Source organism: Impatiens glandulifera, chromosome 1 (assembly GCF_907164915.1).
Source record: "Impatiens glandulifera chromosome 1, dImpGla2.1, whole genome shotgun sequence".
NCBI lineage: Eukaryota > Viridiplantae > Streptophyta > Magnoliopsida > Ericales > Balsaminaceae > Impatiens > Impatiens glandulifera.
The window spans coordinates 112,572,561-112,627,699 of NC_061862.1; the positions used below are offsets into that span (position 1 = coordinate 112,572,561).

General features: G+C 35.2%; 4 protein-coding genes across 8 annotated transcripts in view; 3 read left to right on the plus strand and 1 right to left on the minus strand.

Moving 5' to 3' along the window:
* Positions 1-1,122, plus strand: part of LOC124940645 (homeobox-leucine zipper protein ROC2-like) — a 1,281-nt gene extending 159 nt beyond the window's left edge. The window contains exons 1-4 of the mRNA XM_047481177.1: positions 1-326; positions 413-530; positions 818-1,015; positions 1,090-1,122. The exon at positions 1-326 is cut by the window's left edge and continues 159 nt beyond it. Of these exons, the coding sequence (XP_047337133.1) occupies positions 1-326; positions 413-530; positions 818-1,015; positions 1,090-1,122 (675 nt within the window). The remainder of the gene's footprint in view (positions 327-412; positions 531-817; positions 1,016-1,089) is intronic.
* Positions 1,123-1,280: 158 nt separating this feature from the next.
* LOC124940652 (ice-structuring protein 4-like) lies at positions 1,281-1,797 on the minus strand. The gene is made up of 2 exons (XM_047481187.1): positions 1,719-1,797; positions 1,281-1,639 (listed from the first exon to the last, which is right to left on the minus strand). Exons 1-2 carry the CDS (start codon positions 1,795-1,797, stop codon positions 1,281-1,283), a joined length of 438 nt encoding a protein of 145 aa, XP_047337143.1.
* A 15,634-nt stretch (positions 1,798-17,431) lies between these two features.
* LOC124920031 (dnaJ homolog subfamily C member 17-like) lies at positions 17,432-22,277 on the plus strand. The gene is made up of 4 exons (XM_047460458.1): positions 17,432-17,679; positions 17,996-18,708; positions 19,110-19,298; positions 21,937-22,277. Exons 2-4 carry the CDS (start codon positions 18,025-18,027, stop codon positions 21,958-21,960), a joined length of 897 nt encoding a protein of 298 aa, XP_047316414.1. The 5' UTR covers positions 17,432-17,679; positions 17,996-18,024; the 3' UTR covers positions 21,961-22,277.
* A 1,648-nt stretch (positions 22,278-23,925) lies between these two features.
* Positions 23,926-33,437, plus strand: LOC124919591 (uncharacterized protein At4g10930). 5 transcript variants are annotated; one of them, XM_047459859.1, is made up of 15 exons: positions 23,926-24,256; positions 24,455-24,540; positions 25,241-25,331; positions 25,506-25,555; positions 26,374-26,452; positions 26,719-26,828; positions 28,238-28,303; positions 28,787-28,935; positions 28,969-29,310; positions 29,383-29,469; positions 29,571-29,646; positions 29,853-30,888; positions 30,964-31,038; positions 31,541-32,500; positions 33,025-33,437. In XM_047459859.1, exons 1-15 carry the CDS (start codon positions 24,188-24,190, stop codon positions 33,250-33,252), a joined length of 3,504 nt encoding a protein of 1,167 aa, XP_047315815.1. In that variant the 5' UTR covers positions 23,926-24,187; the 3' UTR covers positions 33,253-33,437. The 5 variants fall into 5 exon arrangements, with proteins under 5 accessions (XP_047315815.1, XP_047315813.1, XP_047315814.1 ...); XM_047459857.1 differs by having other exon boundaries at positions 23,926-24,098; positions 24,175-24,256; positions 28,787-29,310; XM_047459858.1 differs by having other exon boundaries at positions 23,926-24,091; positions 24,175-24,256; positions 28,787-29,310.
* The last annotated feature ends 21,702 nt before the right edge of the window (positions 33,438-55,139 follow it).

Below are 55,139 nucleotides of genomic sequence, written 5' to 3' on the forward strand. Positions count from 1 at the left end.
ATCCAAAGAAATTTGAACACGATGGAACAACCAAGCAGGTTTGATGAACCGAATGCATTTGTGTTTGAGGAACCGAATCCACACATTATAGGGGAGAATCTTAACATAGAGGCAGCAATTGGAGAAAACAATAACATGTCCGGAAGTGAAAACCGTGTTCTAGAGGCAGTGGAAGCCTTCGGTGAAGATGAAGAGGGCGAGGGCGTGGGTGAAGGCGAAGACGACAAGGCCGAGGCCGAGGCCGAGGAGGGCGAGAGCTCTAACAACAGGAGGAGGAGGACAACTTACCATCGCCACTCCCAAGCACAGATTCATGAAATGGAGAAGTATATTACTTTTACAGTACACATTCTTAGAACATTAAATTAATTATTCATCATATTATTATGTTTTTTATTGTATGAACTTGCAGATTTTTTAAGAACTGTCCATGCCCTGACGGCAAACAAAGACGGATGTTGAGCCTTCAATTGGGTATGGATCTGGTGCAGGTTAAGTGCTGGTTTCAAAACAAACGGGCTCAATTGAAGGTATAGTTTTTTTTATAAATATTTTCTTACTTTTTGAAAGATCTATTATTATTGTGATTCTGGTAATATAAATCAATTCGTAAAAAAGTTAATATGAATAAATAATTTTAAGACAATTAATTAATTTTACCTTGTAATAGATTTTTTTGAAAAAAAAAAAAAGATAATTACTCATTTCATTACTGAACTGACTCTTTCATTTTTTTTTTTTTATGTTTATCTCTTTTTATACCTATGTGTTTTGTTTATCGTATTATTACAAAATCATTGTAATTTCTTAAATACAGGCGCGTCAGGAACGTGAAGAGATTTGTCAACTGCGTGATGAAAATCAGAAACTTAAGGCTGATAACTTGAGGTACAAAAATTCCATAGAGAATTTCTTATGTCATAAATGCGGCGGGTCAATCAGTAAACACGGAGAGATCTCAACAGAGGAAGAGGAGCAGCGTTTGATCGCAGAGAATGAGCGCACAAGGGAGGAAGTAAGAAGAGTTTATTTGAACTGAATTCATATATTGTTCTTTAATTTGATCAATTCAATTTTAATTGGTTGCAGGTTTCTAGAGTTTCTAATATAGCTTCTGGGTAAGTGTTAATTAATTGAATTAATAATTCGACATTCAGTTTGTTTATATATCTTATTATAAATAAAAATTGCAATATGTGACAGAAGTAGGAACATGGGGACTAGGCCTAACAACATAAGAGCAGCAATAGTGATGCCGGGACAAGGTGGTAACAGCATGTCTAGGGCCTCGATAAATCATCAGCATCAGCCGCAGCCGCAGCAGCCGCAGCCACAGCAGCAGCATCTTCAGCAGCAGCCGCAGCCACAGCAGCAGCATCCGCAGCCACAGCATCCGTATCTTCAGCAGCCGCAGCCACAGCAGCAGCATCTTCAGCAGCAGCAGCCGCAGCATCAGCATCAGCATCTTCAGCAGCCACAGCCACAGCAGCAGCATCAGCATCAGTATCTTCAGCAGCCGCAGCCACAGCAGCAGCATCTTCAGCAGCAGCAGCCGCAGCATCAGCATCTTCAGCAGCCACAGCATCAGCATCTTCAGCAGCCACAGCCGCAGCCACAGCAGCAGCCGCTTCCAGGGGATCTAATAGATAGGGATATGATTTGGCAGATCGCAATGATATCCATGGAAGAGGTTGTTAAAATGGCCGAAATGGGGGCACCTCTGTGGATCCCAAATCGTTCTGATTGCGGTATTGGGTTCAAGTTGAATGAGGAGGAGTATTTTCGGATTTTCCCCATAGGATTCGGGCCTCGCCCTGAAAATCTTTACTGCGAGTCCTCTCGCCACTCCACCACCCTTACCATTAGTTCTCATTCTCTTATAAAGGTTTTCATGAGTCAGGTAAGTACTTACTAGAATATATTAATTAATTAAATAAATAAAATCTGTACTGATCATGATAATGATGATGATCAGACTCATTGGAAGAGCTTCTTCAGTGCCATTGTGTCAAAAGCGTCGTGTTTGGAAATCTTGTCAAGTGGGTCTCCAGAAAATTATAATGGTGCATTGCAAGTGGTAATTAAGTGTTTTGTTTAATATTATAATGGAAGAGGTTTATAATAAATGAATGAATGAAACTGGGTGATTGCAGATCTCTATAGAGACGCATGCGCAGACTCCTTTTGTTCCGGTCCGTAACAACATGTTGGCAAGGTACTGCAAGCAAGTGGGTGAAAAGAAGTGGGCAGTGGTGGACGTTTCTCTGGACATATTCCGGGCAATCCATCTAGTGAAGTCGAGGAAAAGACCTTCCGGGTGCATAATTGAAGATGTGGCCGATGGATTCACAAAGGTGACTTGGATAGAGCATGTTGAAGCAGAAGAAGTGCCTGGTGTTCATCCAATCTACAAGGCTCTGGTCAGTTCGGGCCTGGCTTTTGGGGCCAAACGTTGGGTTGGTATTCTCCAGAGCCAAACCGATCGTCTGGTCAGTGTCATGTCCAACACTACCCTGCCCTTTTCTGACATAACGGTGGAAAGTAAGAGGAGCCATACTCGGTTGTCTGAGAGGATGGTAGGGATCTTTAATAAGGGAGTGAGTGTGGCCACAGGGCATCCTTGGAGTATAATTCCACACAGTGCCCCAAATCAAATTAGAGTTCTCATGATCAGGAACACAGATAATATTCGCGGTCATCCCGTAGGGGTAATCCTTGCCGCTACATATTCCTTTTGGCTCAATGCCATGCCCATCACTGTCTTTCAATATCTCCAAAAGCATCAAACAAGGAGTCAGGTATATTATATTTCAATTCTTTCTTTCTTTGTATATGTATATAATATATAATTAATCTTGTCTTAAATAATTAAACAGTGGGATTATCTTACATCTTCTTTTCAACCAATTCAAGAAATCTCCCGTGTTGTGATTGGCCGAGATTCTTCTAGCAGCATATCTGTGCTACGACTTAATGTAACAAAATCTTCTTCTTCTGTTGCTGGCTGCTTATATTATAAATTATGAATTAATATATAAAAATGCATGCATGATGTGTGCAGCCTGATATGCTGGTCCTGCAAGAGGAAAATTGGGATCCAATGGCAGCGTACATTGTATATGCCCCGGTTGACAGCACGACGGTGAACCTGACTTTGGTCGGAGGGGATTCCGACTACGCGACAATTCTTCCTACCGGTTTTGTGATAGGTCCCGACGGTCTGGGCAATGGAAGTGATGGGGCCGGCGGATCATTGGTAACTTTATCCTTGCAGATTTTGGTTGATTCTAATCCCAATGTTGTGGTTCAACCGCCATCTGTCGACCATCTTACTACTTTGCTCAATAACACCGTCAATAGTCTCAAGATTGCCTTAAATGAACCAGTAAGATGATCTTTTCTTTACCTAGCCAGCTTGCTTGCTTTTTCAAAAACTATTTCTCTGTTGCTTTCAGGAATATTATTGTCTTTTAGATCATAACTCTTTTTTTTTTTTTTTGATCTAGCTCTTTATTTTTTATAATTGAATTCAGTTACTTTGTTTGGCAGCCTTCATTTCTATCTTATTTGGGAGTTTTCAATCTTTTTTTTCTAGTTTCTTTAGCATTTAAATATCATTTTTTATTATAACGTCTCTATCATTTGCTAAGGGTTTTCCAACAAGTTTATAATTTGATTATGAAATAATGCTCTATAAATTAAGTTTTTAACCGCTATACTTTATCTTTCTCGGTTTCAATTTTAGAAAAACAAGTTTCAACTGTAAATAAAGTCAAAGTAGTATAAGTAGACATGACCGAGTCCATCGTCGTTTGGTTCCTTGTCTCACACGACAAGAATCAAGAGAAAGGTCTAACATAGGTTATGAAACATTTGTAACGAATTGCTTAGACACAATCCTTCTTTAATACATATCCAACATATTTAGGTTCAATAATATTTATAATTTTATATAAATTAAACATGTCGTATTTCAAATATAAAAATGTTTCGTGATTATAAACAAACTACGCTTTGATTTGATTTTTTAAAATGATACATGCGCAAACCTATTTAAACCTATTTTATGTCCCATTATAATTATTATAATTTTTCTATTTATCAATCTATTTTCTTACCATAAAAAGAAAATATTTTCGTGGTTTTATTAGACTACTGTTAGATTTGATTCTTCAAAAAGAAGTGTAGCCAATCTATTTTAGATTTGGTTCTAATTATTATTCTTTTATTCAGAAATTGTGAGAAAATATTGAACGTTGATCTCTTTTAAAAAAGAAAAAGAAAAATGAGGATATTATAAGACAAGTAGAGGCAACAACGAGATCCAATGTTGTTAAAAGAGAATTTGAAGTATTTAAAAAAGAAAAAAAAAAAAAAAGTGAAAGATATTTGATTGGTTCTATCCTCATGTACTATGATTGTTCAAAGAGGTAGAAATCTCTACAAATATATATACAAATATATATATATATATATATATATATATATATATATATAATATATTTATATAAAATATCAAGGCTAGGTTGATAACCACATGTCTAAAAAGAATTATTCATTTATAGTTTTAATAGCATCAAATCACGACGAAAGATTAAAAACTTTGGGTTTTGGATAAAAATGTTTCCATAGTGGTTGAGACATTGAAACCACCAGTTGTTCACTTAGACCTAGTCTTGGTTATGAAAAATAAGAATGTAAGTGGACCGATTATGTCAAATACACCCTGGTCGTTAAAAAAAGATAAAAAGAGAATAAAAAATATGATGAACGAAAATACTCATAGTGGGTGAGATATTGAAATCACTATTTTGTTCATCTAGCTTATTGATGAGTGTCTTTGGGGAAACAATTGAAGTGTACTGATTTCGTCAAATACATCGTAACTGGTTGAGATGTTTAAATCATCACTCAAAGTTGTCAATTTATAGCCATGATTGCCACCTAAGAAAGTATTAAAATATATTGATTCTATCAGATATTCACTAACTATATTTCTCTTTTTAAATTAGAAGTTTAAAGTTTATTTTCGATAAATGGAAGTGTAATAAACTTTTTGTAACATGTGGTAGAAAATCAAAACTTAAAGATAAAATCTTAAGTCATGAAAGCATGATAGTTTTTTTTTAGAAAGATTTGAACAACTTGAAGCAATCGTTTGTACATGAGGTTGATATCATGATTGATGACCAAAGTTTTGAAAAAAGAAAAGAGGAAAAGGGAGAGAATTAAAACTCGGATTATATAAACGGTTAAAAGTGAGTCGATCAAGAGCAAACCTTAAAAATGTTTTGATTCATTGACCTTTAAACAATAAAAAAATCATTAAAGGATCATGTTAAGTCTCAACCCAAGATTTTAATAAGAAGAACTGTATGTCAACACTAAAAGGGAATTTTTAGAAAAATAATAATTAATAAGGATAATTATACCCTAAATCATATAGTGTGACATTTGTGAGGAAAATGAATCGTCGTTAATTAAAAAATAAATAAATAAATAAATACAAAATCCTATGTCAACAAAATGAGCATTTTCAGAAATAAAATTTCTTAAATGACGTGTAAACCCTAAATTAAATGTAATTTTAGTTAAGACATACTATTTTATCATAACCTAAGTACTGGATTAAATTAATCACGTTAATATGATTAATATGATAGAAAATTTTGAGATGGCTAAAAAAAGAATGATTTTTTGTTAGTTCTAAGATAACCTAGTAATTTGATTGAACTAATTAAATTATCATCATGTGAAAATTTTAAGATTGTTGAAAGAGTATAATTTTGTTGGTTATAATATTTCTGATTGATAGTTGAAAATTATTTCAAAAGATTAAGGTATTTGGAACAATAATTATGTTATTACCTCATTAGTTCTTCAGTTTTATTTGCTACTAAGTTAAAAACAAACGACAATTTCTCTTTTAGGTTATATACTATAATTTTCAATACTCAAAAGATTGTTCAACTGAATCAATTTCCATTTAAAATTGATGTTTGGTATTTTTTTATAAATTTTTAATGTTTACTTTATTGCATTTTATTTAGGTAAATTGTTCATACTTGGTTGCATTGTATGTTAAATATTGTTTAGAGATTTTCTTTCAATTTCTAGCCTAAGTTCAGTTATATGTGAGAAGAAACTAATTTCTTGTTTAAGATATTCTAATTTATCTTCACTATCAAATATTGACTATAATATATAATGATTCCTTAAGCAACTCATAAGTAAGTGAATATTATTCGTCTTAATGATTCTTTATTTTAAATTATATTATTTATCTCTTTATATAAAGATTGTTAAAGGAGTATAATTTCTGTTGTAATTTGTTAACGCAATCTAGTAGTAAGATTCAACGATCAAATTAATATCTTAAAAGATTATGATTTATGTTGGTTATAACTTTATAGTTGATAGTTGAAAATTGTTTCAAAATATTAAGGTGTTTGCGATAATGAACTATTTCATTACCTCTTTACTTCTTTTAGTTTCATTTTTGGTTAATTAGTTCGAAGCAAACTGTAATTTCTCTTTCATTTTTGTGTCGCTTTCAAGAATATTATTGTCTTCTAGATCATGACATTTTTTTTTAATGATCTAGCTCTTTGTTTTAATAACTGAATTCAGTTACATTGTATGGCAGCCTTTATTTCTATCTTTTTATTATAATGTCTCTATCATTTGTTAAGGGTTTTCCAATATGAAATTATGCTCTATAAATTAAGTTTTCAACTACTCTACTTATCTTTATCGGTTTCAATTTTAGAAAAACAAGTTTTAACTCTAAACAAAGTCAAAGTAGTCAAGAACGAGTCCATCGTTGTTTAGTTCCTTATCTCACATGAAAAGAATCAAGAGAAATGTCTAATGTCCATCAAACAAATGAAAACGTTTGTAACGAATTACGCTTAGACACAATTCTTCTTTAAAAGAGATACATATGCAACATATTTAGGTCCAATAATATTTATAATTTTATATAAATTAAATATCTCGTTTTTTAAATATAAAAGTGTTTCGTGATTCTAAACTAATTACGTTTTGATTTGATTTTTTTAGAAAGATACATATGCAAACCTATTTTATGTCAGGTTATAATTATTATAATTTTCTATTTATCAATCTATTTCTTATTATAAAAAGAAAATGTTTTTTATGGTTTTATTAGACTACGATCATATTTGATTCTTCAAAAAGAATGGTAGACAACCTATTTTAAATTCGGTTCTAGTTATCACATGTTTTATAATTATTATTCCATTCTTCAAAAATTGTGAGAAAAGATTAAAAATAGATCTCATTTAAAAAGAAAAAAGAAAAATAAGAATATTATAAAACAAGTAGAGACAAGAACGAGATTGAGACACAAACGCCAAACACCAGTTAAAAGAAAATCCGGCCTATTTAAAAATGAAAAAGATAAAGATAAAGATAAAGTGAAAGATATTTGATTGGTTCTATCCTCATGTACTATGATCTTTAAAAGAGGTTGAAATATGATAAAACAAAATAGTATGTCTAAAAAGAATTATTCATTTCTAGTTTTAGTAGCATCAAATCAACAAGGATTAAAAAATTTGGTTTTTGAAAAATAAAGATTCCATATTGGTTAAGACATTAAAACCACCACTTGATGTTCACCTAGACCTAGTCTAGATTGTAAAAAATAAGAACGTAAATGTATCGATTCTGTCAGATACACCTTGGTCGTTAAAAAATGAGAAGACAAAAAGAGAAGAAAAAATATGATAAAAGAAAATACTTATAGTTTGTGAGATATTGAAATCACTATTTTGTTTAGAAGTGTACTGATTCTTCCTTATACACCGTTATTGGTTGAGATACCGTTACTAGTTGAGATGTTGAAATCATCACTCAAATTTGTCAATTTATAGCTATGATTTCCACAAATGCAAGAACTAGAATATACTGATTTTATCATATATTCACCGTATATTTCTCTTTCAAAATTCAAAAGTTTAAAGTTTATTATTGATAAATGGAAGTGTAATAAACTTTTTAAAATATGAGGTAGAAAATCAAAACCTAAAGATGAAATCTTAAGTCATGAAAATATGACAATTATTTTTAGAAAGATTTTAACAACTTGAAGCAATCTTTTGTACATTAGGTTGATATCATAATTGATGATCAAAGTTTCGTAAAAGAAAAGAGAAAAATTTATAGAACTAAGCCTTGGATTCTTTTAATTGTTAAAAATGAGTCGATCAAGCATTAGAGGGATCATGTTAAGTCTTAACTCATGATTTTAATAAGGAGAACCCATGTGTTAAACACTAAGGGAATTTTTGGAAAAGAAATAATGAACCAGAATGAGTATACCCTAAATCATACTGAGTGACATTTGTGAGGAAAATGAATCGTCGTTAATAAATAAATAAATAAATAAAAAACACAAAACTCTATGTCAGCAAAATGAACATTTTTAGAAATAAAAATTCTTAAACGACGTGTAAACTCTAAATTAAATGTAATTTTAGTTAAGACATACTATTTTATAGTAACCTAGTATTTCGATTAAATTAATCAAGTTAATATGATTAATATGATGTGAAATTTTGAGATTGCTAAAGAAGAATGATTTTTGTTAGTCTTAAGATAACCTAGTAATTTGATTGAACTAATTAAATTATATCAACATGTGAAAATTTTGAGATTATTGAAAGAGTATGATTTTTGTTGGTTATAATATGTTTAATTGATACTTGAAAAGTATTTCAAGAGATTAAGGTATTTGGAACAATAATTATGTTATTACCTCATTAGTTATTCAGTTTTTTGCTACTAAATTAAAAACAAACGACAAATTCTCTTCTAGGTTATATATCATAATTTTCAATGCTAAAGATCAACTGAATCGATTTTCATTTAAAATTGATGTTTGGTATTTTTATTTTATAAGTTTTTGATGTTTAATTTTTTGCATTTTATTTAGGTATTTTTGAGAAATTACAACTGTTTTTTCAAAAATTGTTCATACTTGGTTGCATTGTATGTTAAATATTTTTTAAAGATTTTGTTTTAATTTCTAGCATAAGTTCAGTTATAGCATTCAATGCTAAAACTATTTTTTTTGTTTAAGATATTCTAATTTATCTTCACTATGAAATATTGAATAATATATAATGATTCCTTAAGCGATTCATAAGTCATTGAATATTATACGTCTTAATGATTCTTTATTTTAAATAATTTTATTTACCTCTTTATATAGAGATATAATTTCTATTGTAACACATTACCTAATAGTAAGATTAACGCAGTAAGATTGAACTCATCAAATTAATATCTTAAGAGTATAATTTATGTTGGTTATAACATTTGTAGTTGATAGTTCAAAATTATTTCAAAAGATTAAAGTGTTTGCAACAATGAACTATTTTATTGCCTCTTTATTTCTTCTAGTTTCATTCTTTTTGTTAATCAATTGGAAAAAAATTGTAATTTCTCTCATAGGTTACAGTGTTTTTTTCAATGATCAAAAGATGATTATGATTGTTAGATTATGGTGATCCAGATGAGTTTTGATTGGGGCATGTGCCTATGTTCGCGATAAATAAAATAATATATAATAAAATAAAATCCTATATGTTTGATATTGAGCTCACTAGGCCCAATTATATGACTATAAATATATGGTCTTAGTTAAAATTTTCTTCACTCAGCACAATTTGACACACATAATATTTGTCATTATTCTTCTACTCTCTAAGTTATAATCTTCTACTTTAACCATAGTGAATTTTCATTCTCTGTCCGTAATTTTCACGTTTTGGGTTTCCACATAAATCTTGTTTTATTTATCGTACTTTCTTGGTTGATACTTCATCTCTTATTTATCACGATTAGTCTCAGATTTATATCCTGTTTTTCAACAATTGGTATCAGATCCTTGAGCTTTTTTATTTTGAGACTATATCTATTTTTGGAGATGTCAAGTATGAAGTACGGCATTCTATTATTGGATCACAACACCAGATTTTCTTTATGGCATATAAAGATGCGAGGTTTGCTCACTCAGATGGATTTGAACGACACTCTACTAGGGTTTGATAAGATGCCTAGTTCGTGGATAATAGAAGAGAAAAAGAGATAGGATTGTAAGGCATTGTCTCATATACATCTACATTTATTGAACAATAGTCTACAAGATGTTCTGAATGAGACGAGTGTTGTTGGATTATTGTTGAAGCTAGAACAATTATGTATTACAAAAAGTCTTACTAGTAAACTATATTTGAAGTAGAGAATATATTTTCATCGTATGTTAGAAGGTACGCCTCTACAAGAGCATATATCGACATTTAAAGAAATTATTGATGATTTGGAAGTCGTAGAAGTCAAGTATGACGATGAAGATTTAGCCTTGATTCTTCTGTGTTCATTGCCTCCATCATATACCAATTTTCGGGATAAAATTATATTTAGTCGTGATGTAGTCACTAATACTGATGTTTATGATGCATTATTCTCTAGGAAAAGATGAAACATCTTGTTAGTCATTCCGATGGTCCGGCAGAGGATCTTACTGCTCGAGGAAGAACCCAAGAAAAAGGTTCAAAAAGTAATTAGAGAGATAGATCGAAGTCAAGAAAACCTTGGAAGACTTGCAATTACTCCAAGAAAGAAGGGAACATACAATTTGAGTGTTGGAAATACAAAATTAAAGTAAGAAAGAGGGTAGTAATTCGACTGAAAAGTAGGCTGAAAATTTTGGTGAATCTAGTATTACCGAAACTGAAGATAGTGAACTCCTCATGACTTCTGTTTGCGACGTGAGATCGTAAGAAAAATGTATACTCTATTCTGGTTGTACGCATATGTGTATCAATCGAGACTGGTTTTCAGCATATGATACAATTTCCAAATGTGTTGTATTAATGATAAATAGTTCATCCTATAAGGTTGTGGGTACATGAACAATCAAAATCAAGACGTTTGATAGAGCTACACGGACACTTGGTGATGTAAGACATGTTCCTGATTTGAAAATAAATCTAATTTCTCTTAGTACTCTCGATTTAAAATGGTATAAGTACACTACTGAAGGTGGAGTGATGAAGATTAGTAAATGTATTCTTGTCGTGGTGAAAGGAGAAAGAAAATCTAACATGTTATATGTTTTGAAAGGCTCTATCATTTTAGGTGATGTTGTTGTCTCCACATCTTCCTAATCTGATTATGTTGTCACAAAGTTTTGGCATATGCGACTTGTTCATAAGAGTGAAAATCACATTAACAAATTAAGCAAACGAGGACCTCTTGATGAGCAGAGTATTAATTAATTGAATTTTTGTGATTATTGTGTCATCAACAAACAAAGAAGAGTCAAATTCTCTAAAGACATCCACAATACTGAAGAAACACTTGATTATATTCAATCTGATCTTTGGGGACCGTCTAAGGTGCCTTCTCTGGAAGTTGCAAAGAAGTCCCTGAGACTTTTTAATTTTTCAATAGGTATTTATATTTTAATTTCGAAATTAAAATAGGCCTTAAACTTTTCCATTCATTTAATTGAGCCCCTGAGAAACGGGAAATTTGATAATATGACCCTAAAAACCTAACTATTTTGTTTTTTAACCTCAATAAATTTGGTTTTGTTTTTTAACCTTTTTTTATAATTTTTTCCAATTATACCCCTGATAACCTTTTCATTTTTTAATTTTTTTTTTTTTTTTTCTTTCTTTTTCTTTCTTTCTTTTCTTTTCTTTTCCCTCTCTCCTCTCATTCACTCCCCTCCCGTTGGTCCCCCACCACCCCCCATCCTCCCCCCCACATGTCCCCCATTTCCCAAACATTCCCTTCTCCCCCAATCACCTTTCTTCTTCCTTTCCACCGCGACCCCACCACCCTCCCTTCCCCCAACTGCCAGCCACCGTAGTCAACTGCCGCCACGCCAACGACACAGCTCCGCGACGCCTGAGACCCAACTAAGACCCCGCGACGACGAGACCATCTAAATGGGTACGTTCATTTCTATCAATCTCATTTCATTCAAGTTATGGTTGAATGTCTGTCAATGTTATGGTTGAAATGCTGGGAAATGCTGGGAAATGCTGGGAAATGCTGGGAAATGATACGTAAACGAAATGCTGTCAAAGTCGGTCCACGCCCCGCCCTACCCTCACGCCCCACGCCCTACTCCCACGCCCCACGCCCTACCCTCACGCCCCACGCCCAACTCCCAACCCCCACGCCCACGCCCCAACCCCCACGCCCAAGCCCCAAGCCCCACGCCCAACCCCCACGCCCCACGCCCACTCCCCACGCCCCACGCCAAAGACCCACGCCCCACGCCCAACCCCCACGCCCCACGCCCACACCCCACGCCAAAGACCCACGCCCCACGCCCAACCCCCACGCCCCACGCCCAACCCCCACGCCCCACGCCCACTCCTCACGCCCCACGCCAAAGACCCACGCCCCACGCCCAACCCCCACGCCCCACGCCCACACCCCACGCCAAAGACCCACGCCCAACCCCCACGCCCCACGCCCACTCCCCACGCCCCACGCCCACTCCCCACGCCCCACGCCAAATACCCACGCCCCACGCCCATCCCCCACGCCCCACACCCACTCCCCACGCCCCACCCCCACGCCCAAGTCTCACGCCCCACCCCCACGCCCACACCCCACGCCCAAGTCTCACACCCCTCGCCTAAGACCCACGCCCCACGCCCCAGGCCCCACGCTCAACCCCCACGCCCCACGCCCAAGCCCAACGATCCATTTATGGTAGGTTTTCTTTTGTACACTAACATTTAAATTTCTATCAATTGCAGATTCCAATTTATATGTTAGCTGTTTTGTCCTATATGATGGTGAGTGGCTGAAAGATGATGAAGGTGTTAGTTCTTTTGAAGCAAATTCTTTAGTAGGGTATTTGATCTATCTGGTCTTCCTTGTAAACATGCCCTTGCTGCTGCCCGTTCTCGGAAAAGTATTCCTTATGAGTACTGCTCAAGGTTAGAGAATTATTGCATTGTTTAATTCTAAGATTGAATTTATATAACTTAAATGTTTTTTTTCAGGTTTTTCACAACTGAAGCGTGGTGTATGGCATATGTAGATACATGTTATCCAGTTTGCGATGAAGGTTCTTGGGATATTCCAGAAAATATCAAGGAACGAGTTTGTCTAAAACCCCCCATCAAGGTTAAGAAGGGTAGGCCAACAACAAAGCGTAGGCCATCACAAGGTGAGCCTCGTAAGCCACAGAGACGGTGCAACTCATGTGGCGGTCGAGGCCATAACAGGGCAACATGCAAAGCAGTGATGCCTGCACCATCTACTTCAAGACAACAAGTGGCACAACCTTCACAACCTTCACAACCGTCACAATTGGCACAACCTTCACAATCTTCATCTTTGCCACATTCTCTAGACAATATTTCTTTTGGTTAAATTGTATCTTTTTGTTAAATTGTAAGTTTTTGCACCAACTGAATTAGTGACTATTCCATATGATGTTTTATATATATATGTAGGTGGTAGTTTTGTCCAGGTGGTATATGTGCAGGTGACTTTTTTTCTGTTGTAACATATCTGATGTGCAGGTGCCCAAAGGCAATAAGTGGGGCTTGGGCGTGGGGTGTGAGCCTTTGGGCGTAGGGCGTGGGCCTTTGGGCGTAGGGCGTGGGCCTTTGGGCGTGGGGCGTGGGACTTTGGGCGTGGGGCGTGGGCCATTGGGCGTGGGGCGTGGGCCATTGGGCGTGGGGCGTGGGCCTTTGGGCGTGGGGCGTGGGCCTTTGGGCGTGGGGGTGTGGGCGTGGGGCGTAGGGCGTGGGTCTATGGCGTGGGGCGTAGGGGCTTGGGCGTGGGGGGGGGTGTGGGCGTGGGGGTAGGGCGTGGGGCGTGGGGCTTAGGCGTGGGGGTAAGGCGTTGGGCGTGGGGGTTGGGCGTGGGGTTGGGCGTGGGGCGTGGGGGTTGGGTCTTTGGCGTGGGGTGTGAGACTTGGGCGTGGGGTGTGGGGGTTGGGCGTGGGGTTGGGCGTGGGGCGTGGGGGTTGGGTCTTTGGCGTGGGGTGTGAGACTTGGGCGTGGGGCGTGGGTAGTGGGCGTGGGGAGTGGGTAGTGGGCGTGGGGCATGAGACTTAGGCGTGTGGGTTTAGGGTGTGTACCTTTTTCGATTTCCTCTTCTCAGCCTTCCTCTTCTTGGCCAACTTCTCAGCATTCCTCTTCTTGGCCAACTCATCATCAATCTTCTTCTTTGACAAAATCGCCAGCCTCTCTCGCCTCTCCTTCCTCTCATTCCTCTTTCTTGTAATCTCATCATCATCCTCAGTCTTCTTCATCTTATCGTCATTCTTCTTCCTCTTAGAGTTCATCAACTCATCATTCTTCCTCTTCGTCCTATTCTCATTATCAACATCATCATTCTTCCTCTTCGTTCTATTCTCAACAAGTGTAAGATTATTATTCTTTCTCTTTGTCGTCCTCTTCTGAGTATCAATTGCAGCTGTACCTGCCTCTTCTTTTTCTTCTCCTCCACCATTCTTTTGTTCATTTCTTTGCCCCAATAATGTGATTATAAGTTGTTGATTGTCCTTCATGAGCTTGATTTCACTTTTAATGTCATTGACATCCTTTTTAATCTCATTCACAACATTTGTCAGCACATCAAGTTTGGCAGTTAAGTCTTGAGACACTCGATTTGGTGCACAAGATGTAGACACATTTGGAATAGGAGTCGTCGCAGAAGGGATTGAATGAGAGGAGCTTTCTTGGCTAGTTTCACCACTAACTTCAGGGACCTTGGGACTAATATGTCTACTCTTCTTGGTCGGCGGTTTGGGAGTCCTTTCAAGTTTTTCTTCTTCTTCAAAAACCTCAATCTTTCTCTTCCTCGTATCACATTCAAAGAATTCATCATAAATGTTGTTTGTCATATCTTCAAAGTCGTCCCCAGAGTACATCCGCTTCTCCTCCGCAGACTCATGAATTCTTCTTCGAACAGTGCACTCCTGGATGGCTGTAGATACCTCAGGTCCGGTATAACTCCTAAAAGATTTATAGAGCACTATCCTTGGGCTTGTAAGATCATCTTCCGGTGTCTTTTCAGCAAAATTGGGGACGAATGTATCGATAAGCTCATAGGTCCACACTTGGAATGCTAGTGCGAACCCATGTATAGTATAAGCGACATCACATACGCCTTTCTTGTTCCAGTTTTTCTTCTTCGAGAGATATAATCCACGGAGGTATTTGATATCTTTGTCAATACCCTGCAGGGTAGCTCTGAAGGACACCTTTCCCCATGGAAATTGGAGGAACATCTCCATGTCTTCCACCATGTGAAAGATTCTTAAACTTATCTTCCTCCTGTTATCAGATGCGAACAGATACTGGTAAATGAGAAATATGAGCCCCATCTTCCATGAATCCTCCTTATCAGAGCATCCGACGAAAAGGTCTTCAAGCTCTTTCAGTTTAACATCCTTTTTACCGTTAAAATATTTGAGGACAAGGGGTGGACATTCTTCAACCTCCTCCACCAACGGAAATCTGCCAAAGTTGAGGCCTGTCACCAATGCATAATCCTTCATGCCCCAGCAGACCTCCTTACCTTTGACCATGAACCTTATCTCCTTTGAATTTGAACTGACTTTTCTGATAAGCATCTGATGGAGTATGGTTCCTGAAAATAATAATGTCGGGGCTTGGAATATAGACTTGAATTGGGTCTGCAAAGCCCTATCCAAAAGATCATGGTGAGTAAACCTCTCCTTTATCTTTGCCAAGCTAGGACCGGTGGATTTCCATGAAACACGGCCATTAAAATCATTGAGAATGGTTTCCTTTGGTGCCATCTGCAAAAACAGTCATTAAAATCATAAACACAATGTTTGGTTGATCAAAAACAATAAAATCATATTAATAATTGAAGCCCTACGCCCCACGCCTAACCCCCACGCCTCACGCCCACTACCCACGCCCAACGCCTAATCCCTACGCCCAACGCCCAACCCCCACGCCCAACGCCCAACACCCACGCCCAACGCCCAACGCCCACGCCCAAGCCCCACGCCCCACGCCCAAGCCTCACGCCCAACCCCCACGCCAAACGCCCAACGCCCAACCCCCAACGCCCAACTCCCACGCCCAACGCCCAACGTCCACGCCCACGCCCAACCCCCACGCCCAAGCCCCAACCCCCACGCCCAAGCCCCAACCCCCACGCCCAACCCCCACGCCCAAGCCCAACGCCCCACGCCCAAGCCCCACGCCCAACGCCCAAGCCCCCACGCCCAAGCCCCACGCCCAACGCCCCACGCCCAACCCCCACGCCCAACGCCTAACCCCCACGCCCAACGCCCAATCCCCCACGCCCAATCCCCCACGCCCAACCCCCACGCCCACTCCCCACGCCCAACGCCAAGCCCCCACGCCCACTTCCCACGCCCCACGCCTAAGCCCTACACCCCACGCCCAAGACCCACGCCCAAACCCATTCCCCACGCCCAACTTCCACGCCTAACGCCCAACCCCCACGCCTAATCCCTACGCCCCACGCCCAACCCCCACGCCAAGCCCTAAACCTAAACTAAAACCCTAAAACCCTAATGTTCACCACCCTAAAACCCTATACCAGCTAAGCAAAACATTCACAAACATTCATATTCATAATAAGCAAAACATTTCAAAGCAAATATTCACAAACATTCTCAGCATTCTCAGCAAAGCAAATATTCACAAACATTCTCAGCATTTTCACCAATCTCAAGTATATCTAACTATTCAACAATCTAAGCACAATCTATATCAATGCACTGACATATCAACAAAGATACTTAGAGTAAAGATAGTAAAACGGCCAAGAACAAACCGAATATCCGAATACCTAAACTATAAACCTAACTATTACAAACCGAACGAAGCTCCTTAGGGCACGAAAATATGACAAACAACAAACAATAAACCTAAACTATAAACCTAAACTAACCTCAAATCGTCCGTTGGCTAGAAGTTCGGCTTGGCGATCGACGAATGGTTGGGCTTCTTGGCGGCGGAGCTTGGCGTCGGCGGAGAAACGGAAACGGAAGAAGGCTGGGGAGCTTGACGGAGAAGAAGAAGATGAAGAGGAAAGCGGGGGAGAAGGGAGTGCAACGGTCGGGTTGGGAGAAGGGAGAAAGAGGAAAGCGGGGGAAAAGAAGAAAAAGAAAAGAAAAGAAAAGAAAGAAAAAGAAAAGAAAAAAGAAAAAAAAAATTATTGAAAAGGTTATTCAGGGGTATAATTGGAAAAAATTATTAAAAAAGGTTAAAAAACAAAAACAAAATTATTGAGGTTAAAAAACAAAATAGTTAAGTTATTAGGGTCATATTATCAAATTTCCCTGAGAAACAGGAAAATGGAAAACAAAAGAGACGTTGAAATGAAACAAGCCCTCTTTTCTTGTCTCTGCTGGAGCCTGCCGGCAGAAGCCGAGAAGAAGAAGAGGAGGAAGGCGCAATTGATCTTCTATTTGGGATCACACAAAAGTTTTTGACTGTTTGTGTATTCGTGATTTAGTCTAACGAAATCAAAAAGCTTATTAACCTTCTCTTCTTTTAGTCTAACGAAATTTCTACTCCTGATTTAGCTCCCCGTTCGTTGTGTCGACTGGAGCAGCAGAGGCTGGATAACACTGGCTTAGTTTCATTCCGAATTCCAGTAAGTCTCTTCCTAATTTCTATCTAGGTTAATTCTTGTGTTAGATTATTATTAGGATGACCTAGAAATCATGTTTAGGATTGGGAATGAGCTTATGAGTTCTTGATATTGCATTTGAATTTGAGAATTACGTTGAAGGAAAATATGAGTTTTATTTGATTAGATTTGGTAATTGAATGCTATGATGAATTAAGAATTGATTTGAATTTGGGGTCGTGCTAGCTTACTACAGAGAATAAACTCTGGTTTCAAAAAAAAATATTGATTTGAATTTGGAATCAATGTGAGAATACTTACTGGATCGCTATCACTGCAGGGGGGGTTAATTAATTAGAAGCTGAAACAATGGATGAAGAATTAGATCATTACAGTATTCTTGGGTTGCCATCTGGAGAAGAAGGGGCAAAACATTCAGATATAGAAATAAAAAAAGCCTATAGAAAGAAAGCTTTGGAGTTGCATCCTGACAAAAGACAAGATGATAAACAGGCTCATGCTGATATTCAACAACTTAATGCATCATATGCGATTTTGAAAGATGAAAAAGCTAGAAAATTGTTTGATGATCTCCTCAGAGTTAAACAAAAGAAGATTCTCCGCCAGTCACAGTCACATCGTGATATTGTACGTGATCCCAAGCGTCAGAAAATGATGTCGGATCTTGAAGAAAGAGAACAAGCCGCTTTTGCAAGTGATCCTGTGGCTAAGGCACGTGAAGAAGAAGAGATAATCGCTAGGAAGCTTAAAGAAGAGATTGCAAGAATTCGAGCAATGCATACCAAAGCTGTTCCATCAACAACATCCAACATGAAAGAACAGGCAAAGGTGGGAGGGATGGAGAACAAAGGAAGTTTTGATGTAGACAAAGAGAAGGTGCTAAAGGTATCTTGGGAGAAGTTTGGGGAGGATTATACTGCTCAAAGACTAAGGGAGTTGTTTGAGAAATTTGGTAAAGTTGAAGATGTTGTGATTAAGAGTTCCAAAAAGAGAGGTTCTGCACTTGTTGTGATGGCCTCTAAGGAGGCAGCTGTAAGTTTTCATGTACTCCTGTCTATTTCATCTTTCTTTCTTTCTTTATAAAAGGTCAACTCTTCGTTAAAAGAAAAACAAAGAACGCAAGGAGAGTTCAAATTACAATGGGGGTGCCATTTCATCTTATGTGAATACCTTGGCCTTGTTTGATGAATGGTGATTTTAATTTAATCCAATAACCCCTTATCTCATCACAAATCACTTTATAATTCAAATCATCAACTAAAATACCCTTAGTTAATTTTTATAACATTTTAAAATATTAAATACAAATGATATTGAAGTCATTTAACCCAAATTATCCACTTTTCTATCAAACAAGTTCTGTTTCTTTTACTGTGCATGCTATTAGTTTAATAGGCACTATGATGCTTAAGAAAGGATGATTTGTTTTGCAGTTTGCTGCCACTGGAAGCGTCAGTGGTTCTCTCTCAAATCCTCTTCTAGTTCAACCTCTTCATCCAGTTGCAGCTTCTACTTTCCAAGTTCCCCAAGACAAAAATGAGAGAGAGGAGGCAAACTCCAGTAATTTTGCTGGTGCTGGATATCAAGCATTTGAAGATTCAATTTTGAAGAAACTTGAAAAGGTACTATCTGTTTAGCATTACCAAGGTTCCATGTGTCCTAGTTTTTCATGAGATATTTAGAATGATTTTCTGCATATTGTATATAAATCAACTTAACTGCAATTCTTTGATTGATTAAACATACCCCACTAGCCATCTGACTTGATCTTAGAGTTATTCAACGGTTTTGCTAATCTTGATATTTGGGAAAATTGGGTTTATTTGGCTGCTTGGAATCTCAAATGTCTTACTGAATGGTGCTAGTTTTAAGATTATTTCAAATCAGTTCTTTACTATCAGTTGTATAATTGTATTATTAGTACTTATCTTGAACCCCTAAGTCCTTGTTTGATGTGGGTTATTTGTGATTAATTTCAAATAACTCACTACCTAATCAACTACCTTCTTATCAATCACATCATTCAACTCATCAACCAAAATACCTTTTTCTTTCTTCTTCTAATAATTATTTATTCATTATATATTTATACCATAATGTCCCTTTACCTTATTAACCACAAATAACATGGTTTTTCAATAACCTACATAAAAAAATGTTATTTGAAAATAACCGCTTGGTTACTTAAATAACCCTAGATCAAATAAGGCCTAATTTTTTTTCTTGAGGTTCATCATATGAATATTGTTTGGAGGTCAAAGATTGAAGATCTTCTCTGCCATTATTAACTTTAAATTAGTCTTTAATTTGTTTATATCTTGAGCCAGAAATTAAATAGACTTTTTATATATAGAGTGGTTTGTTTTCCCATTTCACAAATATAGTTCATTATATTGTATTGTGTTCAAAGCGGTTGAGATAAATTCGAGTTGCAGAATTGTTTGTGGAAGAGGCATTTCTTTATGAGGCTTTTTTAAATCTAATAATTGCCCCAATATTAAAATACCTATATGTGTAGCCATTGTTGATTAGTTTGATATTTTTTTATATATAGAATTAGAAATTGAATTATATCAAATGTACTTCAAATTGAATTATTGGTTCCTCTAAACAATTTGAAATCCTGTAGTCTTTGGGAGTAAATATACAAGCATAATGGCAGTCATTCATTTTACTTGGGTGTAGTATTTTCTGATGAAAAATGGATGCACATATTGGCATTTACAAACATCATAATGACAGCCATTCATTAGTTTGATATTTTCTTTATATTGAATTTGAATTGTATCAAATGCACTTGACATTGAATTATGGGTTCTTCTAAACAATGGAAATCTTGTAGTCTTTCGGAGTAAATATACAAGCATAATGGCAGTCATTCATTTCACTTGGGGTGTAGTATTTTCTGATGAAATGCAATGACACCATCTAACGTATTTTAACTTACAAATAATAACCTTTCAACATTGAAGTCTTTCTCATGCTGTAATTGTTGTTTTCAACCTTGACAGTTCTCCTGAATATTTTCTTTGCTCATTATTGACTCTGTTTTCACGAGAACAACTGTCAATAATGAGCAAAGAAATTAGGTTAAACGACCTTTAAACTTCTTATACCTTGTCAATTCCAGTGGATAAGGTTACCTCTGAATTCAAAATTTGGTTAAACGACTTTTTTACTCTTACCTTTAATTATGGCCAAATATATAATGTATAATAAATAGAGTTAAACATAAATGGAGGGTATTAAGGTATTTTGATTAATTATTTGAATGGACATTTCATATATTGAATATCTCATATGGGAGCATAAAAACAGAAAAATCAAATCTAACCTTGGTTAACATGTTTCATATATTTGAAAACCTCATTTTGTCCCTTCTTCCTTCTCAATGGACTGCAAATACTTTTGATAGTTTGTTTGTGGCTCTCGGTTTACATCATCTGTAAGATAGATTCCACAATTTCAGATTTCTTTAGTAAATTTATAGAGTTTAGTTGGTCTGCATTGCAAGTTGATGCAAAAATGACAGTCAGCCTAATTCATATTTTATTGGTTTGTATAATATCTTATCATCTCTGTTTTTGGCATGATCATGCGATACAGATCTCTAAACCCTTAAAACGAGATTGAAACACCATTTATGCCAAATTTCTCGCCCATTTGTGGATCCACATGGGATCACATTTGAAAACGGATGTATACGAACTTTGTGTGAGTCTATTTGGAAACTAGTATTTTGTCACAATCTCATTAGAAAAATCATAATCGTCAAAGTTTAAATTGAAAGTGGTTTCTTTTCGTAAGGTTTTATCTGGATCATAATTAGATTAGTTGTTGGATCAGATTATAGTGTATGTTTTGTTGCTTCATTTGGTATACAAATTATTTTTTAATTTATGATCTAAATTTATTGTTAATTTTTACATCATATCATAGAGATTTTTTTTCAGTCATGATCAGATTCTTTTTTGTTGTTTGTAACCTAAACATGATTTTTTTATTTGTAACAAATCAGCCCACTTGTGACCAAGTTTCAGAAACAAAATAGGTTGCAATCTTTCAGTTGGGATTTTTTTTTTTTAAATTTTAGAAAACTAGCACTACCCCGTAGTCATGGCTCTTCCACTTCAGTTTATGGTCTTCTTATTGGAAATCGAGTCCTTTGGTTTTGTTCTTAAGTCATCATATTGAAGATTTCTTATACATTTTCTGCCTTCCACTCTAACCATGGTCCTATCTTTTTGTTTCGTTTTACAGGCTGCACAAAAGCAACATCTGTAGAAGCTGGATCGCTACCGTTTGGATTAATAGCTTACAACTGCTAGATGATGAATTTGTGTAATATTTGGAAGTCATATTTGTTCTTTACTTCATTCATTAGCTGAAATACCCTTATGTTAACAAAGTGTTCCAATTGATACCAAACAATTATACTGTTAAGGGGGTTTGTTTTTAAGTTTAATAGGTAGCAAAAAAGGTACAATCATTGAAAATTGAAAATTAGGTTTTGCTTGATTTAGAGCTGAACAAAATAATACAGCATAAAATGAATTTATTTCAATGGTTTCTAGTTAAATGACTATTCCGTGTTGTATCTAGAAGAAATTATATATGAGACATTTTATTGCTTAAACAATATTCTTTTTAGTTTTAAATAATATAGATTTTTATATTAACATGGAAATGGGTATTATCCTTTTTATACAGTTATGCCCTTCAAACAAATAGTAGTTTAAGATGCAATATTGAAAATAATACAGTTTATAGTTTATTTGAAAATGGTATTCTCATTCCTCCTATAACGATTTTGATTGGTATAAAGTATCTTTTGGATTATGATTCAAGTAAGCTATGAGTGTAATTTTGTACTTTATTTGATATAAAAGTTAGTAAACTTTTTTTTTTTTTTTTTTTAATGTTTCATGTGTTATTCACATTTAATAGAGTTATTATTAAATTATATATAAAGTTTTCTTTTTTTATTCTAGTACCTATGGTTGCCAATGGGTACTTTACCATCGGAGATTGAAGTACTCATTCTTAAAACCGATTTTAATTTACTATTCGACCTCGAACTCTCCAACGGGTACTATCCGTCGGATATGTATTTTAATATGAACATTTCCGGTATCGGGTTTAAATTTCGCACACTCTCCATCTCTGACCCCGAACTCCATCAAATAATCTTTTTCACTCCCTATCCCGACCTGAAGTCGATTTAAAATACATTTATATATCACTAACAACAGAGTCGGCCCCGAGTTTTGGGCTGCCCTAGTCCCCGATAGAAATAAAAGTTTGTTTTTTATTTGCCCTATGTCTGTATTAAAAATTGATAAAAAAAAAATTGTTTTGGGTGAGGTTTGAACTCTTAACCAAATAAAAATTCTAAGTTTTTAACATGAACCACTAAACTACATCATGTTACATTTAAAGAACTTATAAAGTTATTTAAATATCTTATATATTTTATTAAATGGGTTGCCCTAACCCGAGGGTTTGCCGGACTTATCCCAAGTTAGTTACACTAAATAGAAAACATAAAAATAAATTATTAATAAACTCTTGACCTCATTAACTTGATAAATAGTTCTAAATGAAAATCGAATTCATGACTTTAACATCTTAGACATCAACTCTTACTATTTAAAATTCTTACTATTTAAGATACACATTCTCTTTTTTAACTAACGACAACAAATGTGAACATTTTCAGTCTTTCAGAGGTGCTGGGTTCGAATCCGTCAGATAGCAAGTTCTGCGACTTTTTCTAACGTTTTTTTAGAAAATTAAAGAAGAACTAGCATGACACCCCATAACCATGCTTCACCGCTTAAACTCAAAACGTTTTCAGATGAAATCAAACCCGTAATTTTTTAGTCTCTTAAGACGACTCTTACCACTGGGTTATCTTGGTGGGTTAACTTTTTCTAACCTAACGATAACTAAAAGTGAATATTTTCGGCCTCTCTTAAGTTCTGGATTCGAACCCGTCAGATAACAAGTTTTGTGACTGATTAAATGCTTGAATGTGTTTACATATATACTTAACATGCAATTAGTTGAATTCCATAGAAAAAAAACATAACCCAACATTTAAAAATAAAAATAAAAAAATTACACGATCTTGTAATTAAATGTAGTAATTAAATGTAGTAATTGTTATTTTTACTTATATATTGGAATGAACCATTGTGTTATATATATATATTATTGTTTTTGATGATTTCTTCCCTGCGGGGTTATTTTGGGCAATCATTTGTCTTGGTAGTCTGGAGATCGTTCTCCTGGCTAAACCATTGCCGCCCCCTTCATTTCTCTCTCTCTCTCTTGGAGATAGCTTGCAGTTTTTGTAAATCTTGAGGACATCATTTTCCATAATCGAGAAGATCGAAGGCGATTAACTTGAACTGTAACTTGTGAGATCTGATCATTCGTTGTTGCTTATCATCGCCACTAAATTGAGTTGCATGCTGATGCTTGTTCTTTTCCCAGCTTTGCTTATAAAATGGAAGTGTCTTTATTCTCCGATGACATTTCAGAGGATCCTCCCTTCGAATTTGACAAGTACAATGAAGTAAGCCTGATTTGAAATGTCAATCGTCATTTTGCCTATTTCATGGATAATCGTCCATGGATTTTATTTTTGATAACTGTTGTTGTTGAAAAATCAATTGCGTGAAAGAAAGTTAGGATAGTTTAGTTGTCCAATGGACTATCTATTTGTTAATGTTATTCCATTTGAATACATTACATGTTTTTATGTGAAGTGCAGGATTATACTACTGTGGATGGTGAAAGATGTGGGATTTGTATGGAAATTGTCATTGATAGGGGAGTTTTGGACTGCTGCGAGCACTGGTATTTACCATTTAACTGTGAAATTATACTTCAATTTTTGCCACTGATAACCCAAATAGCAATTCTATTGATATATAATGAGTTGTGAACACATTGATAAGATGATTAAGCCTATCCAAGCTCAAACATGATATTTAGAAAGATGAATAGAATCTCTACTTGATTGCCAAGTTGATTTTTTCTTACAATTTAACAATAAAAGATGGCTTTAAAAGTTTATCTGAAACATATACATTTGGTGTAGATTGTAATAGCATCTGTGTACAGTCTATTTTTCCAAGTACCATCTTTTACCTCTTCTTTATTTTGTTATTTTGGTAGTTTGTCTTGTGATGGGATTATCTAGCTGCTAAGAAATTTTCTTGATGTGAACCTCAACAAATCTTCTTACAAAATTTAGTTCAATCACAACTCTCCTGAATAAGTGGTTGTTCAATTTGAATCTACTTTATAATTGGATCCAGCCAAATTAAATGGCAAGATATCTGACAATGCTTGTATTTGTTTGAGTATACTTAGCTGTTCATTCATCTGATGAAGATTGTTATGACTTCTATGTTATTTCTTTGAAATTATCAGTTTGCAACTCCTTATCACTGAGCTTCTTGAAGTGAGATGACGCTTTACATTTTATCAGTTGTTCTCTTCTATGTGACTAATGATATGAGCTAACACTTCTCTCATACTAATAATATCTCAGGTTCTGTTTCACATGCATTGACAATTGGTCTACCATTACAAACCTTTGCCCACTTTGCCAAACTGAATTTCAGTTGATCACATGTTTACCTGTAAGAAACATATAACTAAACCTATTTTTTTTTTTGGTAATATTCTTCTTTAGTGTGATCATATTACTTCTCCTTCATTATGGCCAGCCATCTCATCACTGCTTGATGGTTTATAGAAATTTAGAAGCCATTAATAGTATAATCTATTGAATTTATCTCGTTTTTCACATGAAGGTATATGATACTGTTGGAAGCAACAAAGTTGACGAGGACTCTCCGTACAGGTAATGCCTAATCTTTTATCATTTGAATGCAGTTATTTTCTTATCCTTTTTCTCAGTGTCTAAATGGCGGTAGGCGGTGGCGGAACAATAAGTGATTGCCTACTGCCTCGGGTGCCTAGGCGGTGCTTAGGCGGTGCCTAGGCGGTTGAATATAAATATAATAAAGATGTTCTATAATTATCATTTTACCAAAAAGTCAAATTAATATTCTCTAACATAGTAACATTTAACAAAAATAAGTATGTAGACGAGTTGAAGAAGAGGTAGATGATCGAAGAAGATGTAGATGATCAAGGAGGTGAGGTGAATGAGATAAGAAACGGAAAAGAAGAAGAGAAATAAATGAATTGGAATGTAAAGAGTCGTTTCAAAATTTAAATAAATAGTGGGAGATAGAGTTTTTTTTTTATTAAATTTATCATTTTGCCCTTGTTGATTGAGAATCGTATCTGTGGCGACTGCGGTTTTACCGGTCTGTCTGTCCCCAATAATTAATTCTCGTTGACTATATATATTAATATTAGTAATTAATTAATTAAAAATAATAAATAATTAAATAATCTGACCGCCTCATGTATAGGCGGAGCGGTGTTGGACCGCCTACCGCCTAGGCGGCCGCCTCGGCCGCCATTTAGAACACTGCTTTCTCTTCAAATTCTCCAAGATCCTATTCTTCGGGTACATGACAGTTTTATTTTCTCTAACGTTTCCTATTATTAGTTTATGAAAGTAAGGTTACAAAGGAGTCAGGACTCTCATTATTTTCAAGATTTAGAAATACATTGTGCATTAGTTCTTTTTGTACCTCATGTTTGCAGAGATGAGGAGGAGGAGGATTGGTTTATTGAGGGGAAGAGCAATACACTTTCATTCCCTTCGTACTATATTGATGAAAATGTAAGATTGTATTTAGTTACAGAAAATTGGTCCTTTTGTTTCCTTTAATGTCTTTTAGGTTTGTTCTCCTGATAAAATTTCACATTTTTATTGGAAGAGACTGCTGCATATAACTAGGAGATTCATAAAAAGTTTCTGTGTTATCTAGTTTTCCATTTTACATAAATACCTAAGACAATTATAAAAGTTAGTAGAGCATCTCCTATTCTTGTAATAAAAATATAATATATGCCTTGGGTTTCATCTATGGTTTTACATTATTGTAGGCAGTTACCTGTTTGGATGGAGATGATTGTATAATGCGAAGTGGATCAGTGTCAAGTCAAGAAGATCCTAACCTTGACACATCAATTGCCTGTGACTCATGTAATACATGGTATGTTTGCTTACGTTTAATATTCTTCCTTGGTCAGTGATATTGACAAACACTGGTTTCATTTACTAACTGAATCTGGACATAGATTTTGTTCAGAAGTGGCAGTTCAATGTTGTTGAACATGAAATAGTTATGTGAAATAAAAAATTCAACTTAAGCAAATGAGGTCATTGAGTCGGTGAATACCATAGGCCTCAAGAACTATATGAATGTCGACCATTATGTTGCTAGATTGACTTGATATGCTGATCTCTTGGAGTGTTTATATCTTGGATGTTCTTCAATTCTGTTTGTGGTCTTTTTTATAGTCCATGAATGCACAACTGTTATATATTCACATATGTGTGTGTTTAAATGTACACTTGATTCTCTAGACAATGTATTTGGAAAAACTGGGAATCTGCATGAGATAAGTCCCTCTTCTAGCCTAGCGGCAAAAAATGTGAAATATCTTTGGCCTCCCCGAGGTCCTGAGCTCGAGCCGGTCAGGAGGCACGTCTGGTTAGATTGGTTGAGTGTGTTTGCGGGCTATGTTCTTAATCCACGGGGATTAGTCGCACTCCGAAAGAGTTGCGGAACCCAGTGTTCTCAAAAAAAGTCTTATATAACTAAACTGTAAACCTATCTTCCAATGATAATTATCATTATTGACAATTATGCACTATTATCATTATCCAAACTCCCCCTCAAGCTTGTTGTTGAACTCAACAAATCTTGCACTTGGTAATGCTTTAGTCAAGTTGTTGACATGTTGGTGATTTGTTAGCACATAGGATCCATGACGCTTCCCTTTTTCGATTTTATCTTGGATGAAATGTCTATGTATGTCCCTGTTTTAAGTATTGTTGTGATAAAATGAATCCTTCACAATGCTTATGGAAGACTGGTTGACACAGAACACTTACCTGTCAACTTGTAATTCCTTTAACAGTTTTTGAAGCCATAATCTGTTATACCTTGAAGTAGAATTAGGTATAAATCTTGAACATAAAAGAATAGAAGAATTATATCAAGATGAGAAGTGAAGAATGACTGGAGGGAGATAGAACCCTAACCGCTAGGGAGAATACATTTGATGAGAGAGAGAATCTCTAACAAGAAAATTCAACTAATTTTCATTTCATATCCCACTCTTCACAACTAATTGTTCTATTTATACTACTATATTATAACTGTCACTTTATTCCCGCCACTATATTTAACCCTAATATCATTTTCCCTTGTATCATAATACTTCCTACTAATATATTGATTTTTTATGGCATTAGTACATTATTCTCTGTCCATTTCTCTCTTTATTGTTTGAACATTTCTTCCAGAGGGAATGCCAATAATTATTCGTTTATTCTTGTAATTTAGTCACCACATTGGCTGACCATTCTGTTTTTAACTGATGACATGACTACCAGGTATCATGCCTTCTGTGTGGGATTTGACCCTGATGCAACATGTGAAACTTCATGGTTATGTCCAAGGTATATTATATATATATATATATATATATATGTGTGTTTTTTTAGTTTAAAAGTTCTGTTCTAAGAATTGTGATTGGTGCTAGAATGTACTTATTTCCGCCGTTAAGCTTCTAATCAAGTAGGATTTTGTAATTTATAACTTTCTCTTTATAACTCTGCCTTGTCTAAGCTTGTTGGGGGTGAGGGGGAGAATTGCAATTAATGGGATATAGGTGAATTGCAATTACCTGTTGTGGAGATTTGCACTCTTTCTTCCCTGTGACTAATTAACGTGACTATCTGATTAATTTATCTTGTACCTAATTTATGTTGCTTTAACTTGATCTAGAGTTGAAGTTTGTGAGTATACTCCTGATTACATTTCAAGCTTATACAATTTACATTTGGATTTACTGGTTATATGGTGCCTGTTAGATGATTTTTCCGTTTTCTCTTTGTAATTTCGTATGGTTTTCCTTGACATTCTCTTTACCATTAAAATAGGTGTTTAGTGAAAGAGAATCTGAATGAATCGGATGTAGATCCAGGAGAATTTCCAAGCTCATTTTCTGCTAAAGTGTCTGTATCTGTAGCCGATGCTGGTGAGACAGCTATGATCGTATCAATGGTTCAGGATAATCCAATTACTGAAGGTCAATTGGTTCAGGATAATCCAACTACTGAAGGACCAAGTGGACCTATATTAACTGAAAATATTGACAAGGACGAGACATTTGTAAGAATGACTAGTTTGGTTGCAAATTTTCCTATGTTGGACATTCCTTCTACCGGGAAAGCTATTTGTCACACAAATTTGGAAGTAGAGGGATCTGATTTGTCCTTGCAACAAGATGCATCCAGTAGCTCCCTTCCTGTTTTTATTGGACAAGATAACTTCGAAAATATATCTCTGGCTAAAGGGATTATTAGAGAAAGGAGATCAAAAGAGTCCTTTTCAAATAATGACCAAAGCAAACCTGACATAGATCTTCGCCTTGTTTTATCAGAAGGATGTGCCTCATCTGGTGGTAAGTCATCATCATACTATTTTGAGTTCTTGTGAATTATGGTCATGACACATTTCTTGCTTAATATTCCAGTTGATATTATAAAAAATGATGCAACTCAAACTGAAGTGACTATGGACTTTCATCCAAAGAACACTTTAGACCACCGCTTGTTGCCAGGTATGAGAAGCTACTTTAAGTTGGAATCACATTTGATGAAGTAATTGTAAACTGTTTTATAATTTCCTTTCTCAGACCCTCTTTTTTGGAAATGCTTTCAGCTACCAAGATGGTTCTTGACTCAAAGAATAATGTGGTTGGTGTTAAAGGCGGGAAGAGAAAGTGTAGAGAGCCAAGGTAAGTAATCATATCGATCTTTGCTAGCTTCCTAACCCATAGCTTAAGAAGGTCAACATTTTATTAAAAACAAAGAACGCATAGGGCACTCAAATTTCACAAAAGGGGGATGGGGGAAAAGCAAGACAAAAATACAAAAAAAAATAAGGTTCTGTATTCTTCCTTGACTTACTTTTACTTCTTCCTTTGTTTCTGTCATTTCTTAGTGACGATGTTGATACAGCTCCTGAAAATGAAACCAAACCCAAAAGTGGAGCTTCAACAAAGAAGATCAGAACTCGCAACAAGGTTCAAGTTATACATGTTCCAGATGAGCCAAGAAAATGTCCCAGTCCTATAGCAGTTTCTCAGGACAATAGAATTAACTTAAAACAAACCAGTAATGCTTCTGATATTATGAGTATAATTCGGGAAACCAAGTCAAGCAGCAACATTGAAAATGCAACTGGCTTGAGAATGAAAAAGATTTTGAGAACTACTGCAGCAGGTGACAAAGAGTCATTCAATCTGGTGCAAAGTTTAAGAAAGGAAATTAGAGAAGCAGTTCGCAACAAACCCTCCAACGATCTAGGAGAGAATCGTTTCGATCCTAAGCTTCTTGCTGCTTTTAGGGCTGCCTTGATTGGATCAGTAACTGAGCCGACTAAGCCTAATTTAGCTGTCAAGGCAAAGAAGTTGATTTTCCAGAAGGGTGGAGTAAGGGAGAATCTAACCAAAAAGATATATGGAATTAATGGGAGACGAAAACGTGCATGGACCCGTGACTGCGAAATTGAATTCTGGAAACACCGGTGTTCTAAAGTCTCCAAGCCTGAAAAAGTTGAAACCTTGAAATCGGTTCTCAATCATTTGAAGAAGGGTTCAGATGAGATAGACATGATGAAGAATGGAACTGAATGTGCCGATGGAAATCCCATCCTGTCACGACTATACTTAGCTGATACATCTGTCTTTCCACGAAAGGATGATGTTAAACCTCTCTCTGCTTCAGAGGAAGCATCTAGTGGGTCTACTCGCATTGCAAGAAACCCACAATTGAATAAACAGTCTGAAACTGGCAAATGCGTAATAAAACGTACCGGCAAGGAGGCATCCAGTTCAAATGATGATGGACCAAAGGATAAGAGGAAATGGGCCATGGAGATTCTTGCTAGAAAAAATGCAATGTCAAGCAAATCTGTAGTAGGGGGTGAAAAACAGACAGACAATAATGATATTCCTAAAGGAAATTACCCTTTAACGGTATGCTATTTTTTTTTTCCTATTTGTGGTTGTGCTTATTTTCTCCATGAATTAAGATTATGTTGTGTTTGATAGGCTCAGTTACCAACTCAAATGAGACCAGTTCTAGCAACAAGTCTCCATAAAAAAATTCCTGTAGCAGTTAGGCAGGTAAGTCGACTGTATATAAGGTTGTGTAAGATTGACCATCACATTTGAATGCCATCATCATGTGTTATTTGTTTCCAATAAATATTGGCCTTTTTGGTACGCGATATTTGGTCAGTCACTTTTGAAAATTGTCAAAGTAAAAGGGGAAAGTGATTTTGTTTACATTTAATATGCAAAAGTGTATTTAGGATGAAAAGTGTGATGAAGTTTTTTAGTTTACAATGTGAAAGGTTGTAAAAGAGATTGACTGTGCTACAACAAAGTTTTAGATAAAATCTTTTGCCAAATGAGTATTGTCACTTTTACCAAATTTTGAAACCAAAAATAATATGTTAGGACTTATAAGGCATCAATCTAGTCTGCAAATTATGACTAATTTTGAATGCAATGGTTGTTGGTTCATTTCTATTTTTTTTTCGAATCTGGAAACAAGTACACAAGTACTAAGATCTCAACTTGTTGAATCTTGCCTATAATAATCTTCCTAATATCTTTTTCACAGGCACAACTTTATCGCCTTACAGAACACTTTTTGCGGAAAGCAAATCTTCCTGTTATCTGCAGAACTGCAGAGACGGAATTTGCAGTTGCAGATGCAGTTAATATTGAGAAGGGCATTGCTGATAGATCTAACAGCAAGGTAGTATACCTAAACCTTATGTCCCAAGAAATATTACATCGGTTAGACGTGTCCAAGTCTAGTGGAGCCACAGAAACCAATTCCTCCTCACCCATTCCTCCAGACATTGTTATTACACCCGACATCTATGAAGAAGCAATTGGTGTTCCAGAAGTTGAACAAGCACTGATAAGTGCAGGATTTATGTCTGATTCTCCTCCACTTAGAATAGAAGAAGAAGAAGGGGGTGTGGATAACATACTTGAGATGGATTCTTCTTACCCAGAACTAGATATATATGGTGATTTCGAGTATGATTTGGAAGACAGTGATCTCATTGGTGGTAGCTCTTCAACAGTAATAGCTAAGCCTCAACCAGATGAGTCTAAAATGAAAGTAGTTTTCTCTTCTTTTTCTATCAAAGGCCAGGATAATGAGGAGATTGAAAAAATGAATTCAACTAAAGATTCTTCTTGCTCAAACTTGAATTTGGACATGAACATGGAGAAGAACTGCCCTCCTCCTCCTCCTCCTATGGAACTCTCGACAGACCTGGAACTTGAAGAACCTTCTCAGGCAGAGTGTGAAGAACTATATGGCCCAGAGAAAGAACAGATAGTAGTAGAAAAATTTCCATATAAAACAAATGCCATTGATGATATTGCAGACAAAGCTGAGACCTTAGTTGTACAGAGTGTTGATCTACTGCAAGCTACTACTACTACAGAACTTTCAAACCAGCAAACAACTAGCACAAATGAAACCATCCCAGCAAAGAAGGAACTGATCCCTAGTAAGGATGCAATCAAACAGTCTGATAACTGTAACCCTGTTGCTAAAAAGGTCAGAATATGATGTTTTCTTTATAATTGAATCCATTCACTGCTATGTTTGGTTACCTAGAACTTGAATCAAGTTTATTTTTTGATAACCATGGTTTATTCTCTGGAGGAAGTTAACACGACCTCACAGCCATGATCCCCACTTCAATCAGGTTGTTCTTAGTATGAATCGAATCGGAAATATTTTTCTCAAATGCTAGACTCTTTCCGCTTGAATCCTGGTGGATTGGGAGCAAATATTTTTTCTTAGAATTGAAATCCCATGTTTGAAAAAAATCACTAGAAATTTAGAGTTTTTCCTAAAATAACAAAGGTCTCCATTAATGACCAAATTAGTATTTATAAAAATTAAGTCAGGTGTTGGTTTAATCAATTCACTAAAATGTTAGGCTATGTTTGGTTAACTAGAATTGAAATCAAATCCTTTTATAATAATTGAAATACAGTAGAAATTTGAATTTATAGTCATATGTATGTGTGTCATGAGTAGTAAAATTTATAGGCTAAACATTGTTTCTGGTGCAGGTAGAAGCTTACATTAAGGAACACATAAGGCCTTTGTGCAAGAGTGGGGTGATAACAGTCCATCAATATAGGATGGCTGTAAGAAAAACAACCGATAAGGTGATGACGTATCACTCAAAAGATAAGAACGCAAACTTCCTCATCAAGGAAGGTGAAAAGGTGAAGAAACTCGCAGAGCAATACATTGAGGCGGCTGCAAAGCAAGCCGAGCAGAAACGAGATTCCTAACCTTAATCTACCCTTTTTGCCATAGACTAGCGAGTAGTAGATAGAAGCCATTCCATGTTTGATAAAATTGAAGATTAAGTGTTGGAATGCCGAATACTAAATTGTTAAGTACTGACTTAATTAAGTGTGGGAAATTATTGGTTGGATAAACTAAACGAAGATGAATGGATTTTAAGTATTGATATGGAAATTAATTTGATAAAATGTGGAACTAATATAAAAAAATATTTTATAATTAATTTGATTAATTTAAAATGTTAAGATTATTTTAAGTCAAATTTAAATAATAAAGTCAATTTAAAGAAATAATTATCCAATAGACTTAATTCAAACTAATACCTATTTATTAAGGTTTTCAGACAATGCTAAAGTGAAGATAGTAAATGTTGTAACTAAATAAATGAATGGTTTACTACTAGAGATAGGGTTTAGAGTTTAGGGTTTAGTTATTAGAAGTCTGGACAGTTTTTTTTTTTTTTTTTTTTTTTTTTTTTAATTATGAAACTCACATGTTCTTAAAATGATTAGAACACTTCAATTTAAGGTGTTTTAATGAAGTTAGAATTTGATATTTAGCTAATGAGTTGAATTCCAATTTAAGGTGACTAGTTGTTTTGAAATATGATGTCATTCAAGAGCATATTAATTAGAAAGTGTAAAATAACTATGCAATAAGAATAGTTTAGTTGTTTTGAAATATAATGTCATTGAAAATTATATAGTTGAGATTATAGAGGATAGATTGGCCGAAGCAAAGCTTATAAGATGACGGAAGTGAGTTCTCAATAAGCAATTGTTTGTTATGAGCTTGAGGCTCCTAGGACATATACTAGGCTACTTGACTTTAGGGCCTCACTTCCTAATGTTGATGGTTCAATCGGTGTTATGTAAACAAAAATAATAAGGATGTAGGAAGAAATGCCGTCTTGTTATAAACAATACACCACATATCAATGGTATGGTGGTGACTAATGTTAACTTGTGAACAATACATGAGATGATTAGACAAGAAGTTGTGCATCCGCTAAGGATATCTATGTGGAAACGTTTATGGACAATAGGTTGTGGTAGCAAGTGTCAGCGTCAAAATTTCACAAGAAGGGCTGTCTTGGTCGTCATCTAATTGAAACGAGAATAATGATATAGGGAGCGACCGGGAGAGCGACTCCCTACATGGCTGCCACGGAAAAATCAATTTGTTTTACAAACACAGAGCGCCTCTTTCTCTTCTCATTCCCACCCAACCCTAGCACCTTTTTCCCTTCTGATTCTTCTCTCCTTCCCCTTTCAGCTTTCATATTGATTCATTTTCTTCTGTTTTGATTTTTCATCTCAACCGTTTCAAACATTGATTTTGTTTTGTCGCTGTTTCTGAACTGAAATATTATTTTGGGAATTAAAGGAGAACTAGCATGACACCCCACAATTATGGTTCCCGCTTAAATTCAAAGTTTTTCTAGATGTAATTGAACCTGTGACCTTTTGATCTCTTAAACTGACTATTATCATTGGACTACTTTGGTGGGGTTGAACTAAAATGTTATATAAACTAAACTTTAATATTTTTTAAAACTAAACTATAATCTTATAAACTATAATAATGTCTTTATAAACTAAACTTTAATGTTTTTTAAAACTACACTATAATGTATTTAAAACTGAACTGTAATGTTATTTAAAATAAAATGTAAAATCTTGTAAACTAAAGTGTAATCAGGGACGGACCATAAACTAAATTTGATGTAGGCTTAAATGATATAAACAATGATATATATAACAAACTATTATATTATAATGTTCAAATAATTTAATTATTTTTAATTAAATATAATTCAATATAAAGTGTCCAACAATAAACAAGAGAGACATTTTTCTTTTTAAAATTGGAAACTTTCCATTGCTTTATTGCTAAAATAAATAAATAATACATTTAGTTCAAGAAACTTTCATAAGTTTTCAAAAAAAAAATTTACTCATTTATAGAATATATGAATATAATATGATAGAAATTATACACAAAAACTCATTTAAACAACATTTCGATTAAATTAACCGTATTAAATAAACTTATAAACTTTATATACCAAAAAAAAAGAATAGTTCTATGCTCACATAATAATAATAATAATAATAATAATAATAATAATAATAATAATAATAATAATAACTCTTTAACACTTTTAAATTTATAAATAAGTAGGCTAAATATTTAATAAAAGTAATAAATAATTATTTTGTTTGTCTTAAACATAAAAGTTTTACAAAAATAAAATCATTTACCACTTAGAACATATCATTTATATGAAAATAAAAATTATTCACACTATTTATCTTTAAATATTATCTTAACCAATATAAAAAAAAAAAATCTCAATTACCATATATTATTTGAATAAATTTTCAACTTTGCACTGTAATATACTTTAATTTCATTAAAAAAATTATATATAAATTAAAAATTAAAAGACTTAATATATATTCAGATAAAAGATAAGTAAAATAATAGAGCAAAAATAAAGTAAAAAATAGTAAATTATATTTTAAAGACTTGATATATATTTCCATAAAAAATAAGTAAAAAAATAGAGCATAGTAATGAAAAAATAATAAATTATATTTTAATATTGGAGAGGGAGAGAGATGTAGCTAATTAGCAATACCATGTTACACCGTCTTCTTCTCTCGATTTCTTCTCTCTATCAACGCTGGTAATTATCATGAGTTCATGGCCATCATCAAGCTTCTTAACTAACAAAATATTTTTTTGTTTCAAGGGGTACCTCTCACATATGTATCCGTATTTGAGTATAATGTCTTATAAACTGAAATGTATTGTCTTATAAACAGAACTCTAATGTTTTTTAAAACTGAAGTGTAATGTTATTTAAATTGAACTTTAACGTTTTTTAAAACTAAAATATAATGTGTTTTAAACTGAAAGGTAAAATATTATAAACTGAAATGTAAAGTATTATAAACTGAAACGTAAAATCTTATAAACTGAAATGTATATGTTTTATAAAATGAATTGTAACATTTTTTAAAATTGAACTATAATATTATTTAAATTGATATGTAATGTTTTATAAACTGAACTTTAACGTTTTTTAAATCTGAACTATAATTTGCTTTAAAGTGAACTGTATGTTATTTAAAGTGAGTTCTTTATTAGCGGCTACATCAGCCACCTTATCAACATTTTACCCGTTGAAGGGACCACAACCGGAGTTGGAACCTCCTTTCAAGTAACTAGAACAATATCGGTTTGACCAGTTTCAACAACTTCTGGCTGACCGGTTTGCAAAGCATCAGACCGATTGGTTTGGACAGCATCTGACCGGCTGGTTTGAGGAATACCTTATCGATCGGTTTGGAGAATAACCGACCGATCAGTTTGAGGAACGATTTGAAGAACATCATCTGGCCGGTTGTTTTGAGAAATGTCCAACCGATCGGTTTGAAAAGCATCCGACCAATCGGTAACAACATGGTTGACTACCTTGGTTGTAATATTAGCAACTACTGATTGAACCTCTAAAACCGCAGACTGAATCGGATTGATAAGAGGCTTCGCACTTTGCCATTGAACTGGAATATCTACCGGCATAGAAGAAGCATTAAAAAGTGGAGGAATATGAATGTTTACCTCAAACCGAGTTCTCTTTCAAGATGAGTTGATTTCACTAGATTCTCTAGGTCTGGTTTTGGCAATAATGTTGGAGCTAGCAGTAGACTCAACCCAGAAGATTTGAGTCTTTTGGCAGACGCAACACGGGTAGAAGTATTTATGCGTTTGGAGCCGCCCACCGACCTTCTGCCTGCTGATTTCGCACTAACTGTTTTACCACCACTAGATTGCTAACCGGAGGCTTCGGAGTTAGACTCCTTGCCCTTCTTGGTTCTAGTAATACATCTTGTAATCATCTTCGAGGATACAACTTTATTTGGATTAAGGGGTTTACCTGGGCCGGTGAGCACGTTCAAATGCTCCAATATCCATCCGATTTGGACTGAAAAGCCCAAACTCCTTTTGGTGTAGGGATCTCCACTTAACTTCTTCATCGCTTATTATTGCAGCCATCATAATTAGTATTTGTATTATAATTAGTATTGACAATTCTTAACATTTTCTATGTAGTGAATTCTTAGAACTTCGTGCTTGTGGTTCTTTGGTTTTGATGGAAGAAAATTGGGATAAAGAATTTATTAAGTGGTTTAAAACTAGGGTAAGTAACATATTTGATATATAAATATTTTTTTATATGATAAATGATAGGACTAAATTAACGTATTTCTTTAATTAGATCAATAGGTTATATAACTATGATCAAAGTAGGAAAATGGAAGACCTGCTTTCATTAGCTCGCGGACCTACTCAATATGCAAAGACATTTATTTCCTATAAAATAAATGGATTCAAATTCCACATCAAAGACCATGATAAGAGTTTAAGATCACAAAATAACGGTATTTTGGTGATTGGAAATTATGGGTAAGAAAATATTGATTATTATGGGGAATTGTTGCAAATTGTTGAAGTGCAATTTATTGGTCAAAGGCGAATTGTGTTATTCAAATGTAAGTGGTTTGATGTCTATTCTAAAGAAAAAGGAGTCAAAATAGACAAATATGGGTTTGTTAGTGTGAACTGTCAAAGGTTTTTAAAATTTGAAGAGCCTTTTGTGTTGGCTACTCAAGCATCATAAGTATTCTATGTCAAGGATAATACTTCCAAAGGTTGGCATATTGCGATGAAAATATATCAACGATGTACTTACATGTTGAAGGTGGGAGATTCAAATTCCATGGATACTAATGATATTCACGAAGCTTATCAGAATCCAACATAAAATTATGACTTATTAAAGGTAAATAAGTTATAATTTTACTTTTGAAATTATTCATTTAACTAATATTATATATGTTACTCTTTAAATTATTGATTTAGTTCCAATTTTGGAAGATGTTTCAATTTTATTTGTACTTAAACTGTTTAATTATATTGTTTTGTTGAAGTAATAAATAATTTTAACTTGTAATGTGGTTATATAAATGTAGGTAATTTAGATAATGGACCCTCATAACCGGACAATTGTTAAGAGAAAACTATTTGTAGCACCAACTTCTCTTGGTAGAGGGCATGAGAAACTTTTGAGGACCTCAACATCAGATGGACATAGCTCTACTCAAAGATGCAACCCTATTAATATTACATTGCAGCCAACTTGTGCAAATATGGTTACGGAAGATATTACATTGCAACCAACTTGTGCAAATCTGATTACTAGAGATAGTTCATCCATAGGAAAAAGTTCTAGGCTACGAGGCAAGAATAAATGCAACTCATTGGGTAAATTGAAGACTGGAGAAAAGTTGCATGTTACTTTTTTTATGGGTCGTGCAATATCTTCTAATCATAAAAGTTTTATTAGAAATCTCGATTTAATCATACGAGATAGAAATATATGCCCAATTAGAGTGATTGCATGGAAAGACATTGATACAAATTCATTAAACCACATATGGGAGGCGGTTAAGGTAATCATAGTTTTCTAATTGTGTATAACATAATATTTATTTTGTTAACTAACTATCCAAATTTGTGTACGAAAAAATTGATAATGATCAAATTGAACTATATCGTGAATCAACTCTTGATCATATGCGGTCCTTATGGAAGAATTGGAGAGATAAGATATACAGCAAATACGTGAAAAACTGCACTACGCGTCAAGAAGCTTTATTGAATATTCCTAAAGATTTTGACAAGAGTGACTGGGAATGGTTGATCACAAATCACTATATGAGTGACAGATTCAAGGTATTTAATCTTATTATGTCAATATTTATATTATTTTTTAATTTTAATAACTAATATTATTAACTTAATGCAGAAAACAAGTGAAAACAACAAGGGGAATAGATCAAATGCAACGATGCCTCATCGTACAGGAAGTAAATCTTTTAGGCAAATTTCTTATGAAATGGTAAGATGGATGATAATTGCAATTTTTTCCTTTATAATTGATTTTCATCTTATACATATCATTATTATGTACATGGTGGAAAAGATGGAAATCCACCTGATATTAGATCATTATTTTTTGAAACTCGGAAAAAAAGAAATGATATTGTTGATTTTGATGCGTTGAAAAAACATGTAAGTCTATATATGATGCTTTAAATATTTCTAGTCACAATGCATGTAGAAGACCAAATTATTGAGTGTTTATTTTATTTTAGGCAAGCTTTTTATGCATAATTTTGTGATTTCGAAAATTTATGTCAAATTAAAGATAATTTGTAAGTAACATTGCATCTTCTTGGTTTTGGATGAGATTTGTGAAGTGACTCATCAAGAACCTCATCTATCTTCTTTCCAAGTTGTGGAGAAATGTTTTGGAACTCAAAAGCATAATCATGTATTTGGTTATGGAGGTGGAGTAAAGCCGAAAGATCTAAGAGGACCTCTTCTAACAAAAAAAAAACAGATGAATCTAAATAATGATTTGCTACAATCAAAAGTTGAGATCTTGGAAGATGAAGTTAAAACTATAAAGGAGTTGCTAAAGAACAACAACATTCAAGTTAATGTGCAGTTGAATGCGTCATCTTCTAAGAATTTGCAAAAGAAGTCAAGATTAATTTTATAACTCAATGTAATAAATAGTAATCATATTTTCTAATTTTATGTCAATAATGAAGGGGTTGGTTTACCGAGAACTATATTGAGGAAGGATCTCGTTCAACGACAAGAAGTAACTAAAAGATTTTGAGGTATGAATTATTAGTTACTCGATTGTGGCTTTATTTTTTATATTTGATGCTTATGTTTTTTTTCTCTAAGTCTAGATAATTTATTTTTCAATCTTCAACTAGTTTGATGTTACCTCTTATAGACCATAGACAATTATCTAACTTACTACCAACAACTTTGAAATCATGTTTATTACTAGTTATAGGCACTTCTCGTTTTTATTTTAGTTATTTTGTGTAATTACAAGTTTCAAACATGGATTTCTGAAATTCAATGAGGTTATTGATTGGTGACTGGTTTATTAAGAAACTGGATAATGAAGGTTCATATTTACAAATTTTGTTATTGTCTTGAAGTTATGGACAGTGAAATGATATAACTATCATCATCATCAAGAGGAAAGAGCTATTGTAGAAGGTAATGTATCTTTCATTTGTTTTTAACTTCATATTTCTATCGTTTCCTTGAGCTGGCTTCCAAAACTTTTTAACTGATTACAGACAAATTCTGTCTCTTAAGGTTAATATAGTGATAGTCTTTAGTTGTATGGCTTGTTGTATGACATGTTAATGTTGAGATTCCAGTTTTTAGTAGTATCTCATGGTTAATATTATAGCTGCAATTTAAATAAAAAACAATTTAATCTTTTTGTCGCAATCACATGAATAAGTTAGAGTACCTAGGAAACTTGCAAATTGTTCAATTAGAACTTGAGACATGTACATGTCCTTCATTGCTTTGTTTATTTGTGACATGTTGATGAATTGCAAGAACAACACCAACCTTCATGCATTTAGAGAGACATAAAATAATATACAGTGAATGTCAATTACTTGACTTCCTTAACTAGATTGAGCCGATTAGTTAAATATTATTCATTCAAGTTAAAGACATTGATGAAAAGTTGGTCAATTTCATTTGCACATTAAATTGATGAATGAGTATGAACTAATTTATATTATGACTTATTTTCTTTGACAGGGACTACTTGGATGGTTTTAATAAAATGATATTTTGATAAACGGATGAGAGTTTTATGTTCTATGAGTTCAAATTTATATTTGATATATTTTGTATGCATTTTTAAGATTGAGAAATAATATTTGTATTTGATAAAAATGTTATATTGGTTTGTTTTGATATTATAAATGATCTATTTTAGTATTAATTTTTTTATTCTTATTCAGGTTCATAATAAATTTGTTAAAAAAGAGTATTAATATATATATATATATATATATTTATTTATTTATTTATTTGGGGATGATTCTACCCTTTTAGCCACAGTAATTTATGCCCTTAGCCATTTTTTAGCGACATTAATTTATTCCCTTAGCCACTTTTTAGCCACAGTAATTTATATCTGTTGCCAATCCTTTAGCCACAATACTTATTCATGTAGCCATATTTTAGCTATAGAATCAATAGCAACACTTAGCCACATGTGCATTTCCAGTGGCTATTCAAACCAATAGCGACAGTACATATTATCGCTATTGCACTTTATTATACTAGTTATGGTTATGATATTTGCCTATGAGAGATATAAATATACATTCTATTGTGTTGGGTATTGGTTGACCCAACATTGTGTCACAATCTCTAGTAACCCACTTACTAGACTTGACCTAATAATATAAATAAATATTACTCTTTTGGTGGGAGGAAGAAGCTTAAGCTCCTTTGTGGTGTTGGATTCTAGTGAGAGGGTTGCCTTATTTGTGTGAGATAGTGGTGCAACGGAATCGATAAACAAGAGGACTGAGCCAAAATCTAATCACATTCACACCCAACAGTGGTATTAGAGCTAGGGTTTAGGGTTTGTAATTGGAGTTTGATATTGGGTGGGAGAATATGAGTTATCTTCATCAATAAACGCATATTTATTCTTCTTGGGCACCAATATTTTTTGTCTCTCTTTCCTTTCTCTTTTTCTTGCTGATTTCATCATTGGGTTTTAGTGGGAGACTCTCTGTAAAGGAACCCAACCCATCCTATTTAGAGAGAGAGGCCATTTGTTAGTTGAAACCTTCTCCGATCTCATCGGCTTCTCCGATCTGATCGTTTGCTCCAACGAAAATCTATCTCTCTGGATTTCTTCTGTCTTCTATTTCTTCTTTTATCCTACTGATTTTATTTTCTACTTTTGCTTCTACTGGAGAAAGAAGAAAGTCGTCGCCGCCTCTAGAGAAGAAGTCGTTGTTGTCTTGTTCAACCATTTTCGGTGTCGCGTTTGTTGCAACCGCTGAGAATCAAAGTCGCCGCCATGCAACTACTGAGACTACGAAGCAACAAATCCCCGAGCGGGGTGGGTAAGTCGAAACTTTATTTGAGTTTCGCGAGGTATCATAGCTTGAACCCTCCTATTAATTTCTACCATATTGATTGTTGATTACTTTAATTTGTATAATAACATGTCCAGTGTTAATCAATATGGTATGATTCTGTTTGACGGAAAAACTGATTTCAGTATTTAGAAACAAAAAATGAAATGTATTTTAATTCAGAAAAAAATGTTTTAAAGTTGTTAGTCATGTTTATGTTGTTACTGATACCATTGAGAATAAAAGTGAAATGGATAAAAATACTTGTGCCTCTATATACTTGAACTTATCTAATTCTGTGATGAGAAAAATTGGTAATTTAGATTGTGTAAAAACTTTGTGGGATAAATTGTCTAAACTTTATACTAAAATTTCTCTGCCTAATAAAATATTCTTATTTGAAAAGTTTTTCAAATTTATATTAGATATGTCCAAGGACATTGAAGATAATTTATATATTTTCACTAAACTTATTTCTGATATTAAGTTATGTGGTGATAAGAACATTGATGAGTATGCCCCTATTGTCTTGTTAAATGTTATTCCTGATTCTTTTAATGATGTGAAGTATGCCATTAAGTATGATAGAGACAATGTCACTCTTGATATTGTTATCAATGGTCTTAAGAGTAAGGAGTTAGATTTAAGACACTCTAAGAGGGATAAACAGTCTGGTGGGGAAGTCATGCATGTGAGGGATATATTTCAGGGTAGGTCGAGTGCCCAAAAGAATGTCAGTAATGAGAGTTCTGGTAAGAAATCTCATCCTGCTAATAAAAGCAGATATAGGTCTAGGTCTAGTGCTAGAAAGTGTTTTAAATGTCATGACTCTGGTAATTTTATCAAGGACTGTCCTACGCCTAAGAGAAATCAACATGTTGAAAAAACTAACGTGGCTGTTTGTGAGGGAAATCTGGGTGATATTTTTATGATTAATAATATATGTGATTATGTTAGTCTGAACTTTGTGTTATCTGATTTTGTTTGTATATAATTGTTAGAACTCATGAAAAGTTTAATGAATAGATAAAATTAAGTTCAAATAAATATGTTAAACCGCTAAGTTATATCAAGTATATTAATTGGTTTAAATATAACAAGAAAGTGCTATAGTGTAGTGGTAAACACTCTTCCTGTCACACGGGTGACTAAGGATCGAACCTCATTGGCTACAAACATTATTTAAAGTTTTGCTATTTCAGGGAAGCTGAGAAAAATATTGAAATCTCAATGTAGGCAAGATCGACTCGGCAATATATACCGGTTGGTTCGGTAGTTCGACTTCGGTTCGAAGTGAAGATCGATCAAACGGTTCGGTCAAACAGCTCGGTAAGAAGTTCGGTCAAACGACACTTAATGAAGCATGTCTTCAGTCATAAATGAGCTCTGGTCATAAATGAGCTCAAAAAACCGGAATGACTGAAATTCATGATCGGTTAAGTTGTAAACCGAAAGTGTTCGGCTAGTTTATCGGAAAATCCTAACGAACATTTTCAATGGACAGATTATTCAAAAGATATGAATATCTTGAAGATAACGTGTTAAGACAAACAAAATATTTTTTGGGAATATGCAAAATAAAGGTCTGAAACCAGGCATGGGGTAGGATAATGATTACTATTTATCCAAGATCTCAAGCAAATCTCTGAAACAGGCGGCCGGCTAATGCATGTCTGCCATGTGTCCAAAATGGCAAAGCGTGCACGCCACCCGAACCTGATTGGTGCATGCATGTCTGTCATGTGTCCAAAATGGCAAAGCGTGCACGCCACCTGAACTTGACCGGTGCATGCATGTCTATCATGTGTCCAAAATGGCAAAGCGTGCACGCCACCTAAACCTGATCGGCGCGACTTCAGATGACCAATCTAGCAGAGAGAGAAAATTATGATTGTTGTCATATTTTCTATATAAATAAAAGATCATGGTGCCGAAGACATACACGCGTGAAATCACTACGAAAAGTTCATTTAAAAAATAAAACAACGCGCGCGAGCAAGAATCAACCAAGATTTTCACATAATCAAACCCGAAGAACATCCTGAGTTGATATAACTATTCTGTTCTCAAACTGAAAATTGTTCTAAGAAGAAATCTGTGTATTTTACCAAGTGTAAAAGTATTACATCACTGTGTGAGTGGTGTAACCGACGAGCAGTAAATAAGACTCGTTCGGATTGTGTAGTGTGTTGTGTAATATTCCAGTTAGTGAATATCCTTCTCACTATTTGAGAAGAAGGGGTGACGTAGGAGATTAAACTCCGAACATCCATAAAATCTTGTCTCGTGTTCTTCATCTTTACATTCCGGCTTACCTACTATAACCGAACCACCTAAAATCTCAACCGAAGTAACTAATAACTCCCTTAACCGAACCAGCTTTCTCCTTAAACCGATCTCTTCTAAATACCTTCCAAACCGAATCACATACGATAAGCCACCAATGCTAAACAGTGAGGCATTCAGCGGCTGGAAGGCTCAGATGTAATTCTCACACCCCTAAATAGTCATGTCCAAACTTATTTATTTAAATGGCGAAATTTACTTTATAAATCCTTGCAAAAAAGATACATAAAAACAACTCACTGCATTAAACATCTTTATCACAAAAATTTCATCGTTCAAAGTTGGGTACCATGTTTCATTGCATATCATTCCTCATACACATAAATTAAGAAAAAAAAATAAAGATCTCATCAAAATTTTCATAATTGCACCATAAAACTTATGGACATATATAATGGTCTAATTCCTCAAACATTAAACTACATATTTTTTTCTTTACGGCTAAGCAATAAATTAAAATCACACCCTATCTTAAGTGATAGATTGAAATAGTAATGCAAAACCAATTTAGTTTATACTCCGAACTCAAGAATTGAACTTAGGCAGTTTGTTAAGCAATAAATTGAAATCACACCCTATATGAAGTGATGGATTCAAATGGTAATGCAAAACCAATTTAGTTTATAAGACGAATTTATGAATTGAATATGTTTATTTGAAAAAATTTGGGGTGAGCTATAAATAAAACGAGTAATTTTGTACAAATTTTTGTCCATTTTTAATGATTAAAAAATTAAATAAATAATTAAATTAAAAAAAAATTAGAAGTTAGGTCATATTTTTGACAATTTAAATCCTCCCCTAACTCCATCCTTTCCAAATTTTTGACTTTAAACAATACCAAGGAGTCAATGTCCATGTTCCAATGAGTGAGATTTCATGGAAAATTATTTTTTAAAATAATAATAAATCAATTTTGAATTAATTTGTTTCTTCTCCATTTATCTGATAACACATTTTTTTATGATTATTTATTTATGAAAAGTGATAGAGGGAGGAAATTTGAGGGAGGGGATGTGGAAGGAATGATGTGTCACTACACTACTGGTTGAAAAAAGGATAAAAGGTGAGGAGAGAGAGAAAAGAAGAAAAGAGAGAAAAAATTTGTTATTTTTTTGGCTAATCAAATTTGCCACATCATTTTCCTCTCCATTCCTTTTCTCATATTCCCTCTCCCAGTCATTTATCTTATTATGTGTTGGAGAAATCGAATAATAGCACCTGTTTAGCAATTCAGAAATAAACAAGCTACAACAAGGCCTAACAATTTTTTTTCCCTTTTGTGTAATCAAATAGGCAGCCAAAACAATTGAGCATCAAACAATCAAACAATCAAAGAAACAGAGAGCAGGACACCAAGATTTTACGTGGAAAACCCAAATTAGGTAAAAACCACGGGACACTTCGGCCACTTAAATCATCCACTATATCAAATGGGTATACAATGTAGTTCAATACACGCCTAGAGGTAATATAACAAAAGTTATCAATTGACCTCATCCTAACTTGTCATTCACATACATTATCATCATCACTGAAGATGGCTAACCAAATGGAGAAGAGATAAAGGAAATCAGAAGAAGAACCTGTTGCTTTAATGGAGGAATTGCTGCTTCAATGGAGGAAGAACTGCTGAAAGAGAGAGAGAAAAACAACCCAAAAAACTGTTGTGTTTTTTTCCTTAATTAAATATGACTTAATGAGATTTATTAATTTGTTAGGCCCAGCTGCAAAATGAGCTGACCCAACAAATCTCCCCCGTCAGCGCAACTTCGCGGGCTCCAATAAACCCGCTCTCTCCCGACAATCTTCAAACTTGTCCTTGGGCAAGGATTTCGTAAACATATCGGCACCATTTTCACTTGTGTGAATCTTCTCCAAGTTCAGCTCTTTTGCCTCAAGCACATCACGTATCCAATGATATCTCACGTCGATGTGTTTGAATCTCGAATGAAAAGTTGAATTCTTTGAGAGATGTATGGTACTTTGACTGTCGCAAAACAAAGTAAACTTCTCTTGCTTTTGGCCCAACTCTTGTAGGGACTTCTTCATCCATAATACCTCTTTACATGCCTCGGTAGCTGCAATATACTCAGCTTCTGTAGTAGACAAAGCAACACACTTTTGTAACCTTGACTGCCACGAAACAGCACCGCCTGCAAAGGTAACCAAAAAACCTGATATAGATTTTCTTGAATCAACATCACCCGCCATATTAGAATCTGTAAAACCTTCCAAAATAGGAGTATCACTTCTGAAGCATAAACGTGCTTTCGAAGAGCCTCGAAGATATCTGAGAATCCACTTAACAGCCAACCAATGTTCTTCTCCAGGGTTGGAGAGATACCGACTAACAACACCAACTGCGTGTGCTATGTCCAGTCTTGTACATACCATGGCATACATAAGACTACCAACTACAAAGGCATAAGGTACATTCTTCATTTCAACTTTCTCTTTCTCACTTGTAGGACATTGTTTAGAACTCAACTAGAAATGACCTGCAAGTGGAACTGAAACCGGTTTTGCATTTTTCATTGCAAACCTCTCAAGTACCTTCTCAATGTACTTCTCATGTGATAGCCAAAGTGTTCTGTTCTTTCTGTCTCTTGTGATTTTCATGCCTAATATCTGCTTCACTGAACCCAAATCCTTCATCGCAAAAGACTTGTTCAAATCCCTTTTGAGCTTCTCAATTTTTTCAATATCTTGCCCAACAATCAGCATATCATCAACATAGAGCAAAAGAATAACATAATCATCAACATCGTATCTCTTGATGAAAACACAATGATCAGAAGTAGTCTTACTGTACCCATTTGCTTCCATGAAAGAGTCAAATTTCCCGTACCATTGTCTAGGCGCTTGCTTGAGCCCATACAAGTTTTTCATCAACCTGCAGACAAGATTTTCTTTACCTTTAACTTTGAAACCCTCAGGCTGTTCCATATATATCTCTTCCTCCAAGTCGCCATGGAGAAATGCAGTCTTCACATCTAGTTGTTCAATTTCCAAATCTTGACTAGCAGCTAATGTTAACACAACTCTGATGGATGACCTCTTCACAATCGGTGAGAAGATCTCTTCAAAATCAATCCCCTTTTTCTGTCCAAAGCCCTTCACAACCAGTCTTGCTTTATATCGAGGTTGTGAGCTATTCTCTTGATGCTTTAACTTGAATACCCACTTGTTCTTCAAAGTCTTCTTTCCTTTCGGAAGTTTCACCAAGTCATAAGTCTCGTTCTCTTGCAAGGAATTTATCTCTTCTTGCATTGCCACCGACCACTTGTTCTTGTTTTCATGAGACAATACTTCTTGATATGTTTCTGGTTCTCCCCCGTTAGTCAACATCACATACTCATTGGAAGGATACCTACTAGAAGGTTGTCGCTGCCTACTAGATCTTCTAATATGCTGATCATCGGATGACTCTAGAGAACTATCATCATCTTGTTCATCTTCCTCTGTTGGCTCAGCATCAACTAGAGGAGTCTCATCAATCTCAACTTGGGCATTTTCCACATCATTGGGCTATGATTGTGGTGTACGAATCCTACCATTGTCAGGCAATTCATTCTTTGTAGACTTCATCTTTTTCTTTTTTCTGAAAGTCTTCAATGGTCTGATCTTCAAAGAATACTACATCTCTACTTCTAATGAGTTTTTGTTAACTGGATCCCAACATCAGTACCCAAATTCTCCGTGACCATACCCAATAAAGATACACTGTCTCGTCTTGCTATCAAGCTTAGCTCTCTCATCTCGAGAAACATGAACAAATACTTTACAACCAAAAACTCTCAAGTGATCATAAGAGACGTCTTTACCTCTCCAAACTCTTTCTGGAACGTCGCCATCTAAAGGAGTTGAGGGTGAAAGGTTTATCAGATCAACCGTTGTCTTCATTGCCTCTCCCCAAAAGGATTTTGGCAACTTAGCATGAGACAACATACACAAAATTCTCTCATTGATAGACCTGTTCATCCTCTCTGCAACTCCATTCTGTTGAGGTGTTTTTGGCACAGTCTTCAAAAGCTTGATCCCCTGACTTTTACAGTATTCCACAAATGGTCCTCTGTATTTGCCACCATTGTCCGAACGAACACATTTCAACTTCTTCCTAGTTTCTCTCTCCACTTCAACATGAAACAATTTGAAGTAATTCAATGCTTGATCCTTAGTCTTCAAGCAATATGCCCACACCTTCCTTGAGCAATCATCGATAAAAGTGATGTAGTAATGATCACCACCTAAAGTCAAGGAATCCATAAAACATATGTCTGTGTGAACCATATCTAGGATATTGAGCTTCCTAGATGGAGAGAAACTTTTGAAGGAAACTCTATGTTGCTTACCAACTAAGCAATCTGTGCATATCTTCAAATCTGTGGACTTTAAGCCCTGGAGATCGATTGTCTTGGAGAGAACTTGCATGCCATTCTGACTTAAGTGACCAAGTCTCTTATGCCAAAGCTGTGCTGAAAAATCATTAACTGCATTTGCTTCTCCCCCGTAAGACTTAGTCTCTATCACATAAAGAGAACCGACCTTCTTTCCTTTAGCTATCACCAAAGACCCCTTAGTGAGTTTCCATTTTCCTTTACCAAAGTAACTATGATAGCCCTCATCATCAAGAATACCAGTAGAGATCAAATTCATCCGAATATCAGGAACATGTCGAACATTCTTCAAAAGTAGCTTGCACGAAGTGTTAGTATCCAAACAGACATCTCCTTTTCCAACAATCTTACACGTAACATGGTTTCTCAATGTCACTAAACCAAACTATCCACTAGTGTAAGAAGCAAATATATCACAACGATTGGTGACATGATAAGAAGCACCTGAGTCTACCACCCATTGTGTATCTTGAGAAACAAGGTTGATACTATCATTGTCGTAAACAATATTGATGTCGTTACCACCCACATCTGCAACCTTACTACTTCCATCTTGCTTATTCTCCTTTTGTTCCTGCTTCAAAGATCTGCACTGATACTTCTTGTGTCCTGGCTTGCCACAATAACAACATGTAATCTCTTTTCTCGAGTTGGATGTTCCCCGTGACCTGTCTGAACTGTCACTGCGATTCTTTGGAGTTTTACTTTTACTTCTACCCTTTTTTCAGTCACGAACACCTGACTTGGAGTGGAGAAGCCCTGTTCTTTTCTTCTAGCCTCTTCATTCAGCACGCTCTCTTTCATCATTTTCAAAGTGAGCTTACCTTGTGGAACAGAATTGGTAATTGATACCACAAGTGTTTCCCAACTATCAGGCAAAGAATTAATCAAACACATAGCATGAAGCTCATCATCAAATTTCATTCCTATCGCAGCCAACTCATTTAGAATCCCCTGAAAAACATTTAGATGCTCAGACATAGAAGACCCATCTTGATATTTCAACGAGCAAAGCTTCCTAATAAGAAATGCTCTGTTTTGAGTGTTGTTCTTCTCATACAACTCACTCAAAATAGTCCACACATTATGAGCATTAACCTCAGAAGCCACATGTTGATACACAATGTTGTCAACCCATTGCCTAATTTTACGAACTGCCTTTCTGTTCAGCTTCTTCCAATCTGCATCTGTCATAGCCTCTGGTTTTCCTTTATCACCCAAAATAGTGTCTTCATAATCATAATTACACAATAAGTCCTCCATCCGTGACTTCCAGATTGTGTAATTGGTAGCTGTGAGTTTGATCATCGTTCCATTACTACTCAACGATTCTTCCATTTGAATTATACAAGAATCACCAACTCAAATTAGGTAAAAATCACGAGACACTTCGGCCACTTAAATCATCCACTATATCAAATGGGTATACAATGTAGTTCAATACAAGCCTAGAGGTAATCTAACAAAAGTTATCAATTGACCTCATCCTAACTTGTCATTCACATACATTATCATAATCACTAAAGATGGCTAACCAAATGGAGAAGAGATAAAGGAAATCAGAAGAAGAACCTGCTGCTTCAATGGAGGAATTGCTGCTTCAATGAAGGAAGAACGGCTGGAAGAGAGAGAGAAAAACAACCCAAAAAACTGCTGTGTTTTTTTTTTCCCTTAATTAAATATGACCTAATGGACTTTATTAATTTGTTAGGCCAGCTGATAAATGAGCTGACCCAACATTATCTCATTTGAAATAATTTTGTGATGACTTGATTTATTTATTTATTTTTTTACCCTGGTAAAGTTCATAAATTTGATTTCTAAAACATTGGTTAAATTCAAAAACAGTATGTATAAATGGGGAAATTTGATCAAATAACCTCAAAGATGAGGTTATTTGATCTGATGGTAATTTGTTATTTTTTTGCGCTCGTGGTTCTATATTTTTTTTATACGATTTTGCCCTTGTCGCGAAATGCTAAGTGACTTAGCGTTTCGCGAAGTGGATTAGGGTTTGTATAAATACTCAAATATTTTCATTTCCTTATTTTTCTTTCTCTCTCTTCTCTAGTTCTCTCCTTCACTTCAAGGCGGCCGGCGGCGACGACGGCGACGGAGTTTCCTGGGCGGCGGTTCAATTCATACAATTCTATACAGATTTACAAGATCTTCTAACATAACTAATTCATTTATGTTTTTATCTATACAGATTTACAAGATCTAACCCTAAATCTATTTTGCATGCAGGTTTCCGATTCTAGGGTTTAGGGTATGCAGGTCTCCGATTCTAAGGATTTGAAGGTCGTCGAGGTAGATGTTTATTTCAGATCTGATAAACAGTTATGTTCATGTTTACATTTTCTTCATTTCAAAAACTTTTTCATATTTCGTTCTGGTTCATATTTGGTCGTATTTGTTGATTCTTATTTGTTATATGGTTCATATTGGTTCATGTTTGAGCATTTCGTTAGGTTGTTATTTGTTCATATTTGCTGAAAATCTCTGATAAGAGTGTATGTGTTTCCGTTTCAGATCTGCTTACCGTTTCGCTACGGACTTACCGTTTCGCTAAATAGTACCTCGCGATTCGCTAAGTGTCAAGATTTTTTGTTATTTATAGTTAATCATGAACTTCATTTGACAATGTATCTACATCACTTCATGGTTATGAAGAGAACCTGTGTTAGTAAAATAAACTTTATAATTTTACATTAATGGAAACATTTAGATTCTTTAGAAAATGCCTTTGAAGAATCTATCATTGACCTTCAGATAAGCAAAGATTGGCTGACTTTGATTTCGTTAGTCATTAAGCTAAAGAAATAAATTTCAAACAATTTTCTCTTAGCTGGAGTTCAATGATAGCTTCTTCAAAGGCTTTTTCTGAAGAATCTAAATGTTTCCATGTAAAATTATAAGGTTTATTTTACTAACACAGGTTCTCTTCAAAACCATGACTTTGTTGATGATACCTTGTCAAACGAGATAGATTACCTATGAAACCAATAAAAAAATTTGTACTTCACGATTCGCTAAGTACTACGAGCTCCAGCTAGGAGAATGGTTTGAATTCGATTTCGTTATTAAACAAATATACTAGCGAAAACGTATTCAAACCATCCTCTCTTAGCTGGAGCTCGTTGACCTCGCGATTCGCTAAGTACCTCCCGATTCGCTAAGTACCTCCCGATTCGCTAAGTACCTCGCGATTCGCTAAGTGCCTCGCGATTCGCTAAGTGCCTCCCGATTCGCTAAGTACCTCCCGATTCGCTAAGTACCTCTCGATTCGCTAAGTACCTCGCGATTCGCTAAGTACCTCCCGACTCGCTACGGAAGTTGAAGAGACGCGCGTACGCACACGCGCTATACCTTATATATTCAAAAATTTTAGAACATTTCATTTCAACCGCCCGACTCTCTCTCTCTCTCTCTAACCCATTGTCTTTTCACTGAATCTTATCAAGGCCGATCATTTATGCTTTCTTCTCGTTCGTCATTAAGGTTTGTTCATTCTTCTCCCTGCCGATCATTTTCTGCTTTTTTGTTCATGAGTTTCGGTTTTTGCATGTTAAGTGTAAATGCATGTTAAGTGTTTCTTTGTCTTTTTCTTTGTTTTTATTAGTTTATGAAACGTGTGGTCCATTTTTGTTGTCTTCTGTTCAGTATATTTTTTCGCCATTAGGGTTTCGCTAGGTATCTCCCGATTCGCTAAATACCTCCCGATTCTCTAAGTACCTAGCGATTCGCTAAATACCTAGTGGTGGCCGATCATTTTCTAGTTTTTTGTTTATGGATTTTGGTCTTTGCATGTTAAGTTTGGGTGTTTGTTTCAGATTTTTTGTTTAGGGTTTTTGCATGTTATATTTTATTGTTTGTTTTTGATTAGTTATGTATGGTTAATGATGTCTTATGTTCAGTTAACGGTTTCGCTAGGTACCTCTCGATTCGCTAAGTACCTCCCGGTTCGCTAAGTACCTAGCGATTCGCTAAGTACCTCCCGATTCGCTAAGTACCTCCTGATTCGCTAAGTACTTATGGTGTATGTGTTTGTTCTTACATTTTTGATGATGTTGTTCCTTTTGTAGATGGCAGAAACAATAGTTACTGAGTTTTCTGGTCGGATTTCGTGGAAAAGTGCCCTCACCCTGAAGAAGATTGTTAATAAGTTCGAGGAAATGGATCTTTTGGAGAGTGTGTACAATACCCAGTTCAGATCATTATTCACAATCCCCCTCTTACAGTTCTCAGGAACTATTGTACATCATATGTTTATGAGGAGGTTAAGCTCAAACTCCAAGGAGATAACTTTCATGGTGAATGGGAAAAAACTTGTATTTGGTATGAAGGAGTATGCGTTGGTTACCGGCCTAGGTTTCGGCATTTTTCCTGAGTTGGACCAAGAAAAATTGCATTGTTGTCCACCTCTCTCGGTGAAATATTTTAAAGGGAGCATGAGTGTGAAAATGTGCGACTTGAAGAAAGTTTTTTCAAATGCAAAGACAAGGAAGATGCATTCAAGATGGGGCTGGTATGCCTGATTTGCCACTACCTATTCACATTTGACCCAAAAAGAGTTATATTTCCAAAAATACTCAATATGGTGGAAGACAATGACACTTTCCTCCAATATCCATGGGGGAAGGTCACCTTTAGAGCCACCCTCAAGGGTTTAAACAAGAACATGAAACATCTCAGTACCTCATATTTTGAGAAGAAGGAGAAGGCTGAAGATCCTTATGCTCCTTTTGCATATAAAATATATGGGTTCGCATTGACACTTCAAGTGTGGACGTATGAGGTCATCGAAAACTTTATCCCTAAATTTGCCATAAGGAATCAGATTAATGACCCTCTACGCCCAAGGTTGTTACTCTATCATTCCAACAGGAAAAACACCTCGATCGAGGTAAAGACTGCCCTTGAGACCACAGATGTGACTGAGATGGAAGAGTCCTCCATGGAGAAGAGGTTATACAGTGGTGAGGAATTTGATCAAATCGACGAGACAACTGATGATTTTTTTGAGGGATTTACTGATAGGAAGGTAATAAAAGATGATTTTGATGAAGATGAAGAAAGTGAACATGAAGAATGTACTCCCAATCCCCCCAAACCTACCACCAGGAAGAGAAAGGCTGAAGCTACTCTTAAAGAAGCAGCCAACTTGAAGAAGAAGCTTGCTTATGAATTGATTACGGCCCGCATTCTTACTCCCCCCTCCGCGACCTCAAGTCCTCGGGCTCAAACACCTCCTCCTCGGGCTCAGACACCTCCTCCTCGGGCTCCAACACCTTCTGTTGGATGTGAATTTAATGAGATGAAGGAGGAGCTGAAAATAGAGAAGAAAGAGGAGCTGAAAAAGATGAAAACAGATCTCATCAAAGAGCTGAAAATCACAATCAAAGAAACTCAAGAAACTCACCTTGAGTCGTTCAAGAATATGGTTTTTAGTATGTCCAAACAGTTGTTAGATAAATCCAACAAAAAGATGTCCATATTATTAACCAGATTAGATGATATGGAGGAGAATATAAAGAAGAAGAAGAGTAAGAAGAAGGATTCTAAGAAGGATGTGAAGGTCGAAGAGGAGAAGACTACTGAAGTATGGAGATATTGAATTTTGCACTTTACATTTCATTTCGCTAAGTACATATCTGATCTGACCAGTATCTATTTTGCAGGTTAAGGATTCTAAGAAGGATGTCGAAGAGCAAGGTTGAACAGAAGGAGGAGAAGACAAAGGTATTGCGTACTTGTCGTTTTGCCAAGTACTCTCCGTTTCGCTAAGTTAGTACTCTTCGTTTCGCCAAGTACTTTTCGATTCGCTAAGTTAGTACTCTGCGTTTCGCCAAGTACTTGTCGTCTCGCTAAGTTAGTACTCTTCGTTCCGCGAAGTACTTGTCGTTTTGCTAAGTTAGTACTCTTCGTTTCGCAAAGTACTTGTCGTTTCGCTAAGTTAGTACCACTAGCTAAGTACTGACTAGAATTTTGTCTATTTTGTAGGAGATGATATCGATGTAGGGGACTGTGGGGGATGATGAGAAGGTGAATGATGGGAAT

Excerpts from the sequence above, each read along its gene's own strand:
- LOC124920031 (XM_047460458.1), top strand. The coding sequence starts at position 18,025 with ATGGATGAAGAATTAGATCATTACAGTATTCTTGGGTTGCCATCTGGA. Across the intron at positions 18,709-19,109 it reads TGGCCTCTAAGGAGGCAGCT|TTTGCTGCCACTGGAAGCGT; the intron begins GTAAGTTTTCAT and ends TTTGTTTTGCAG. Across the intron at positions 19,299-21,936 it reads TTTTGAAGAAACTTGAAAAG|GCTGCACAAAAGCAACATCT; the intron begins GTACTATCTGTT and ends TTCGTTTTACAG.
- LOC124940652 (XM_047481187.1), bottom strand. The coding sequence starts at position 1,797 with ATGGGGAAAATCCGAAAATACTCCTCCTCATTCAACTTGAACCCAATA. Across the intron at positions 1,640-1,718 it reads ACGATTTGGGATCCACAGAG|ATCCCCTGGAAGCGGCTGCT; the intron begins GTGCCCCCATTT and ends CCTATCTATTAG.
- LOC124919591 (XM_047459856.1), top strand. The coding sequence starts at position 24,188 with ATGGAAGTGTCTTTATTCTCCGATGACATTTCAGAGGATCCTCCCTTC. Across the intron at positions 29,647-29,852 it reads AGAAAGTGTAGAGAGCCAAG|TGACGATGTTGATACAGCTC; the intron begins GTAAGTAATCAT and ends GTCATTTCTTAG. Across the intron at positions 30,889-30,963 it reads AAGGAAATTACCCTTTAACG|GCTCAGTTACCAACTCAAAT; the intron begins GTATGCTATTTT and ends TGTGTTTGATAG.